The 72,089-nt window shown below is 42.8% G+C and overlaps 1 protein-coding gene across 1 annotated transcript; it reads right to left on the minus strand.

Annotated features, from left to right (window-relative positions):
• Positions 1-2,878: 2,878 nt before the first annotated feature.
• On the minus strand, positions 2,879-53,873 carry Cd38 (CD38 molecule). The gene is made up of 8 exons (XM_026403446.2): positions 53,540-53,873; positions 23,871-24,000; positions 22,138-22,273; positions 12,880-12,965; positions 9,644-9,717; positions 8,079-8,171; positions 7,684-7,770; positions 2,879-4,307 (listed from the first exon to the last, which is right to left on the minus strand). The coding sequence occupies exons 1-8, from the start codon at positions 53,791-53,793 to the stop codon at positions 4,244-4,246; spliced, it is 924 nt and encodes a 307-aa protein (XP_026259231.2). The 5' UTR covers positions 53,794-53,873; the 3' UTR covers positions 2,879-4,243.
• Positions 53,874-72,089: the final 18,216 nt, after the last annotated feature.

Raw genomic sequence — 72,089 nt, forward strand, 5'->3', positions numbered from 1 at the left:
TTGCAGTGAGATCGCTAGGTGGTGTGACTTATTGAGGTACCTGATACAATGAATTTGAGTTTCCTTTTGTTGACAGGACTGCATTTGGTATCAAGCTTTTAAATGTTTTGACCTGCTAGTACACTAAATTACCATGTCATTTGCTAATAACCACACATTTTGCAACATCATTACATCACATCCTCTAAGGCTACAGGTGAATTTTCTTAACAGGAAACAAAGAGGGGTCAGTGTGTGATTCTCAGCCTGAGACTCTTACTAGAAGAGCAAAGCAATAATCTTCCTTCTTTGGTGTCTCAAAGGAAAAAGGAGTGAAGATTTCCAGGTGTCCAGCAGGGTGCAACTCTGGACTCCTCTCAACATCCACTCCTACCTCCCTCTGATCCTGTAGGCAGGCAAGAAGACCATTTTGACTCACTCAATCTTGGGGCAGAGGTGGGTGGGAGATCATCTGGTCTTTGGCACTGTATTAATGGTTTAATATGTTCTTCCTCCAAGCCCAGAAGCAACTGTTTTTAGAAGAAGAATTGCATGAAGTTGTATTATTTTTCTATTATTTGTATAATTCTTTTTGTATGTTTTCAATATATTCAAGACTAGAGAGTCACAGGTGTTAATGAACTAGCCCAGTGGGTCATCCGCCCCTTGATTATGTGGTTCTCCCCACCTTGTGCTACTTGCATTCTGAGCAGGGAATGAGAAGGGCAGTGTATCTACTGAATCAAGTTCAAGGGTGCTCTGTCGGGAAGCAGTTCAAAGCCTTCTGTGTTTTGTGCGTGGGCCAGCCAACACTGCTTCTCAGGCCAGCCCCCTACTACTGCATTCTTGATGGACTGTTAAAAATTATATATTAAAATGATGACCAGTAGTAAATTCATTGCTTTGGTATACTTTTAAAAACTGTAGAAAACATTTAGTTTTAAACTGCTTTTATAGAATACCTTTAAAGTTACATAGTCCTTTAGGTGTACTTCACCATTTTATTTTAAATATTTTTTATTTGTCCTACATAAAAATTATCCAGTGTGTGTAACTACTTGCCATTTAAAAACCAACCAAAACAGTGTCCTGTGCAGTCCAAAGTCTCCTGAGACACTCAAGCTGCAGATTTAGGGATTGTTGTAAAGAGGAACGGGTGCCCAGGAAATCAGTCAACACTGCGGTACTGGGGACTATCCTTTGCAACAGAAAATGCGTAGCCCAGGGTTGAGCTGGTTTCAAACAATACTAAGAGGCACAAGGAGCTGCCAATGAAGTAACATGTTTTGCCAAATTATTTGATAGCTTTGTTAGTCAGTTATGTAAGAATGCTGAATGATGTAATTACTGGGCACTGACAGACACTGTTCTTGTAACAGGGCATACACAGAAGTGCACACGCGTGCGCGCACACACACACACACACGTTCTCATGTGCTTACCTGTTCTTGTAATTATTCAGCCTCAAGTATTCAGAATGGTATTTGAAAGTGTGCCTTAAACGTTATAAGGTTGGGAACCATCCAAGCCTTAGGAAGTCAGAAAATCGACATTCTGGCATAGGTCATTCTGACAGCCTTGGGGTAACTATGAAGGTGGGTACAAGGAGGGATGGTAAGAAAATTTCCTAGCTCAAACAATAATGGAGTATGAAGACAGGTGGTAACACGTTCATGAGTATAACAGGGAGTTTACAAGCAATCAGTGATCACTTATAAGAAGAGGAATGAAGGCATCTATTTGCAGGAGCAGGTCCTCAGGTCTGGAGATGGCTGCTTCGTCAACAGCAGAGAAACTCAAAGTCAGAATTGCAGGGAGTGAGAAAAGCAGCAGGGATGGGGCACCTGGGTAATGAAAATACAGATACGAAAGGTGGTGAGAGGAACGATACCCAGCCCTTGAGCCACCTCTGAAGCTCCCCAGTGCAACTCTGTGTGAAGACCTTGTGGCCAGCTTCCTCTGAGGTCTCCATTGGCTCTGAACTTGACCACTAGTGTGGCTCTTCTTAGGAGACGTCTCATAAATTGGTTTCTACAGTACTCATGTCATCTTTGGAAGGAGATGTGAAGGAGAATATCTTTCTGACACAGGCAGCCGCTTCAAGGTTGTGCTGGTGAACAAGGACTCTAGTAAGTCCACAAATCAGACACCAAACTTGATGCTGTTTTCAAAAAATCAGGCGAATTACTTAACGGTTTCTCAATTTTTTTTCAGGTTGTCTCAATTGAGTTTATTAATTCTGATTCATGACATATATTTTTTAAAAAATTCAAAAATCTCCAGATGTTGACGTTAATGTCTGGTTGGTTGGAAAGGACCTGTTTCTGAAGCCCTTCTGCAGGTGGGGCTCATTGAAACTTGGAGCAAGTCTGACTCTCAGTCAGAACTGGTTCCAAACACCACATTCCTGTCCAGTCAAGACCAAGTTCCCATTGAGGACATGCCTATGTGGAGAATGGGCTCTTGAAGACTGAGCTGGCCACAATGGCTGTAGCTGCAAGGACCCATGAAGTAAACAGGATTGTCCACTAGGGGGAGGCAGAGAGCAGCCCACCATGCGTCGTGATTGGATATATACAAAGTTCTAGGCTTTTCAATTTTTGTTCTAGGCTTGTCAATTTTTGTGCTAGGCTGCCAATTTTTGTCATAGTCTTTAGTATTCACCAAAATTTAATGGGATAAATTAATAATCTTTAGCAAGAAAGTTGAAGTTAAGAGAGGACGTTAGGTCTGTTGCTTAAGATCACAACCCAGAAATGCCTGACCCCCAAATTGATGCTGTTTTCAACAAATCAGGCAAATTACTTAACAGATTCTCAATTTTTTCCATGTTGTCTCAATTTAGTTTATTTATTCTGATTCATTACATATATTTTTTTAAAAATTCAAAAATCTCCAGATGTTGAAAATTCAGCAGCATATTTCTAAATAACTGTGAAATTAGAAAATATTCTTAGTGGAATAATAGTGAAAGGAGACATATCAAAACTTAAGAACTATAGCTAAAGCAGGGCTCAGAGGAAAATTTGTAGTACTGAAACATGTATAAGAAAGCAAGCTGAAAATCAGTGATCTAAGGTTTTAAGAAAATGAATAGAGAAATTAGAAGGAATTTGTATATTTCTAAAAATTAAGAAAAGAGCAAAAACAATTAAATAGAAAAAACAAATCAACAAAGCTAAAGATTAGTACTTTGAGAAAGTAATAAAATTGGTAAATCCTAAGCAAGACAGATCTAAGAAAACATAAATTGCCAGTATCAGGAAATAATATATTTTATCTACTACATGTATGAGACACCGAGCATGAGGGGGAGGAGAAGATTTTTTGGGAAAAAAGTTAATCTGTTTTGAAGCCACACAGAGAAATTGCATTCCAAATTCTATTATATTCAACTTAATCCAACACACATTTGTTGGAAAAGAACATAAACCATTGCCAATTTGATCTTAACAGCTAGACAGAAAGAGAATATATACTTTGGAGTTAGAGAGATCTGAGTGCAAATCCAGCCTCTACCTTGATACAAAATGTTTGACTTTAAATAATCATGCAACTTCTCTGCGCTCCCATTTTCTCATCTCAATAAAGGAAGATAATAATACCAATTTATGGGTGTTGGGGCTGTGGGAGGGGTTAGAGATGAAGCACCATGTACACCTGAGACTTAAATCCTACTGAGCACTTTCCTCACTATGACCCAGCACCATGGGGTCTAGAGTTGACCTATCAGAGGGAAGGGAACAAAAATAGATCATGAGACAATAGCATCCATTTGTAAATGTAGTGTCTCTGAGAGGCTGGCCCATTTATTTTCTTTATTTTCCCGATCTAATAGGAGAGGTTTGCGGCAGTCACTATTCAATAGCAAGGAGGGGCTGAGGTGTAGCTCAGTGGTAGAGCACTAGCCCAGCATGTGCTAAGGCCCTGGATTCAACCCTCACAATCACCACCCCAAGATAGGGAAAAAAGGATATTACCAATATAAAAGGATCACATAAAAGTAAAAGGAAATAACTTAATATAAAATTTTCATTCTGATTTTATAACATAGTTTTTTTTTTCTTGATTATTAGTAGCACACAATAAGAACTATGCCTACAACAGAAGTTATTTTAAGACTTTGGGGGGAAAGGTGCCCATCTCCCACGTTGCCATAGTGATAGAGGATGCTCCTCAAGGCTTTGGCTCTTCTCCAGTGTGACTTCTGAGTCCTGCACAGGGTGACTACTGCAAGGAGTCACAGATCTAAAGCAGCCGTGGCTCAGATCTTAGATCTGCAAGATGGGTGTTCAGGGTTTTTCACGCACTGGACAAACCTGGCGGGCCTAGGAGAGGAGAGCAAGACGAGAGATTAAGAGGCAGTGGGACTGGTCTGCAGTTGGACACAACAATGATAGAAGCCCTGTTCCCAGCAACAAAAGTACACACCTACCACTGAGCTTCCACACACGCCCCTCTCCGCAGGGACACAGAGAAAGGCCCAGTCCCAGAGTGAATGACTGGAGAGTGTGGCCCAGTTGAGTTTCCTTTCACTTGTAAAGCCATAGAATAAATACCAAGAGGAGGTGTTGGATGGTACATGTGGAGGCAAAAACAAACACCTGTTCATGTACTTTCAATGTAGCTGATGCTCAAGAAACCACAGAAGCAGCCGCTGGGATCAGGGAAGTTCAAAGTTTCTAAGGATGTTGGGGGGGGGGGAGATTGGGAAAAATGGAGGAAATGTGATTGTGCAAGGGGGAGGCATGGGGGCAGGAAAGATGGTGGAATGAGATGGACACGTCATTACCCTGGGTACATGTATGACTGCACATATGGTGGGATGCTTCATTGTGTACAACCAGAGAAATGAAAAGTTGCACTGCAATTGTGTACCGTGAATCAAAATATATTCTGCTGTCAAATGTACCTAATTAGAGTAAATTAATTAAAATTAAAAACAACCTTGATTCTATTATGCTTTCTCTACGCACATACCTCAAACCATTTAGTTTTATTTAAATAAAATTTATTTGATTAAATAGGAAAAAAAAAGTTTCTAAGGATGATTTGCTTTCTTCTCCTCAGAAGCTTCCAGAGCTACTGTTAGGTCAAAGGACCAGAGGCACCACAGGAGTCATGGACCCCCTGGGAGAGGGTTGGAGGCCACTGGCAGAGGACGACATTTCCTTTGCATAAAGCAAACTTTCGATAAGTGCCTAACAGGTAAATGACAGCCACAGGATGCAGGGAGAGTGGCTGGCACCTGGCTGGGTTGGGATGGACAGAAGTACAAAGTGGTTCATTCAATTATAGCTAAATTTGGTTCTGCTAAATGGGAATCAAGGAAGTCAGAGATCCTCGAGATCAGCTGCCAGAGTCCCCGGCAGAGACTTGCCCTTGTGATGGGACCTCCTAGGTTCATCTAGAGCCAATTGTCATGACCAGCTGGGCACAGTGGCTCTAACTGTGGTCACTCCATCCTCACCAATATGGTAGCTGGTACTCCCCCACATAGACACATCCTAGGGAACGAGATTATCTGCTTCCTTAAAGAAACCCTGCTGTGGAAAGGGAAACTTTTTAGGACGTTTAGGATTTTGGAAGCCATCTCTGTTTTTTTTTTTTAATTAATGATAATATGAATGATATGATACTATGAATATGGTTCTTAATTATAGTTTCTGATTTGGGGGAAATTCAACAGTGGAAAAGAAGCAGCAATTATTCTGTTAAGAGGATCTCTCTACATAAGTACATATATATTCAGATCTGATGTTCCAATAAAATGCACACATCTCTCATTAGTTGGGCAGCATTTGGGTGGACACAGAATCTGTTCTGAAGTTTCAGAGGAGTGTGCCCTGAAGGTTGTTTGTTTACTGCAAGCCACTAGGGGGCACCAACCAGAGGAAGCAGGCTGAGCACTTACTGTCTTTATAAAATTCCAAAAAAGTTGTCATCTCTGTTCACTCACTGGTTGAAACATAGGTTAGGAAATTCAGTCTGTAGGACTGTGAATGTGTGTATGGAAAGAAAGGGAAATTCACGAAGGATATACAGCCAAATGTCAGTAGTGTTTTCTCTGTGGGACTTAATAAGGGGGTAATATTAGAACCATGAAGAAATCTAACCTATGTAAATGTAACTATACTCCTGTTTGTTTATTAAATAACTATACAGAAAAATCTAGACAAAAGTTTACTAAAATCAGAAGGTACATTTGGGATGGAGAGATTTCAACTACAGTCTGTGAATCTCTGGAATCACAGAGATTCACATATTGGGTTCCCCTGGAAATAAGCAGCTGTCTTCCAAGTCACACAGCTCTTAGCCACAGTGAGGAGTCCTGCAGGTCTGTCTTTCCAAGAGCTATGCCAAATATATTAGATCTCTGGGAATTAAAACTCTTGGAAGGAGAAAACAGTGGTTTTGAATATGATCCCCCAGTTGAAGGTCCCACGATCGGATGCTCCTGTCTGTACGAGTCCCAGTGGAAGTCAGGCCTATACCTTCTCCCCAGAGGCAGGAGTGAGCTCACCTGGAGCACACGTGAGGGGAGATGATGAGTCTTCACAAAAAGGACTTCTGGCCACTAGGGTCAGAAAGGGGAAAGAAGACAGAAGAGTACAGGGGATAAGACTTGTCTTCTTTCCCCTATTTTCTCCTAGACCCTCAGACTCCATTTTCTTCTTGCAAAATGCCTTGAGTAACTGAGCCTGGCCGGGGGCCTGTGGGTTTCCTTCACGGTTGCTCCTTTGTTCTTTCCGTTTAACAGCTGCCACGTGCTCATGGATTTCCTTCTTTCCAGATAGGAACCAGCTGACTGATGGGGAATTCGCACCATTTGGGAAACCAGAGCCATCGGCATGAATCCCTTAAATCTGCCCTCCTGCTTTTATGATGTGGTTGGTGACATGAAGACACAGTAAAAATATTCTAACACTTCAGCTTCTACATTCTTTGAAAACCTTTTTCTCCCTGCTTTAGTCTTGTTCTAAGCTATGACACCAGGAAAATCTCCAAGGAGGCCTCTATCAGTGTATCCCTACCTATGTGATTGGCCACAACTACTTAAAAATGCATGAGGGGGTCCCGGTTCTGAAAAGAGTTATAGGTCACTTTAAAAATACATACCTATGTGCCATTTAAAACTTTTCTCCAATAAACATGGATCACATAAACTTTCTTTTAAGATTTTGACATTTCTTACTTTTAAAAGGACAGATCTTGGTAGATTGCCATGTGGAAGCTTACCAAGGATCAGACATGTACACCCAGACCCAACTAAGGAAATTTCACAGGTAAATTTGTGCCAAATCACAGGGATTTTACAACTTAGGAGAAAGGTCTTGGCAAAAACATGCTTCTGCTCCCTGACATCTAGCAGGTTTCCAGCCCTGGACCAGCCAGGCGGCTTGCTCTGCAAACCAGAAAATATGCCTCCAAGGCTGGATCAGCTTCAAGAGCAAGTCACTGCTTCAGGGTGACAATGAGGAAAGAGGTGGATGGGGGTAGTGACCAGGTGAAGGCAACTGGCTAGAAAATCTTCCAAGTGAGGCTAAGAAGAGAAGGAGAGATGGCCACAGGTCACCACCTGAGATCCCCTTAAAGCCCCAGGAGAGACTCCCCAGCCTCCTAGCCCGAAAGGGAACAGGACAAGATGAAATGTCTGCAGGAGGTAAGCAGCCCTTTCCTTTCTTCAGGAAGAAAGTCAATTACCTGTAGTTATTCTGACAGACAAATGTCATATTCCTCTTGTTCACAATCAATTTCAGCTCATTCAAGGAGGACCCTGAGCATGAATCACTGAGGAAGAAAGAAGAAAATGTTGAAATAACGAGACTTCTTGTAATCTCCCTGAGTCTCTCAGCTTCTTTTCTAAAGCCCTGGATAAAGAGGAGAAGCAGAAGTCCACCTCTAAGTGGCCCTAGTTGAGCAGGTGGGAAACTGTTAGTTACCATTGTTGGAGATAAAATTAGCTATTGGGATGAGCTAAATGTAGAGTACGGCCCCGTTCCTTGAGCCAGTCTGTTCCCAATGTATTCGTGAGACTGTGAATTCTTCTGTTGGCCGACATGTAAAATATCCCTTGGGTACAAAGTAATAAGATGTACCTGGGACCTTGTCCAATATCTTGCATCACCCAGACCTGCACCGTATGAACTTTCTCTGGGCGCAAATTAAAGATTTCCACACTTCCAAAAACGCTAAAAGAGAAGAGACAAAGAACATTGTCAATCCTAAACTCAAATTCAAGGACATCCATACCTCCTGTCAAAAACCAGAAAGCTGGACACATTGGGTGGACTCCACCCTTGCAATTGCCTTAGAGACAGTCACCATTTCTTATTAACATGACCCCCAGTTAACAAAGATTTTCAAGATAAGGTTTTTAGCCTGTATTTTCATGCTGATTTTTGAAATTAGTTGCTACTCAAGAGTGACTCTTGATCTACTTTGTGAACATCACCAGAAAGCTGGTGAGAGCTGCAGTTCAGCCCCCTCTTGCCTGGTTAATCTTATTCCTGCTTTCACCTGGAGGGTGATTCACATGTTCAGCAAAATCTGAGAAGCCCTGCTTTGAAAGAGGCTGATAATCTGCTTAATCACATTTCTAAATTCTTCCTTATTAATTTCTGACAGATGCCACTCCTGTTCTGAGTAGCTGGATCCCTAAGATCAGATTATAAAATCTTGGAATGTTACCAGTTTCACCCAAAACCCCACAGAAGAGGAAGTCAGAAGAAGACGAAAGCGTAAACATTCCTTTGTAGAATTAAATACAAAAACAAAGAGACAGAGAGAGAGAGAGAGAGAGAGAGGGAAAGTAATTTAGGTCACTTATGGTGCCAGGGCAAATTAACTCAGCCTCCTGTCTCTCCAACAACCATACTAGGGCAAGATTAGAGAACAACCCGTCAGAGAAGGAAGGACGGAGTGTGGCCGGATTGAGTGGAGATTAAATGAGAGAACAATGGCTAATGCTCATTGAGCGGCTTCTCTGTGAGGCCCAGGACTCGGCATTTTTCATGTTATTGTTAACCGTCACATCACCATCATCTTTTCAAATACGCATGTGAGGGTCTCCCAGAGGTTAGGTGCCCTGCCTAAGGCCACACAGGTCATACGGAATGACCCCTGGAGTCCTGGCTTTTAACCACCAGTGTCATGCTGGCAATGTCACAAAGAGACCATGAAGGTCAAGAGCCCAAGCCAGTTGTCCATGTGCCCAGTGGTGGTGAATTAGGATTCAAACTCTTCATGGAGTAGAGAGGAGTCAGGCCATGGATGGTGAGGATTTGGACAGGGAGAAGCAGGGAGGGGAGGCAGGTGTCCATGCATCCGGGAGCAGCACGGACACAGGTGGAAATCGGGAGGTGGAGGATAATGATAGAGGAGGCTGAGAAAATGGCACCAGGCCTTGAAACATCGCGGGCAGGGGCTCTTGTCAATGCAGTGGCTGTCAGGAACGTTAGAAAACGTCAGACAGAAGAGAAATTAGTCAAAAGCAGTGAGCCAGAAAGACAAAATATGTTCAGAGAATACAAAATATTTGCCTTTTTTTAGCCCAAATCTTCAGAACTGGTCTGAAACTTAAAAAGCACAATCGTTCTAGCGGTGGAATATCCCACAAGAGGCCATGGCAACGACTGCAAATAAGATACAAAGAAGTGATTACCTGTTCTTGTCAAAGGGTTCAGTGAGGGATCCGTTGAGCATCACTTGGACCACACCACAGGCAGCTTCTGCAAACTTAAAACAATAATAATCATGCTCCCCCCACTCCTCAGCATGTAAACTTAGTCCTCAGTCCCCAGCGACTCCCTCTAAAACCATGCATGGCATTTATTAGCTGGCTAGGGAGGGAACAGTCTCCCTGGTCCTGCACAGGATGCCCAGTCCAGAGGATTTCCACTCCACACCACTGGGGGTATGAGGCTTCCTTCACAGCGGGGTCTTCAGCCATTTGAACAAACTGTTGAACAATGAAGTGTCATGCTCACAGGGTTGCTAAATTTAGCAGTGCCGAACTTGGAAGTCCAGGGGAGAAAGGAGAATGTCCCTGGAGGAGAAAGATGAGGGTGTCTTCGTAGTGTCCAGCACTGTGACTGTGTCATTTTACTTAGGAGGAGCAATGTGGGTGATGCAGGAGGAAAGGAAAGGGGAACATCAGGGAAAAGAGAACCAAGAGAGAGAAGATGACTCTGAGGCCTGACAAGGCACAAAGAGAAAGGGGGTTTGGACAGACGGATGTGACTGAGCAAGGTGGTGTGTCTCTCCAGGCAGCAAAGGCTCAGCTGAAAACAACATGAGCACAGCAACCTCTAGGCTTTCCCAGGAGACATGGTGGACCTTGGCACCGGCTCAGATGCCCCTCTCTGAACCCTGACCCCATCGATGTCCCTTCACATTGTGTTACTATAACGCATTGTAATCATGAGCTCAGTGGCATTTAGCTGCCAGTACTGAGTGCTCCATGAGAACGGAGAGCCAGCTGTCCTCTACAGCCCTGGGTGCTGTGTACCTGTTGCATGACACAGAGTGGACACTCAGTAAAAATCTGAAGAAGGAAAAGAGGGAGGAAAAGAAGCAGCCAGCACCTGGTTGCTCTGTGGAGGAGACGAGGAAATAACAGGGTTGTGCAGGTCAGCGAGGTGGTGAGCCAAGGAGGAGGGTTCATCAGCAGGTGAAGGCAGCTGAGAAGGGAAAGGCCTAGGGGTCTAAGAGCAGTTGTGGACACTGACATTGGGTATAAAGTTAGTTTGCGAGGCACCATGAACGCTTTGCCAAAGAATCTGGACTCTGCTCTGCGGGTGACCTTGGCTCCACTGAAGGATCTGAAACTGGACTGTGAAATCCAATGCTGCTCTGTCCTCCCTTCATGAGCAGAGGGACAAATGAGCAGTGGTTGTGACTAATCACAGTACCAACTCAAAAGCATGCTCACGGGTACCAACCCTGGGCCACCCAAGATGGAATTCTCAAGGTAGAATTCTCAAGTTACCCCCCACTCCACCGCCCCACCAGGGAAATGTTGGATCAATGTGCCTCAAAATCACATTACTTGGAAATAAGGAGATGAGACAAAAACTTGAAGTACCAAGAAGTGCTGCTGCTATTGTCAAAAAGAAAAAAAAAAAGAAAGAAAGAAAGAAAAGAAAGGTACAAAGGGCCATCTACACACACCCATGAAAATTTGGCAAAGATAAAGGCACAGGTGTCTATGTGGTTCGCCAGGTGCCTCTGATCCTCTTCACCTCTGTACTCCTGGCACCAAGGACTGAGTGGGAACATAAGCAAGCACTCAAAACATAACATGGCTTTGGGAGTTTTTAATATTAGCACTGTCCTGAAACACATTATATAGCAATGAATAAAAAGAAACTATTCTCAGAAAAATTAAGCAAACAAAAACTCTGCAGTGCCCTTTATTTTGTTATGGTATGTAGTAGGTCCTTAACAAATATTTATTAAGTGGATGAATTCCAAGTTACTTAAAAGTTCAGTGGCATTTTATTTAAATATGGCAGCAACCCAATGGAGCAGGCTTATTTTGACCTCCATTTGACAAATGAGAAATCTGAAGGTCAGAATAATTAAGGATGCACCCAAGTTGAAATGTTTTCCTTCTCATACTTCCTTCTGGGAGAACTAGATGGGAATGACATCAAAAAGACACATCAGGGATTTTCACAAATATAGTGTTATGCTTTGCGTGTTTGTCCCTACCTAAATCCCCCCACCCCACAAATCCATATATTGGAAACTAAGACTCAGTGTATAATATTAAGAGGCAGGCCTTTAAGAGGTGATTAGACCGTAGAGCTGTGCCCTCATGCATGAGAAGACAGTTCTCTTAAAAGGGCTCAAGGAAACTAGCTAGTGCTTTCTTGCCCTTCTGCTTTCTGCCATGTGAGGACACAGCAAAAAGGCACCATCTTGGAAGCCAAGAACAGCTCTCAGCAGATATCCATTCCACTAGACCTTGACCCTAAACCTCCCATCCTCTCGAACTTTGGCAAGATAAATGTGTGTTCCTTATATATCACATACTCTTTGATATTTTGTTACAGCAGCATAAATGGACCACAACATGTGCACTTAACACATACAAGTTTCCATTTTCCCTAGCTCCTCAAATGTCTACATTTAATTCTGAAATATTATACTTAGTTTTGATTCCTCTCTTTTTTTTATTTCTTATTTTTCCTTTCCTTTTTTTCCCCTTCTTCTACTTGCAAAGAAGTTTTTCCTTGTCCAACTTGCAAAGAAGCAACTTATAGAAAAAAAAAAAAAAGCCCAGTCAGCTTCAAGTGAAGTCAGAAAGAGGGAGTGACAGTGGTGGTGAGTGTTTCTTAAGCCAGGTTCTGGATCTAAAGTCAGAAAACTTAGGATAAATGCTCAATCTATCATTTGCTAACTGTACATTTAGTAGATTACTTATGAACTTGCATTTCTGTTTCATCATCTGTAAAATGGGCTCGATACTCATGGTACTTACTCCACAGGGTTCTTTTTTTTCCTCCATAGAGAAGGAACATTTTAATTCATGTCAAGAGTCAAGCACAATGCACGTGGTCTATAAGTGTACATTATGAAAACTGACCTAGGAATCTAATCATTATGTCAGAGGATTAAACCAAGCCCTTGCTTCCTGGCACCCACAGCTAAAAACTGGATGAGATCAGGAATTATTCAGCTGGAGCCCCCAGAGACCCTCCACGAATGTTCTAAAACTGTGTGTGAAAATCTGCTGGCATGTGCTTCTGAACCTTTTCCTCCGGAAAGAATCCTACACTTTCAGTCCTAAAAAGGATCTATGACCCAAAAAGGTGTTGAAACCATTCACTGACTGGATGACATCTTCAAGTTCTCTGGTCTCAGAATTCTAGAATTTCATGACTGGGTACTCACCTTCTGGGAAATCGCTTTCCAGAACACTGAACCAGGGTTGTTACTGCAGTCGTTCCTCCAGTGAGGGCAAGATTGATAGTTCAAGTCTAAAATCATAGTTTATAGAGAATCATTAAAGTGGGGAAGGAAGCATGTCAATCAGTTCCTTCCTTCTCTGGTCAGTCACTGCGGAGCAGTTTTCCAGCAGCATCCCTGCCAAATAGAGCCTTGGAGAATGGACACAACTCGACCTCATTAACTAAGTGTCCCCTGAATCCCTTCCAAGTTCTTACCTTACTCTCCAAATTCCAGGCAGGAACACAGTGACGGGTTTTGAGTCATCATTCTGGGAAATGGCCGTGAACGTTCACCCAGCAGAGAAAAGCCCCCACTGCTATCCCCAAGTCCAGGAAGAATGAGAGGGGACACCAGGCCTTCGGGGGTCGCTCCCAGCAATCACTTCTCTGCTTCCTGACAACTCTCTTTTGTTAGAGCTTCCTTCCCTGCCTCCATAAGTCCTTGCACTTTTGGAGGCTCAGATGGCCTCAGAGGCTTTCTGTATGAACCCCATCAAGAGAGGCCGAGGCCTCAGTGAGGCAGGAGACACAGGGCATGGGATGCTTCTCCCAAGGATGTCTGCCTTAATGCCTCTAATGGGGATGAGGTTCTGGGGACAGAGAGGTGAATTAGTTAGGAGTCCTGCCTTCAGAGAGCACAGGATGGAGTGACATCCAACAACCATGCCTTGTTCAGGGACTGCGCATCACCCCCAGGAAGGTTGACGTTGAACTTGGTTTTGAAGGAAGAATAGGCATCTTCAGACAGGCTCCACGCAGAGAGAACGTGTGCAGAGGAACGGAGCTCTACGGCAGGACAGCCCAGTGGGTTCACAGCAGTAAAGGGACCTGTTATGGCTTAGATCTGGAATGTTCCCCCAAAGCCTCTGTGCTGAAGACCTGGTCCCCAGTGCAGCAATGTTCAGAGGTGGAGCCTTTGGGGTGTGATTGGTCACAAGGGCTCTGACCTCATCAGTGGATTAATCCACTGATGTCTGAACAAACTCCCGGGAGGGGGTGGAAGCGGTAGGTGGTGGGCATGGTTGGAGGAGGCAGGTCACTAGGGAGGGCCATGGAAGGCTATTTTCCGACCTGATGCCCTTCTTCTCTCTATCCTCCTCCCCACTCCTGGCTGCCATGGGCAGAGCCACTTTCCTCCTCTGTTCCCTTCTGCCATCGCTGTTCTGCTACACCTCAGTCCCAAAGCAATGGAGCCAGCTGAACTCAGACGGAAACCTCTGAAATTGTGAACCAACATAAGTCTTCCCCTTCTAAGTTATTTACATCAGGCATTTTGGTCATAGCAATAAAATAACAAAGATGAGAAAGGGAATGAGGGAGGACAAGACATTAAAAAACAGAGGTCAGTCAGGTCATGTCAAGGAATTCAGACATTACCTGAGAGGAAAAAGAGAACATTTTAGGCTTCCAGTAGGAGACAGATACAATCACATTTTTATTTTAGGAAGAACCCTGTGGTTACCAGATGGAGGCTGACCTAAAGTTCTTTTTTTCTTTATAAAGCACCCATCCTCAGGTACTTTGCTCTAACAATACAAATTGAACTAAGTCAATTAGGTAGGGAAGCTGTATGAAGACAGGATCTAGATTCCTTTCTTGTGTCCCAGAAGTCAGGAATTGTGGTTTTTGCCTGTTCCAATCTGAACTTGAAGAAACACAATTCTTCTTCCACCTTCTGATGGGTAGACTTTTGTTTCCCTATAGATGTGTTACTTCTACCTTTTTATGGTTGAATTATGTCCTCCCCAAAGATATGTTGAGTCCTAACCCCTGGTACCTGTGAATGTGATCTTATTTGGAAACAGGATCTTTACAGTGCAATTAAGATGATGTCATTTGTGCTACTGGGAAATAATCCAGTTATAACTGATATCATTATAAGAAGGGGAAATTTGGACAGAGAGAAGAGAGAGATACACAGAGAGAAGATGGCCATGTGGTGACAGTAGCAGAGCTTGGAGAAGTATATCTTTAAGTAAAAGAAAAAAAGATTAGAAGCTAATAAAGTAAGAACACTATTGTAAATCAAAAAAATGAAGTAAAACTATATTAGGTTAAAAATTTAGAGAAAAAACTTAAGTCAGAATATGGAAAAATTTTTAAATTTCCCTTCTTCTTTCTACCATGTGGAAATGCACCAACAAGGCGCCATCTTGGATAGAGGGAGAGCTCTCGCTGGGTGCTGAGTCTGCCGGTACCTGGATCTTGAACTACTCTGACTCCAGAACTACTGATGGCCAAGAGACAGCAGCAAGGAAGCAGGATAAGAAGTCTCGGGCTCCACTCCCCCATCCAGAAAGTTCAATCAATCTAAAGACCCCAACATCTTCTCAAAGGCTCCAGTACTTGGAAACAAGCCTGAAATGCCCACATCATCCTCAGAGCTGAAGGAAAACTGCATTGGAAGGGTTCTGAGAAGAGTGGTCTCACTTCAACTATGCCACCCCTCCCACCTCCCAGGTCAGCATAGCAGATGGAGAGCTTTGTCCTGGGCTAATGGTTTCTGCAGGGTAACAAAAGAACTAGAAGCCGTCATCGGCTTCCCTCATGGGTAACACTGAGGGTAAAGGCAGGGGTGGATCATTTGGGGTCAAGTGGAAACAAAGAAAGGAGACAGAGTCATAGGCTGACACATGAGTCTCGGTGGCACCTCGGTGTTTCTACCAACTGTTTCCCAGCCAACTTCACAGCCCACCTGCAAAGCTGAGCTGCTCACCTTCTGAACCACACTGGGAAGTCTAACCTAGCCTGAAGCATTGTCCTGCCTGGCTGGTGTTGTTGGTGTGTGCTCTGAGGCTGGGTAGGGGATACTGGCCGTCTAGGGACTAAAGCTAGCATCCCCATACCCAGCTTCACAGCACACACCAACAATGCCAGGCAGGCAGGGAAATGCTTTCCCGTTTTAGAGAAGCAGAGTGGAGCTGCTTGGCCTAGAAGTCAAGCCGTGGTTCCACTCAGTCAAGAAGCCTCTCAATAACCTCACCCAGATGGGGAGGCTGCCACCTCTGTGCATTTTGGAGAAGCACTGACACTAGACTTGTATGACCTGGAGGACAGTCTTTCTGAACATAGTGATATGAACTAGATATCAATAGCAGGAGAAAATACATATGTATTCACAAATATGTAGAAATCAAACAACATGGTCCTGAACAACCCATCAGACAATGGAAAAATTAAAAGGGAAACTAAAAATATCTCAAGATGAATGCAAACAGTAATATAACATGCCCAAACCTAAGAGACACATCAATCTGAGTTTTAAGAGGAAAATTTACACCGATAAATGCCTAGATCAAAAAGGAGAAAGGGCTGGGGATATAGCTCAGTGGGTAGAGTGCTTGCCTCCCATGCACAAAGCCTTGGGTTCAATCCCCAGCACCACAAAAACAAAACAACAGCAAAAAAAAAAAAAAAGGGAGAAACATTTCAAATAAATAATTTAGTGTTATGTCTCAAGGAACTAGAAAAAGAATTAACAAATTAAGCTCAAAGTTAGTAGAAGAAAGGAAATAAAATAAAGAGCCGAAGAGAAATAAACAAAATAGAGAAAATCAATAAGACTGAGAGTTGGATGGGCTGGGGATGTGGCTCAAGCGGTAGCTCGCTCGCCTGGCGTGCGTGCGGCCTGGGTTCGCTTCTCAGCACCACATACAAACAAAGATGTTGTGTCCGCCGAGAACTAAAAAATAAATATTAAAAATTCCCTCCTCTCTCACTCTCTCCTCTCTCACTCTCTCCTCTCTCACTCTCTCTTTACAAAAAAAAAAAAAGACTGAGAGTTGGTTTTTAAAAAAGTTAAATGAAATCAACAAACATTTATCTAGACTAAGAAAAAAGGAAAAGACTCAAATAAACAACATCAGAAGTGAAAGAGGAGACATTACAACTGATAACCACAAATATAAATGCTCATAACTGACTTCTAGTGACAATTACACACTAACAAAGTGCATGACCTAGAAGAAATCAATTCCTAGACAAATACAAACTACAACAACTGAATCATGAATTAATAAAAATTCTGAACAATTGTGGCACCTTTGTCTAGTATGAGATAACTGTGTGTATGTGGGTTTGTCTCTGTGACTTTTATTCTGTACCATTAGTCTATGTGTCTGTTTTGGTGCCAATACCATGCCATTTTTATTATTATGGCTCTGTAGTATAGTAAGGTCTGGTATTGTGATGCCTCTGGCTTCACTCTTCTTGCTAAGGATGGCTCTGGCTATTCTGGGTCTCCTATAGTTCCAAATGCTTTTTCTAGTTCTATGAAAATGTCATTGGGATTTTAATAGGAATTGCATTAAATTTGTATATTGCTTTTGGTAATATGGCCATTTTGACAATATTAATTCTGCCTATCCAGGAGCTTGGGAGGTCTTTACATCGTCTAAGATCTTCTTCAATTTCTTTCTTTAGTGTTCTGTAGTTTTCATTGTAGAGGTCTTTCACTTCTTTTTTTTAGATTGATTCCCAAGCATTTTATTTTATGTATTTTATTTTATTTTATTTAGGTCATTTTGAAGGGGGTAGTTTTCCTAATTTCTGTTTCAGTGGATTCATCACTGATGTATAGGAATGCATTTGATTTATGGGTGTTGATTTTATATCCTGCTACTTTGCTGAATTCATTTATTAGTTATAAAAGTTCTCTGGTGGAATTTTTTGGATCTTCTAGATACAGAATCATGTCATCAGCAAATAGTGATAGTTTGAGTTATTCTCTTCCTATTTGTATTCCTTTAATTTCTTTCTCCTGACTAATTGCTCTGGCTAGAGTTTCAAGGACAGTGTTGAATAGAAGTGGTGAAAGAGGGCATCCTTGTCTTGTTCCAGTTTTTAGAGGGAATGTCTTCAATTTTTCTCCATTTAGAATGATGTTGGCCTTGGGTTTAGAATAAATAGCTTTTACAATGTTAAGTTATGTTCCTACTATCCCTAGTTTTTCTAGTGTTTAGAACATGAAGGGATGCTATGTTTTGTCAAATGCTTTTCCTGCATCTATTGAGATGATCATAATGGTTCTTGTTTTTAAATCTGTTAATATGATGAATTACGTTTATTGATTTCTGTATGTTGAGCCAAACTTGCATCCTTGGGATGAACCCCACTTGATCATAGTACACTATCTTTTTAATAAGTTTTTGTATGCAATTTGCCAGAATTTTATTGAGAAATTTTGCATCTATGTTCATCAGGAATATTGGTCTGCAGTTTTCTTTTCTTGATGTGTCTTTGTCTGATTTTGGTATCAGGGTAATATTAGCCTTCTAGAATGAGTTTGGAAGGGTTCCCTCCTTTTCTATTTCATGGAATAATTTGAAGAGTATTGGTGTTAATTCTGCTTTGAAAGTCTTGTAGAACTTGGCTGAGAATCCATCTAGTCCAGGGCTTTTTTATCTCATACTAGATAAAGGCACCAAAAACATTCTTTGGAGAAAAGACAGCCTATTCAACAAATTGTGCTGGCAAAACTGGGATCCATATGTAACAAAATGAAATTAAACCCCTATCTCTCACCATGTACAAAACTCAATTCAAAGTGGATCAAAGACTTAGGAACTGGAACAGAGACCCTGCGACTAATAGAAGAAACAGTAGGCCCAAATCTTCCCCATGTCAGCCTAAGATCTGACTTCCTTAATAAGATCCCTAAAGCGCAAAAAGTAAGATCAAGGACCAATAAATAGGATGGATTCAAACTAAAAGGCTGCTTTTCAGCAAAGGAAACAATTAGGAACGTGAAGAAAGAGCCTACAGAATGGGTGAAAATCTTTACCACATGCACTTCAGATAGGGCACAAATCTCCAGGATATATAAAGAACTCAAAAAACTTAACACCAAGAAAACAAGTAACCCGATCAATAAATGGGCTAAGAAACTGAACAGATACTTCACAGAAGAAATACAATCAATCAACAAATATATGAAAAAATGTTCATCATCTCTAGCAATTAGAGAAATGAAAATCAAAACTACTCCAGTCAGAAATGCAATTATCAAGAAAACAAGCAACAATAAATGTTGATGAGGATGTGGGGAAAAGGCACACTTATACATTGCTGGTGGGACTGCAAATTGGTGCAATCACTAAGGAAAGCAGTATGGAGATTCCTCAGAAAACCTGGAATGGAACCACCATTTGACCCAGCTATCCCACCCCTCGGTTTATACCCAAAGAATTTAAAGTCAGCATACTATGGTGACACACCCACATCATGTTTATAGCAGTTCAACTCACAATAGCTAAACTATGGAATCAACCTAGGTGCCCTTCAACAGATGAATGGATAAAGAAAATGTGGTATATATGCACAATGGAATACTACTCAGCCATAAAGAAGAATGAAATGATGGCATTTGCAGGTAAATGGATGAAACTGGAGAACATCATGCTAAGTGAAATAAGCCAATCCCAAAGAACCAAAGCAGAAAGTTCTCTCTGATATGTGGATGCTAATTCACAATGTATCATTGAGTTCAGTGTGCCAGCATTTTGTTGAGGGCTTTTGCTCGTTTGTTCATCAAGGATATTGGCTTGTAAATATCAAGAGAAGGATAGAGTTACTTTGGATCAGGCAGGAGGTAATGAAGGGAGGGTAGGGGGTATAGGGAAAGGTAGGGGGTATAGTAGAATGACTCGGACATTATTACACTATATGCATATATGACTGCACGACCGGTGTAACTCTACATCAAGTACAACCAGAAGAATGAGAAGTTATACTCCATTTATGTATGATGTGTCAAAGTGCATTCTACTGTCATGTATAACTAATTAGAACAAATTTTAAAAAAGAACCAAAGTAAAATAATTCTGAACAGACCAATATTAAGTAATGAGATTGAATCCTTAGTTTAAAGACTTCTATTAAAGAAAGCCAGGATCTGATGCTTCACTGCTGAATTCTACCAAATACTCAGAGAACTAATATCCATCCTTCTAAACTCAAAAAAACCAAAATGAAAGTGGAAGAATACTTCTAAAGTCTTTCATCAAGGCCAGTGTACCCTTATTCCAAAGCCAGGCAGGGTCTTACAAGAAAAGAAATTTACAAGCCAATATCCTTGATGAACATAGGAACCAAAGTCCTCAACAAAATACTGGCACCCTGAACTCAAGGGTACATTACGAGAGTCAGCCCTCAGGATCAAGTGGGATGGATCCCTGGGGAGCAAGGATGGTTCAACACCCATGAATTCATAAGGGTGCAGCAGCACGTTAACAGAATGGAGGGGAAATCTATATGATCATCTCATTGGTGCAGAAAAGGCTATTTGACAAAATTTAACATCCTTCCTGATGAATATCTCACCAAATCAGTCTGTGGACAAGGACAGACTAAAATCAATATTAAAAGGAAAGGAAAACTAAGAAATCAGTTTTCCACCTTGGGCCAGAAAAAGAGGCAGAACCACATGGCAGTGAAGAGCACGGAGTTTTCAAGCCAGTCTTCCTGGGTTTGCTCCAGCCCTGCCACCTGCCTGCTGCAAGTCACTCAACTCTGGCTTTGGACTTCCCATCTGTAAAATGTGATCACCACAGGCCCTCGTGGCCAGAGAGGGGTTAATACTCACACAGCATGAAGACCATGAGCACTTTGCAAGTGCTCAGTCTTAGCTCTTATTATCAACTTACAAAGGACTTTCACTGATAAGAAAACAATGAGCACCCCAATAGAAGGTTAGAATGTATGAACCGGCCTTTTACAGAGAAAATGAAAACATTTACCGTGTGTGTGTGTGTGTGTGTGTGTGTGTGTGTGTGTGTGCGCACGCGCACACTCAATATCACAAAAAAAAAAAATTCAAAATAAATTGAAGTGCTATTTCTCTATCAAATGAGTCAAAAAAATTTAAAGTATTAATAATTGGTGTTAATGATGGTATAGGTAAATAAACAATCTCATATAGACTCTTTATAATAGTGTAGATTATTGTCACCTTTTAAATGACATTTTATCAGTTTCTATCACAATTTACCCTTTAACACTAAAATTCCACTTGTACAAATTAACCTTTCAGTAATACTTTCAGCTTGCAGGTGTGTGTGTGTGTGTGTGTGTGTGTGTGTGTACACGCACGTGTGTATACAAAGGTTTCTTGTGATAGTGAATTGTAATAGCAACAAGCACTAAAATAATGCTAAATGTCCATCAATAAAATTGGTTAATGACATAGCCTTTTACATCTGGATGTGTGCAGGGTCTGGCAGTGCAGCTCAGGGGCAGAGAGCCTGCGTACCATGTGTGAGGCCCCATGTTCTATCCCTAACACAGCAAAATCTCAAAAGGAGAAAGAGAGAGAATGTAGATATCCTTATACCTAAAATCAATAAAGTAAATTGCAGAACATATGTGCAAACATCTGTGTTTATAGGAGCATAGGGAAAATTCTGGAAGGATATGTACCAAATTGTTGACAATAGTTATCCCTTGAGAAGTGATGTGGAGGTCGGAGGTGGGGGGAGGATTCAGGGTGACCTTTGCCTTTGACTTTTACCCGGTTCTGTAACATGAAAGTGTTCTTTTCAGTAAGCAGGTTTCATTTTTATAAATGACAATAATGCAAACCTGGGATGAAGAAGCTGCAGAAAGATAAGCTTTATAAAATAGTCAAAAGCAACAACAACAACAAAATAAGAAGTATAAGGTAAACAATAGCCCCCACATAAATAAAAAAAGAAAGAAATGAAAGCAGATTCAACAGGCTTGAGTGAGTAGAGAACACCTCTCCACGGCAAGGCACTCTGGGTCTTTCTGGGCAGGAAAAAGCCACAGCTGAGAGATGACAGCAAAGCCAGACCAGCCTGAGAAGGAAGGGGCCACTGCAGCCACCACGGGGTTCTGCGGCACAGGTACATGGGTCCCTCTGAGGCCCCACCCTGCTCTAGAATTCTTTGGTGCTGAAGGATGCCCTTATGGAAAGCAGAACACCGAGAATTCAGAAGCCGGCTGCTTAAGCACTCAGAGGAGATCAAAGAAGCAGCCCCAGAATCTGACGCTGACTCCTCAGGGGATCAGAGATTCTTCCTGGGATGCATTCCCATGGGCTGGAGCTGTCGTTAAAGGCAGAGACAGTGTCCCGTGGCTGCCTGTGGTTCTTCCCTCCACACTGGCCCCTCAGGGCCCCTCGCAGAGCACAAGGCTCCTCTACCCAGTATGTCCCTGGGCCATGCCTCACGGCTCCAGTCCTCACCAGAAGTGCTGGGGTCTCCACACCATGTGAGGCGGTCAGCCATGTAGCCCAGCAGCGTGTCCTCCAGGGTGACAAGCTCCTGCTGCACCCCTGTGTACTGATGGACCAGGTCTTTTAATTTGCTCCAAAACAGAGTCTAAGAAAGAATGAACACAACCCATATCGAGGTCAATTTAGAAGGTTAAAAAAAAAAAAAAAAAAAAGTCCACATTTTTCAAATGAAAGAAAACAGAAGCTATCAACAAATCACATATAGCAAGGGCAGGGATTGTTGTGCATTGTTGCTTTCCGTGTGAAAGGGAGTGTGGCTGTGTGTGTATTTGTGTGAGTGTGTGTGTGTGTGTGTTCTAGGTCACAATGTAAAATGAATTTTTTTTGAGTTGTAGTTAAAAAAGTCTGGAAGCTACTGATCAACATGGGATGGGATCACGTCTGGAACAGACATTCGGGAATTTCAATATTTCTAAAGTTATTGGCCAAAAGAAAATTGTTTAGTTTATGTGCTGTTTTCTGGAAGAAGAGCTCTTTAATTCTTAAAAAGCTCAAGTCCTCCCACTTTCCCTCAAATCTCTCCTAACTCCCAAGCAGTGGGAGGGGGGTGCTTTTTTTAAGGCTCTACCTCAAAAGTGAAAGCAGTCAAATTTCAGAACAGTATTCTGTCCCATAACCCTATTCATTCCTAGCAGGAAGCAGTGGAGGGCAGTGGGCTACCACAGAGGCCCTGGTGTCTGGCTCCTTGTTAAAGATGGTCATCACCTCTGATCAGCCATTGGACCTGGGGCAAGCAAAGCGTCGCTGCTAAGCCTTCCTTTCTATTCCTGCAAAACAGTATCGATGGTGACTGTAACAAGCTCATGTGAGGCTGGGGAGATTAAAGGAAGTAATGCAGATAGAATTTCTGAGCATGTGGGTTATTTGTCAAGCACCTCCTCTGTGCAGAACATTGTGCTTGGTGCACCAAGGAGAAGAGCCTAGTGACTCCGGGTCACTCACCTGGGATGCCAGGCTGTAATTTGTGGATGGATTTAATGGCTTCACAAAGACATCTTCTGGCACAGGGTATTTTTGCCTTAAACACTGACTTTAGAAAAGATGTGCCTATGGCTGACCTTTTCTGGTAATAGTGAGTGTATTGCAACACAGGCCTCTCTGGGTCCAAGTCTTGTGTATTTACACTCCAACCAGCTTGACCAACATGGGCAATCACTGGTCACTTAAACTCACCAAGCCTTGGGTTTCTCACAGGTGAAATGGGGATGCAGACACCTGCTCAGGCCTAAGAAGGTAAGGGTTAGCTGTGCCCTTTGTAAGCAAAAAGAATAAAGTGAAAAGCACTCTTCAAATGAAAATTGGCATGTCTACTATTTATTTATCTGTTATTTATCAAAGGCCAAGGGAAATTTTGTAATTATATAATTTTGGGTTATTCACGTTTGCCTTTATGTGTTTGGTTTGGTGTGAGGTTTGTTTTGCACGATTTGAGGCCAATTCTCCTTTCCTCCCTTTGTGGCCCATTTCTCTCTTACCTTCCTTCCCCAGATGTCCTAAACCCTGAGGATGTCTCAGATCCCTACTCGCCCCACAAACTCCAATCCCACCAACCACACCCAGATTCTAATGCCTGAATATTTCCTCTTCCCTCCCTCATTCTTATCCACCTTTGGTCCTGTGACCTCTTCTTGCTGGCTCCAGTCCCCAGTTTTAAAAATTAATCCCTTGTTCAGGTTACCTACCTTGTTGCAGGCTATAGTTTGAGTGTCCAGCTTAAGTAGTGGTTGGTAGTCTTCTTTTGTGATGTTGCAAGGATTCTTGGAAAGAAATGCACTTTTAAATGCATCCAGTATCTTTCGGCAGTCTTGATCTCTGGGAGGTAAGTCATGAGAAATAAAATAAAATAAAACATAGATATCATTGTAAAATATTTTTTTGAAATATAATTACAAAAAATTATAACTAGGAAGCAACTACTCGGTGCCAAGTACTTTGTTCACATCATCTCACCTGACCTGTGCAACATCTTTGTGAGGTAGAACTAGCCTCCCTACTGAGTCTCAGTGAGGTCCAAATGACCTTTCCTCATTCACACAGTCTGCAAGGTGGTAGAGCCAAGATTCAGATCTGTGTGCCAGAGCTGGAGTCGGTCATTAGTGCTCCGTGGACTAATTGTTAGAGGAAGTTGAAAAGATCATGCAAAGACACCTAGTTTTCTCTTTCCCCACTTCACACTGTATAAAAATGTTCCAGGATGCCTATTGCCTTCAGAAAAGTCCCAGTTCCTCATTGAACTCTCCCTGAGCTTCCCCATTTCTTCGCAGGCACAATGCCCACTGTCTGCAATCCTATCCTTTGCCATATCTGCCTGCTGAAGCTTAGCCACACTTCATGCCTATGCCCTGCTGTGAGCAAGCCCTGAGGATGTGACTCTGCTGTTCCCATAATTTGGGCAGCCTCCTGACCCACGTGTGCTTCTCCTGCAATGAGGAATAACTGAGTATGAAGCCGTCATTCACCCTTGGTTTAAGGACTTCGTAAATCATAGCTCATCTTAAAGGCCCCTTTCCTTAGGGAACCCTCTGCTCCCCTGTGGACAAGTAAATCTGCTCCCCCAGGGTTTACTTCTAACTCATCCTGCTTCAAAGGAAAGCTGGCTACAAACAGGCCAATCTGCCCAGAACGTGAGCGCCTCTAACACTAGGTTCAACATAATGCTTGCGGATTGAGTGGAAGATTAAATATGATTCCTGTGATTCAAAATATATGTATGATTTAAAGAAGATCTCACTTTCTGAAGTGGAGAAGTAAGGAACTTCAAAATTCTGCTCCTCTATAAAAGCAATAGGAACACTAGCAAGAATTATCACCAACCAATTTTTCAGAACTCTGGAAATTAAAGTTCGCAATAATCCAAGAAGTGTGTTTTTTATTTTTCTTTTTCTTTCTTTCTTTCTTTCTTTCTTTCTTTCTTTCTTTCTTTCTTTCTTTCTTTCTTTCTTTCTTTCTTTTCTTTAGGTGAAATCTTGGTTGGAATAGTGAGCCTTGCAGCTTGTTAACTTGGCTTACTGACATCTCACTCTCCCCAGTTCCGTGTAGCCTTGAAATCCAACAGCTCTTCTACCTATGAAAAAACAGCTTCCAGCCACTGGGGTGTGGAGCAACACTGATCTCCCCAAATGTCCCCACCCCCAGAGAACTGTCACTATTGGATCTGTCTAAATCTTGCTGAAAAGCCCATGTCAGGACTTGGCTTTCTTTGACATGACTGAGTTCAGTCTGGGTGAATAAAAGTACCTACCGAGAGTTCACGAAAACAATCCCTGCAATTATATAAAAGCAAGTGCATAAGGTAGCGTCACTCACTGGGGCTATTAAGATAAAAAACTTAGAAAGAAAAACTGGAGAATCAAATATCCATAGGAATGACAAGAAAGTCTCCCCAAATAAGGAATAACTAAAACTCTATAGGAATTATTGTGATTTTTTTTTAATAAAGAAAAAGTCTGGGGTTGAAAGCAACTAGCGCTGAACTGCACATTTCATTGGAGGGGCCAACATCATATTTGAGCCGGGAGAAGACATCAGTGAACTTGAGATCAGAGACACAAGCATAATGGGAACTGCAGAAGAAGAGGAGACAAAGAGGCAGGAGAAACTGTTCTTGAAGAAGTAATGCCCACGAACTTCACAAGTATATAACTAAAATTATTTTTAAAAGACACAGAATAAAAATCTTTACAACCTTAGATTAAGCAATGTTTGCTTAGCTATGACACCCAGAGCACAGTGACAAGAGAAAACTATTGTTGTCATACTTCATGAAAACTGAAAACTGATGTATATCCAAGGACACCACCCTAGTGAACACAGAGCTCACAGAATGGAGAAAATGTTTTCACATTTATCATTCTTGATTTCGGACTAGCATCCAAAATAATAGAAAACTCTTACACATCAATGATAAAAAGCTAACCCAATTAACAAACTGGCAATGAATTTTAATACACATCTTCCCACAAGAGATATGAAATTCACCAAGAAACACATGTAAAGTGCTTGACCTCATTAGTCACTAGGCAACTGGAAATGAAACCCACAAGATGACACCTCATACCTCATACTCATAAGGATGGTGTGAGGGATCCACCGTGCCCAGCCCCCACTCGCAAGTTGGGGTCTTAACCCCCAGTACCCTGGAATGTGACCTTATTTAGAAATAGGGTGGTTGCAGGGTGCATGTAATCAGATCTGAGGAAACTTCTCCTGTTCTACAACACAGTAGTACTCCACAGTTAATAACAGTTAATTTGTGTATTTTAAATCATTACAGAGAGGACTTTGAAGATTCCCAACACAAAGAAATAATAAGTTTCTGAGGTGACAGACATGCTAGTTACTTTGATCTGGTCATTACACTTTGTATACTTGCATTGCAATGTCACACTGCACCCCATAAATATGTATAATTACCATGTGTAAATCAAAAATAAAAGAAATAGGGTCATTTCAGTCAATGTAGGGGTAGGACTCTAAAAAAATCCCCAGGCAATTCGGATGCCTTGTTAGCTTGAGAACCACTGTATTTTGTATGAAATACAAAATTCAACAGAACTTTCTTTTCAATGTCTGGGCAGGTCATCTCAGCTTCATGAAAGTGATATCAGGAAACTATTGTCGACCTGTCTTTCTCCATATGTTTTATATATCTAAGGTGAAAAAAAGTAATAACACTTTGCACTTCAATGTCATTCAAAATTTATGGGGCACCATCCTGGGCAGTTTAGAGAAATGGTGTTTTGGCGGCTACTTTGCTTAAGGGATTACGCTTTCATTCCATTAATTAATGCAGTGGCCATCTCAAGAACTTCCTGTTTTGGATTCCAGCTCTCTCATAAAACTCTCCTATGTCTTTCCTCAGCACCATGTGCAAGACTTAGGGAAGACAAAGATTAAGGCATAAGAATTTTCCACTGCAAAACATCTGGCAGGAAAGAGAAATGACCACACAGAGTACCTGCCACGTACCAGAGGTTTCCAGGTGTGTAAGGTTATTTAATCACCCCAAACACACACAGCTCCAAAATTGCTTTTGTGCTTTTTAGGTGTAAAGAGATCAGTTCAGGAAACTACATCACAAGGATTCAAAAAAATCCCAGGTTAAAAATTTAACAGTTCCTTGTTTAGAAGGTGCCAAGCTATGGAGCATTGGAGTTGAAGGTGACCCTGGAAAAGCATTAACTGACTCTCTTTCCTCTCTCCTTCCAATGGACCAGCGCCTCCTGTGTGTCCCACAAATAAGAGCAAACGTGGAAGGTGATGAGGAGCTTGGAGACAGGTCTTATGAGACTATTTTTCACCTCAGATGTACAAGTCAGACTTAAATATGCACTGAAATTGAAAGGAACCAGGACTGCAGGGGACGGAGATGGCAGCTGATCTTTCTGACCAAAGAAGCAGGGTGGAAGGGTCAGGAGTCATTTCTTTATGTTCCATATGTACATATATATTTTTTTCTTTCTGTTCCTAACTTGGAAGACTTGGTCAAGAGAGTTCCAAGGATGCCTTCGGCCTGGGAGAAGGAGACTGTGAGCTGGCAACTGTGAGCCCAGTCACTGTTCCCAAGGGCTCAGTCTGTGCCTGAAGTCCTCAGCTCTGGCCACACTTGAGGATCAGCTGGAGAGTTTGGAAAAAACAAAGTTCCTGGGTCAGACCAACCAACCAAGTCAGAATGAGACAGTGGACGAGAAAGGACCCTGAGATTTTATAAGTTCTCCTAAATGATTCTAAGAGTCAGTGAGGACTGAAGACAAGGGATCTCATGGACTCTTTCATTTCACAAGTGACAAACAGGAAGTTCAGAGAGAGAAAGTGATGGGCCCAACTGTGCCCAGCTCTTCAAGGCCAGGCATTAGTCCTTGGGCGGCTCTGTTGATACCCACCAGTTCCTCAGCACTCTCCGGTGTTCTTTGATTCCCACCACCTCCCCCTCCACCACCCACCACTCCCTCTACTCCAACTTGCCCACAGCTCTCCACTTACTCATCAACACCTCATCTCTGCAGTGACCATGACAGCCACACAATTAACACTGACCAGGGCTTTCTTCAGGTGGGTGTCTGGCCATGCCTTTCTTTGGCAATTCTTTGGATTCTTATTTACACAGACCTATCATTATCATCTTCCTTTAACTTATAAATTCAGAACACCAAATAACTTGCCCAAGACTCCATAAGTATCCCAGCCAGAATTTGATCCTTGGGTCACCCACATCCTGAACCCATACTTTCAACTATAAGTCTCTCTCAAGTGTGGTCCATCCCAGGCATGGCTCCTAATGACTAAGGCAAGCCCCCGAGATGGTTCTAAAGGAAAAAGATAATTTGTACTATGATTTTGAACTATTCAGATATAAGTTCCTAAAACTTTGTCATCCTCAAAAGTTTTCTGTTACAAAAAATTATTTCCTGCTGATGTTCATACTCCATGGTGCAGATGCCTCCCCCACTCACCACCAATAAGAGTGTGTCCACACTCCCTGCCCATGGACTGCTGATCATGTGACACCTTGAAGCAAATCTGAGCTTTTCTCACAGGGGGTCTCCCATTTTAGTATATTTGCAAATGAAAAAGACAGGGACATGCTGCCCATTATTTCTATGCTTAAGACTTTGTAATTTGAGGAGAAAAAAATGAAAACTACCCAAGTCTAAGCAAATAGAAATACTGTTTTACTTCCATAGCTCCCCCGTTTCTTTTATATTTTCAATTGTAGTAAAAAATAAATAACGCACAGCTTATCAGTTGCTGGGACTATAGAAGTCCACTACCAAGCCTGGATGGCTCTTATTTGTTTTTGTGGTGCTGGGATGGAACCCAGGGCTTCCTGCACGCTAGGCAGGTGCTCTACCAATGAGCTCCATCCCCCAGCCCTACCTTGACTGTTCTTAAGTTTCAAGTTCATTGCCATTAAATACATTCACATTGTTTTTCAACCAATCTCCTGATTTCTTCTCAACCTAGAAAACTGAAACCCTAACTCACTAAACACTAACTCCCCACGCCTCCTATCCCAGCCACTGGCACCCACCATTCTAACTCCTGTTCCTATCAACTTCACGACTCAAGCAGATTCATATTGGTGGAATCATGTAGTATTTGCCTGTTTGGGATTGGCTGATTTCATTCAGCATGACATTTAAGGTGCATCCACGTTGCAGCGTGCGTTGAATTTCCTCCCTTTCTAAGGCTGAGCAATCTACCCTGGTGTATAGGCACCACGTTCTGCTGATTCATCCAGCAGTCGATGGGCACTTGGGTTGTTTCCTGCACCCATCCTTTCATTTCACATTTGCTGAGGATCCACTGTCAGCCTCATGCCAGGGGCTATAAGGACGCCTACCTATCACTTCTGTCCTCAAGGGACTCATGGCTAAGACAGAGAGCAGTAGAAAAGGAAAAAAAAAAAAAAAACTCATTAAAATCGGCCCAATGGCATTAAAACTTGAAAACACAATAAAAAGAAATGGGACGTTGTCTACTATAGAGGATAGAAACAGACCCATCTACATATAACCACCGTGGGTTTGATTTCAGCTACTCTCTAGCATGTGGTGGGTTCCACTGTGATTCGAAATGCAGCCAGCAAAGAGGATGGTTTGGTCAGGTGACTCTGCTCAGCAGGATATACACTGATAACTCTATAACAATGTACTTACACAGAGCTTGGGAAAGCTGAGAAATGGTAGTTTACATTTAAGTAAAAAAAAAGTAAACTTACAGAAAATAGAAAAAAAAATGTGCCCCCAACTGTGAGTTAGAGTGAAGGAGAATGAGGGGAACACCTACATTTACTCCGTATCTTTATATGTTGTTTGCTTGTGGCAAAAATAGATTCATCTATTATGCAAATGATCTAAAAAATGGAGTTTAATTTTTTTAAAGATTAACGATCCAGTCTGATCACAACCAATTTTAAAAACTGGAAAAAGAAATCCCACAGTAACCAAAGTGTGTTTGAAGGATAGTTATCTCTGGATACTGAGAGTATAAGGACTGTTTTGTGACCTTCTCTTTTCATCCTTATGTTTTCAATTTTTCTATAGTAAGCATATATAACAATGTGGTCATAACAAAATTTTCATTTTGTTATTAAGTTGCTTGTGCAATTAGATCAAATGTTTGAGATTCCTGGAAGGTCTTGGAAAATGGGAACATTTTAGAAGATGCTAACCCAGACAAGGTTACTCACGCCTTGACTTAAGAGGCTGAGGCAGAAGGATTGCAAATTGGAGGCCAGTCTGAGCAATTTAGTAAAATCTTGTCTCAAAAATAAATAAATAAATAAGTACTTAGGGCTGAGGTTGTAGCTCAGTGGTAGAACACCCCTGGGTTCAATCCTCTGTAAGAAGAAAAGAAAGAGAGGTTGTGGAATATGATGGATGGAAGGAGAAGGGGAAGGGGAGACCCCCCTGGTATTTCTGTGCCTTTCCCCCTCTGTCTTTTGGCTGTGCTGTGCCTTTTCTCATCCCTTATCCAGTTAACAATGCCACATAACCAGGAAAGGCGTAGTGTGGGTGTCTACACACCATATGCTGGGTTCTAACGATGTGATGGGCATGGCAGGGGGCTAAGGCTGCAGACCACTTCCTTGCATCCCTAAGCAAGACTAGATTGCCAAGTCACACCGTACCCAGCATCAAAATTTGCACACGAGGTCAAGGTGACAGGTAATGAAGAGGCTCAGGTGAAACAAGGAAAGGATGGTCCACCTTGAGAAGCCCCCTGGGCCTGCCTTCCTTCCTGCAAGGGCCACGTGCTAGAATCCAGCCCAGAACACTGGGTCAGGTCACCAAGGGGCTTTGCAGGTGTCAAGAGCGGAAGGACCTAGGTGAGAAGCATCCTCATTTCACTCCACAGGGAGCTCTACAACTTATAGGATTCTCCAGGGAGCCGTGCCTCACAGATCCTGAATTTATTTCCTGAAAGTAAGCCTTGGGTCAAGGAGATCCTTGAATACTAAGGGCACTCAAGAACTGAGTCTCTGTTTAGCCCCTGTGGCCAGCCGTCCACCCCAAGGTCCAGGCGACAAGGAGAGTGGGCGAGTCCATGACCCTCCTCCTTTCCTATGAGGCAGCCCTCCCTGATGGCCCAGCTGCTCTACCTCCTTCCTGCCCAGGCTAAAGCACATGGGTAGAGATCTGGAGATGAAAGAGCAGAGAAGCAGCGCAGTCCCTGACCCTCGGAGCTGGTCTGGCCTCCCGGCTTGGCCTCCGTGTCTCCAACTCGACAGGACACGGTGGGCTGTGACATGGGCACATATAAGAACAGCGTCCAGCCCACAATACAGGGCCCACAGGCCCTCTTGTCATCCCTGATGGAGCCACTGCTACTTCCTTGGCTATTGCTGCTTGGGCCGTCCTTCTTCCTGGATGGTGGCAAGATTTATTAAGACAGTATATCCAGAGTGACCCCGCGCCCCTGCTTCCTGGGAGCAAGCAAACTAAGCCAGCCTCCTTGAACCTTCCCCAAGTCTCCCCAGATGAGCCAGACTAGCCCAAATCTTGTAAGTCTTCCCAGACCCGCTCCTGTCCTGGGAGTCCCTGTGGTGTGTTCTCCCTCCTTACAGAGAGCAGCGAGCCCCTCTGGCCCCATCCCAGTGTGTCTCCAGTGGTCTTGAGTTGGGGGCACGGACAGCAACGAATGATGGTGAATGGAAACAAAAACATCTGTAAAACAGGAATGGCTTAATGTGTTTATGATTGGCAGAAGCTCTACAAACAACTTCTGCAAGGCAGGAGAAATCTTAATCTGATAGCAGTTTTCTGCTTTGTCCCCCAGATGGGGACCTGAGACTTAACACTGTGGGTGTCTAGAAACCACATGCTGAGTTCTGACACAAACATCAGGACAGAAGGTCGGTGGCACGTCCTCCCCTTTCCTCCCACTCTACTCCTGTCAGTAGATCCCAGACCTCTCACTCACCCTGTCTGCCACCAGACATTCCCTGCAGCTCACCTCTCACCCTCTCCTGGTCCTCTGACATCATCCAAGGTAGGTTGACTCCAGGTTCCCAGAGCTGGAGGAAGAAAGGGGGCCAACACTGCCACACAGTGCTCCCCTCATGCCAGACCCTCCACTAGGCACCAACTTACACTGACAGTTCCCACTCACCCCACTCACCCCTAGGGACAAAGCCCTATCCTTGTCCCTCAGCTGCAGAAGACTGAAGCTCAGTGTACCTTCCACCTGCCTGAGGTGGCGAAACTGCCTTACCGGCCAAGCTTTGTTCTTCTCCCTGGACAATGCTGCCTCCCACAGGAAATTTAAAATCATGGCCCTCTCTCCAAGGAGAGTTGCTTCTAACATAAATGAAAACCAAGGACTGGGGAGTCATCATATGCAAGGTTCAAGATCAGAACAGGGCACCCCTATTCCCCGGCACCAGGATAAAGTGAGTCGGGCAGAAAGAGTTAAAGTCTTGTGCCAGGGTGAAGAAACATTTGGTGGTTAAACCCGGTTTGTACTCGGACAGCCTACTCTAGATGTTCAACTGTGCCGTCCCTAAACCTGCATCATTCCCTGAACAGCAGCCGTATTTCAAAGTCCCCATCAATCAAGCCACATCACCTTCCTGTGTCACTCACGTGCGAAGCTCTCACTCTAATCCGCTTCCCTAAAAGCACTTAGATCTCAGCTAGTGACATGCAATATAGGAATTTTCCAGTTGTCCAGTCCTGCAGGGAGGGCTCTCTCTGCACAAGGCAAGCGAGCAAGTTCATTCAGCTACTGATTCTCCAATGAGGCCACTGGAGCCTGTTCCTTGGGTCAAGCCTGCCACCTTGTGGGAGAAGTGAATGAGTGGTGAGGGTCATGAAAAAGGTAGAACTTGGGAAATATGGTGTCTTATAAGATCAGCAAGCTAATTCTTCAGGTTGAAGGGAAGTTCAATCCCCAGATGGAAGGAAGGATGGTGAGGAGGAAGGAAGGAAGGAAGGAAGGAGGGTGAGGAGGAAGAGAGGGAGGGAGGAAGAAAGAAAGAAGGAAGGAAGAGAAAGAAGGGAGGGAAGGAGGGAAGGAGAGAAGGAGATATAATTAAATAGTTATTGAACATACATTATGTTCTAGGTACATTTATGAGCACATAGGATATACCAAAGAACAAAAGAGACAAAGGTTCCTGTCCTTGGGAGAGTTTACATTCTACTAGAGCAGGACTAACAATAAACAATAAATATAATGAATAGTAAATTATACAATATTTGGTTTTGACAGACTTTTTTTTTTTTTTTTTTGGTCACTGTGACCAAAAGACCTGACAAGAACAACTTAGAGGAAGAAAGTTTATTTGGGCTCTCTGATTCAGAGGTTTGATCCATGGTCGATGGAGTCCATTGCCCTGGGCCCAAGGTGAGGCAGAACATCATGGTGGAAGGACATTGCTCCACTCATGGCAGCCAGGAAGCAGAGAGAGGGAGAGAAGGTACCACAGGGCAGACGCACCCCTGGAGGGCATGCCCCCAAGTGACCCGCCTCCTAAGGCCATACCCCACCTGCCCTCACTAGGTTACAGCTCTCATAATCGAATCACGTCACCTCTGAAGAGTCTTGCCTAGCACAGGAGCTGGTGGGGGACACCTCATATCCAAACCATAGCAACACTCAAGAAAGTTATAAGTTTTACGTGAAAAGCGGGGAAACGAGTCAGGTAAGAGTCGGGAGTGGTGGGGGAGGAGATGGCGGTGTGCAGCCTTAAGTAAGGTGGGGACAAAACTGAGAAGAACTGAAGGAAGTGAGGGGCTTAACCACACAAACGCCCAAGGGAAGACAACAATCTGCAGGACAAGCATCCCCAAGGCTGTAATGCCTAATCTGTTCAAGAAACATCCAGAAGGTGGTGTGGCTGGAGCAGAGTGAGCCAGGAGCAGGGCTTTGTCAGTCATTGTAAAGAGTTGGACTTCTACTTGTGGTGAAGTGAGGAGCCGCAGAGGATTTTGAGCACAGAAGGACATGATGTTGCTTAAATTACAAAGAATTTCTCGGCCTGGTTTGTTGAGCGTAGTCTGAAAAGGGGAGAAGGTAAGTGTAGCTAGCCCAGTAGTCTGGCAATGACAAGTGACACATTCTGGGTTCACGGTGGATTTCTTAATGAATTGGGTACAGGGTATTAGACAAAATGATATGGGATCAATGATAATTTCAAGGTTTGGGGCCTGAAACACCGGAAGGATGGAGTTGCCATCAGTTACAATGGAGAAGGATTTGGGTGGAGGGAGCACTGACCAGGTGTTCAGTTTTGGACATGCTGAGCTTCAAATGTCTACTAGACACCCAAGTGAAGCTTGGAATACATAGACAAGCACATGAGTGTGAAGCCCAGAAGGAAGAAAAAGCCGTGAGACCATATGAGATCGGTGTTCAAAAGACAGAGAATATGATCAAGAATGGAGATTTGAGGATCACCAACATTAAGATGTTCGGACTAAAAGCAAGCAACCAGGAATTTGGGCCAAAAGCAGAAGAATGGGTTTTTCTGAAAGCTAAGAGAAGAAAGTATGTTAAGTAGGAGGAAGTGATGACGGTGCTGGATACTCCTCACGGATCAGGAAGATGAGGCTGAAGAATGGACCATTTGAATGATTAGTAAGGACCTTGACACCAAGAGCTGTTTCAATTTCCAAATGTAATGGCTGGTGACCGCAGGCAGGGGTGTGTGTGTGTGGGGGGGGTCGCCTTTCCATTATTGGTTCCTCGTGTTCTTCCATTTATGTCAAATCATGCATTTTGTGAATTTATTTGGGGGAAGATCTTGGGAAACACTGCCTGTATTTGAGCATATTACAAATGCATCACCAAGACAGTGATAGCTTTGCATTATCTTTCCATGTTCTCACTTACCATCCCCATTTCAAGACCTAGAATGCCATTTCTTAGGATATTAAGCAGGACAGTTCCTTGCTGATCATCTCCTTGAATGAAAAATTTCCCAAAACTCTACAGCCAAACAAATTCTTAAGAGAAATTCCTTTTTTTTTTTTTTTGGATCATTCTATAACTCCTGACTTCAAACTCTGATATTCACTTAAAACTCATTTATCATTTTTTGTCATTAAAATTTCCAAATGTTACAAATATGAATTTACAAGATGCAATAAAATATAACTTGATTTGTTTTATGTTTGCATTATTTTAGTCAATAAGTGCTTATTGTGTTTTAGGAAAAGGATTATGGACTTTAAAGGCACAGAGATTAGCAAGACACACATAGAACCCACCTTCTAAGGCCTTTATTAGTGCACAGGGGGTATAGACATTAAATAAGAGATTTCAATAAGGTGAACTGAGTGTTGCCATAGGGATGCATAACATTGACATCCGCCCTTGGGTAAGATTGTATCATTTATGAAATGTGTTTTATAAAAAGAAATTTAAATACCTCTACCTTGATGAGCACTGGTCCTTGGCTACCCGGACCTCAAATTGTACTGCTATGCCCTTGATCCACTATGTGTCCAACCATCTCAAATACATTAAGTTTATTTCCATTTAGAACTTTTGGATACATGATCAGCATTCAAAACTTATAGCATTCCTATACTCCAGCAACAAACAATTAGAAAACCTAGTTAAATTAAATTGTACACACAAACATATACATATGGGTGTGCATGTACTACCCTTATCTCTACTTAAAATTATAAAAATGTACAAGCAGAAAATACCGAGCCATAAATTTAACAAGTGTATGAAAGACTTTGAAATCAAAACATTTCTGAGAGAAATGTAAAAACATCTCAAAGACACAGAGAGGCATACCATAATCACGATTTGGAAGACTCAAAATTAAGATGGTAACTAGAATATAAAGCTATCTATAGATTTAACAGATTCAAAGTCAAAATTTCTACATATTCTGCTAAAACTATGGACACACTCATTCTACATTTAGTGAAAATACAAATAACCTAGCCAAAGCAATGAAAGAAAGACAGACAGACACACAGACAGAGAGCTATTTGGCTATTTGACGTCAAGGCTTAACAGACAGATTGAGTGATCTAGACAATGTATTGATGGTGAAGGAATAGATGTTAACCTAGGGAATAGAAAAAAGTTCAGAAAGCAATCTATACTTGCATGTGATACTCAGCAAAGGTGTCAAAGCAATTCAACGGGGGGAAAAAAGAATCTTTTCAGTAGTGATAAATTTTCTTATGTGGCCAAGGGAAGAGGAAATGAACCCTTACTTTATCCAATAAACAAGAAATTACCTAGAAATAGATTAAAAACTTAAAGCATCAGCAATATATTTTTAAAAACAGATTGAATCTTATCTAGGTTAATAAAGGAAATCTTTGTTCTAAAAATCTCCATTAAAGAAAGTAAAAGGCGAGTCACAAAACGTAAGAACACATTTTCAGTACACGTCGGAAGGACTTATGTTCATAAACCTTTCATAAGTCAATAGTAAAAACAGAAAACTAAATTTGAAGATGGGGCAAAATATTTGAATACTTTCTTCAGTCAACTTACAAGACAATGTTCCATATCGTTAGTCATAAGGGGAAGGCAAAATAAATAAACATCAGATCATAAAAGAGACCTCCCAGAAAGAGGTCACAGAGACGCCTGTTGTGCAACAGAGATGGCAACTTGAAGCCCTTGTGAAGGATGCTCTGTTTCACAAGCAGCATCACACAACTTCCTATCCATCTGGGGTGGGAATGAAATTAGTTTAGTTTCCTAATTTCATCACACTCAAAGATAAAATCCAAACCGATTAAAGGCTTAATTGTAAAAAGCCAAAATTAAAATATATATATATATATATATATATATATATATATATATATATATATATATATATAAAACCTTCCTGTGACCTTAGGTAAAAAAAAATCAGTTGTTGAATAAGATAAAAATGCACAATCATAAAAGAAAATATAACTAAGATAACACTTGAGTTTTCAGTAAGACAAGAGACACCAGAAACAAAGGGAAGAGTCCAGCTAGAGATCAAGAGACTTCATTTGCAGCCTATTTAACTGGCAAAAGATTTGAATGTATAAAGGAAGGAGACAATTCTATATAAAAATGAACAAGAAATAAATATGCCTTTCACAGAAGAAACTGAAATTAACTAAAAAATGCAAGGAAAGATGATTAACTATGCTAGTGATCTGAAAAATTAAAATTAAAACCACAAAGAGATAGGCAAAATTTTTTGCTTGACAATTCCAAATGATAGTAGAGATGTCTGGCAATGAGGACTTTGCACTGCTTTTTTTTTAAAGGGAATAGATTCAACAAATTTGGAGACCATCTGAGACCTATGGAATGTGGCAGCAAATACAGTTGGTTCCCTACTCAAACAGATCCCTTCACCCTTCTTCCCTCCTGGCAAAGCCTGTCTTCTATCATGATTCAAAATGTCAAACACCCACTCCCCAGCGTCCCTCGGAGCGTGGGGTAGCCACATAGCCCCACGCTGGTCAGTGAAATCTGAGGGGAATCCCGGAACAGTCATGGGAGGGATTCTGGGAACCGTGACGTGACGTTCCCTGATGATAAGAGGCTGGAAAGGAGGACACTGTCACCCATCCCCTGCTCTCTGTTCCTAGGTTTAATCCTGGTCCTGAAACTGCAGCGGCCACCTGGTGACAAAAAGCCACCCCAGGAAGACAGAAGAGTGGGAAGAACATGCCTGGCCCCCACTGAGCGCTGAACAGACTGGGCCCCCCGCTCCTGGGTGGCTTGTTCTGTGTGTTAAGAATCTCTCCTGTGAAGCCTCTCTCCGTTGAGCATTCTGTTGCTCACAGCCCAAAGCATCCTAACTGGCAGACCAGGTGTCATGGGTTGAACTTCGTTCCTCAAAGGGCACTAGAGTTGTCACCCCCAGTACCTCAGGATGTGGCCTCATTCAGAAATAAGATCTTTGTGTACGACTAAGTTAAACTGAGTTCATTAAGGTGGGTTCTAATTCAATATGACTAGGGTGCTTTCAAAAAGGAAAATGCTGGCCTTTGGAGATGGCCCGTGTTCTCCCTTGAGTGTGTATTCCTTGTTTTCCTAAATAAATCTCTGTGCCCTTTAAAAAAGAAAGGTAAATTTGCACTTGCAGCCAGACAGGTACAGAGGGAAGACAGCTGAAGGCAGAGTGAGCACCATCCACGAGCAAGGAGCAGGGCAGGGCACATCTAGAGCCTCCCCAACTGTCCCCAGGAGGCATCAGCCCTGCTGGTACCTTGATTTTGGATATTCAGCCTCCAGACTCTGAGACAGGGCATTTCTGCTATTGAAGCCACCTGACTGGTGGGACTCTGTTATGAAGTCCTGGCAAACTTAACACACTCAGGAAAGGTAAAGACGGCCTGTTCTGTAACTTAGGAACTCTACCTCTAGTTAAAAATCCAAGAGAACAAATGATATGGCCAAGTAGCATGTTTTAGCATTATTTATGCCATCAAAAACTCGAGAATAAGAGGCTAGATGGATGGACATATGGTATGGAGTCTCAGGATGCTATGAAGCAATTAAAATCCATGAACTAGGACTCATATGCCAGCATGTATTAATTTTTATTGTTTTTAAATTACCAAAATATACTGTTAAATGGAAAAAAATAGTTCTGCAAGGCAAATACACATAATAAAAGCAAACTAAAATGAAACTGAGTTAACATCTTCTCTCATCATAATCAGATTGAGGGCAGATTGTGAGGTGTGGGGAAATAGGAACTCTCATCACCTCAAGAAAAGAACTGACACATGAGGAGAAGCTACAGGGACACTGCTACATCGATGTTCATAGCAGCACAATTCACAATAGCAAGACTGTGGAATCAACCTAGATGCCCTTCAATAGACGAATGGATAAAAAAAATGTGGCATTTATACACAATGGAGTATTACTCTGCAGTAAAAAATGACAAAATCATAGAATTTGGTGGGAAATGGATGGCATTAGAGCAGATTATGCTAAGCGAAGCTAGCCAAGCCCTAAAAAACAAATTCCAAATGTCTCCTTTGATATAAGGAGAGTAACTAAGAACAGACTAGGGAAGAAGAGCAGGAGAAGAAGACCAACATTAAACAAGGATGAGAGGTGGGAGGGAAAGGGAGAGAGAAGGGAAATTGCATGGAAATGGAAGGAGACCCTCAGGGTTATACAAAATTACATACAAGAGGAAGTGAGGGGAAAGGGAAAAACAGTACAAGGGGGAGGAATGAATTACAGTAGTGGGGGTAGAGAGAGAAGAGGGGAGGGGAGGGGAGGGGAGGGGGGATAGTAGAGGATAGGAAAGGCAGCAGAATACAATAGACATGAGTTTATCAATATGTAAAGCAATGAAGTGTAACTGATGTGATTCTGCAAGCTGTATACGGGGTAAAATGGGAGCTCATAACCCGCTTGAATCAAAATGTGAAATATGAAAAAAAAAAAGAATTAGAAGCATTGCACATTTTAACTCAGCCATAGGATTCTGGTTTCCACACATGCACATACACACATACACACAGGAGAATTCTAACACAGGATTTTTTACAACACATTGCCAAAAATTTAAAACAATCGGAATGTCCACAGATAGAAAGCTAGAGTGCTGTAAATTTGTAAAATGGAATACTAAGCGCCTGAGAGGATGAGACAGAGCTATGCTGACAGCCAAGCCGGGAAAGTGAGACCCAGAGGAGAGAATAAGTGTGAGAAAAGAACAGATGCATATACCATCATGAGGGCAGAGACTCTTTCTAGAAAGATGTCCAAGAAACAAGTAGCAGTATTTGTCTCCAAGGAAAGAGAAAAAGAAACTGGAGGAAGGAATATTTTATTTTATTTTTTTCCATTTTTTTAATTTGTTTTAATTAGTTACACATGACAGTACAATGATCTTGACATATCATACATTTGAATCAGATGGGATATGATTTCTCATTTTTCTGAGTGTACAGGTTGCAGAATTACATTGGTCATATGGTCACGTGTATACCCACAGCAATAATAATGTCTATTTTATTCTTCTGTCCTTCCATTCCCCCCTTCCCCTCCCCTTTCCTCCCATCACTTCTCTCTACCCAATCTAATGTGAAGGAAGGGATATTTTAACTGTGATGTTATTTCTTTAAAAACTAGGGGGAAAAAAGTAAAGCAAATACAGCAAAATTTCACTGTCTATGAACTTTGCACGGTGGGTAAATAGGTATTTGTAATACTTCTCCATGGACATTTCAGTGTTTTTAAGTTGCTCCTAACTTAACATTTCTCACACTAAAAATTTGAGAAGAGACCCATTGACTGAGCAATATGAAAGAAAGATATGAAAATACAGAAGGTGGAAAAGGAGGTCTCTTATGGGTGAAGAATGAAGAAAACTAGACTTGATAAATGGAAAATGTACAGTTCTCTGTAATTGATATGTTCACATTCTGGGATTCCAGAGTACTTTTAAAAAGTAATGTATACAAAATCATTAAAGCAGGTCTCCAAAATGTCATCAGTTGTCCTTGATCTAAATCTCAATCATTCCTTTGTGGATCTCAATCTCTCCCAGTTTCAATGCTGATTTCAATCTTTCTTTGCCCTTGAAGAATTACCAAGGAGATTTAATGACTGCTACAAATAAATCCACAAGTAAACTCTTATGCCTAGGAAACAAGATAATTGGGAAGAAGCTTTACTATGAATTCCATAAGATTTAACTGATGCCAAAGGTAGTTATAATAAAAGGAATATCAAGGAAAACTTGGACTATGGTCCAGCAAAAACATACCTTGGAGGAGTTTCTAATGTCCTTTTAAAACATCCAAAGATCAACTATGTAGAATAACCTTCTGTGGCATGGATGCACCTGTTTGGCACATCCTAACAGGAAGTAGAATATGGAGCTCAGGCGTTTTTTAAAACTACCACAGCATAAAAGAAATTCAAATTGTCTAGAAAACTAGGCATGCTGAGTAGTATTTAAGCAGTAAGTATTTTGTGGATCTCCTTAAGCTTTACATATGTATTTTTAAAGTGTGGTATTCTTCACTATTTATAATTCTACTTTGGGAGTTAAGTGACTTTATATTCTTCTCTATTTTTTCATTTTCCCCAAATGTCTTACAGTGGGTACATTTCACTTTTATCATCAGGAAAACATCAGTCACTGAAGGGAACAGCAATGTTAATCTCCTCTTCTGGTTATGCCTCCAATTTTTTGTTTGTCTTAAGAATAAGATTTTCACCATCCTCTCCACCAGAGTGTATATCTATTTGTGATATTTTGCTAAAAAAATAAAAATGATCTTCTAATCCCTATGCAGATCAAATACAAACATCCGTGAACATAACCATCTCTCCCCTTTTCACCCCTTGGTCTTTGAAACACACAAACACACACAGGAAGCTGATTCTTGGTTTCTCTGTCACTCCGTTTCCTGTTTTTCTCCTTCAGCACCTCATATCTATTCTTACCACCATTCCTCATTTAAGAAAACTCATGCCTTTGTGGTTTTTCTGATCTGATCCATGGCTAAGAGGTTCTTTTAAGGGCAATAAAACCTGGCTAATTGGGGCTGGGGATGTGGCTCAAGTGGTAGCGCGCTCGCCTGGCATGCGTGCGGCCCGGGTTCGATCCTCAGCACCACATACCAACAAAGATGTTGTGTCCGCCGAAAACTAAAAAATAAATATTGAAAATTCTCTCTCTCTCTCTCCTCTCTCACTCTCTCTTTAAAAAAAAAAAAAAAAACCTGGCTAATTATAAATTCATTTATTGAAAAAAAAATCTTCGCTGACCCTTATTTAACAGACTCACAGTACTACTCAGCACTGTGGGCTCTCTGTAAAGCAGCCTGCAACACCGTCCAAGCCACTGTCTATTATACCTAGCAGCTGTCAGCCACTTGGTTGTCAGAATTTTCATAAATATGTTTATGCTTGGCATTTTTGTTCAAATACAGAACTTCATTAAATTGCACATGAATTTCTAAGTTATCAAAGAAAAAAAAATTCTTCCTATGAGAATTAGGGGCTTGGTTAAAATGACCGTAAGTGAGCCACTTCAAAATGCTACTGAATTTGATATTGGCAAGCCAATTGCAAAAGACTGTAGGAAATTCTAGAAATCTGGAAGCCTTCTTGGCTTAGATGACTTCTCAGTCTATTAAAAGCAGATACCTCTCAAACCAGCCACAATTTCTTTCATCTTGAACCCCTGCTTATCCAACCAACCACTACCTTATTTCCATTCTTTCCAACAAAATCCTTTGCAAGCATCTCTGTGCACAGTCTCCAATTTCTCTCTCTTCCCATCTTTTTTTGGAATTCACTCCAGACAGGCTTTCATGTCGACCACTGCTTCTAACTGATCTTGTCAATAATCAATCCATTGGTCGACTTCTAGTCTTCATCGTGTTGGACCCCTGAGAATCACCTGAATGAGTGGATCGCTCTTCCTCCTTCCATGGTGTTTTCTTCTCTACACAGCATTGACTTTCAAATGTAGATCTTCAGCCCCGACCTCTCCCAGATCCCAGATGCACACAGTCCAACTCCGGTTCAACATCTTCACCTGGATGGCGATGGATAACGCAACACCAACACTCACAAAACCAAACCTCTGATTCCTGTCTCAACTTGCTTCACCCTAGTATTTCCCTTTTTTGAGATGGTAATTGATTTTTCTAGCTCAGCTCAAAACACCTGGAGTCATTGTTTTTTCTTCTTTTTTCTCTCACATCCCACATGCAAATCATATGGGATATACTATCAAAATATATGTAGACTTCATCCACTTCTCTCCATCAGCCATCCCTGCCCAAGTCACAATTACCTCTCATCCAAATTATGATAAGACTTCTAAGTGGTTTGTGGGCTCCATCCAGAATGAGCCTTTAGTTAAAGTGCCACACACCAGTACATAGTCGCTTAACTACTTATCACTAGTGTCACGTATCTTGTACTTTAAGGGGCAGAAGAACTGAAAAGAAAGCTTACATCACTTTTTGTGGGTAATAGTAGTTACACATACATACAAATATATAAAAATTATATACAACACATACAAGGAAAGCAAACATATAACTATTTTACTGTCATCAGGAACCAAGATTTCCAGCGTAAGAGAAAAGAAATACAAACAGTATGTTAAATAAAATCCTCTCTTTGCTTTGAATTGAAGTGGTATATATGAACTCATAACTTAATTGTCACTTCTAAAAAAGAATGTTTTCTATGGATATCCTCTTAATAGACCAGAAAGTTATGTCAACCCAGTAGCAAGGAATACTCTAACGTAGTCCATAAATTTTGTTTCTGATAAAAATGATCAGGATTCTTTAAGGAAATGGGGAATTCCAGTTTTAGGGAAGAATATTTACCAGATGAGCCTGGGGCAATTTATTTTGACAAAACATTAAAAAAAACATAAGAAAACAAAAATAAAAGGAAAGAAACTCAAAAACAAGTAGAGTCATTAAAATGTCCTAGAATAACATGAAGGAACCCTACTGGCCAAAGATGTAAAAGTTTAAAGAATAAAAAAAGAGTGAAAGCAATGAATTGATACACTTCAAATATATAAAAGTCTATGTGTTTATAATGATACTCAAAAGAGAAATTTGTGGATCATCTCTAGAAGTTGATGGAGCCTCAGCTCTTGAGTCTGTTGTGATAGTGAACCTTAGGTGTCAACTAATGACTGAATAGATTAAGGGATTCCAGAGGAGGCCAGCCTGTGAGACCCAGTGGACAAGTGGAGAGACCCACTCTCTAGGTGGCAGGCACCATCTACTCAGCCAGAGGCTGGAAGAACAGGTGCGGATGAGCTGGTCTCTCACCCTGAGAGCTGGGGCACACTCCTACCTTGGACCTCAGACCTCTGGGCTCCCTCTTGTCTGTCTATATACGTAGTCTGTTGCTTCTGTTGCTCTGGAGAACGCTGGCAATAATACTGTAATATTCTGTAATTCTGTAACACCCTGTAATCGATACATATCAATAGTCGGTAAATAATCAATAAAGTATAATACTCTGTAATCATAAAGGAAAAGAATCCAGCATCCATCCTGTCTTTCTTATGGACTGTCCCTCAGGGGAACCAAACACTGAATGAGAGAAAACTCTTTGTTTAGAAGAATTGGAGTAAATAAGTGCAGAAGGAAGATTCCAGTTAGAAAATATCCCCGTGGTCATCCCTACAAAAATAATGCATCGTGGCACGGTCCTCCACTGCTGCTAAGCTAATTAATGGGAAGCTGTGTGGAACTTTATAATGGATGGATCAGGCACAAAGCACCCAACCCCGTCCATCTCCCAAAATGAACCTCATCACGGCCTCCTGGTAAGATCTGAAGGGAGGGCAGCTCTCTCTAGGAAGTATCCAGTTCACACCCAATCTGATCCTACTTGAACCCAGCTCTCACTGTACAGGTAAAAATCGACCAGAGGAATCTGCTGAGCAGCATCACCAAGATGCAACTGGCCAAATTCAGAAGGCAGGAAATTCTATGAGATGCATTTCCCGGTCTTTTCAATAAATAAGCCTCTTAAATTGAGTGAAAATGGTTGCAAAGTAAAGGAAAGTTAGATGCATGTCAGCATCAGGTTACATGTGACTTGGTTCAAATAAATCAATTATCAAACTACATTATAAAGAAGATCATGGAAAATTGAACACAGGGTAGATATTGAGTGACATTAAGGAATTATTCTTAATTTTGTTGGTAAGATAATTGTATGATGGTTATATCTTTAGCATTTGTTTGATTTTTCATAGAGATATAAATTGAAGGATTGACGGATAAGGTGTTCTAAAATCTGAAATTTGCTTTAAGTACTTTAGGGGACAAAAAGCCGGAGACAGGTGAGATAAAAACAGCAGAATATTTATTGATAATTGTTGGAGTCAAGTGACAGGTGAAGGGTGTGGGTTGTCTTTAGTCTACATCTGTTTGAAGATTTCCATAACAGAAAGCCCCACACACTGGCTTCTTGCCGGTTTCCTGGGCCTTTGCACATGCTACTATCTTTACCTGGGATATACTCCATAGACGTTTTAGGTTCTTCTCTGCCTCTTTCTTTAGGTCTTTGCTAAAATATCACCTTCCAGTGAAGCCTTCCTTATTTTACTACCATACTTAAAATTTCAAACACCCCTAGCTACTCTCTCCCACCTGCCCTACCACATATTTTCCTGTTTCGTTCAATGTCTCTCCTTTTGAGAAGGTAAGTTTCCACAAATTCCAAGAATTCACTATGTTTTGTTCACTACTACGTTTCCAAGATCTAGAAGGGTTTGTGGGACAATAGGAGCTCAAAAATCACAGTTGGCTCTCCGTATCTGTGGGCTGCTTACCTTCGGACTCAACCAACGGCTTAGTGAAAATATCTTAAATTGTGTCTGTGCTGGACACATACACTTTTTTTGTTATCATTCTCTTAACTATACAGTATAGCAACTATTATGTAGCATTGATATTGTATTAGGTAATATAAGCAATCTAGAGATGACCTAAAGTATAAAAGGCAATGTGAATGGGTTATATGCAAATACCACAGCACTTTATTCTTCAGCGTCTGTTAATTTGGGTATCCTTGAGGGACCCTGGAACCAATCCTCCATGGAAATGAGGGACGATTGTATTTATTGAATAAACAGTTAAATACTTAAAAGTTAGAAGGAAGGCAAAAAAAAGATGGGCAGTGTGTCCTTTCAGAGTGATCCTGGTATGCTACTCTGGTTTGAATGTGCATCCCAGAGGGCCATGTGCTGGAAATCTGGTCCTCCATGTGGTAGTGTTGAAGGGGCAGGACCCTCAAGAGGTAAGGGAGGCCCAGCAGAAGGGCACCACCCCCAGGAAGGACTAATGCTGGTCCCTTGGGATGAGTCTGTTTCTATGACCACAGGTTATTACAAAAAGACCAAGCCTGGATGCTCTCTAGTCTCTGGCTTCCTGTTTCACTATGAGATCTCTTCCACTCATGATCCCACCCTTATGATGCCACCTGCCATGCTGTGATGTAGTCAGAAGGTCTTCACAGAACCCAGCAGCAGCAGGCACCAGGCTCTTAAACCTCCAAACTATGAGCCAAATAAACCTCTTTTCTTTATACACTACCCTATATCAGATATTTCATTATAGTAACAGAAAATGGACTAAGATATTGTTTGACAGATTTACTTAGTAATTAATTATATGATAGAATATGTATTTGTTTTCAATTACTGTTTACTATTAATTAATAGTGCAAACCTTATGAAGTTAGATGCTAACCTATAGATATTATCTTTTAGAGATGCAAATAATTTTTGTAAGATTAAAAAAAAAGAGATATTTCCAAAGTTTCTGTAGAAAATTAACCAGTGCTAAACCTAGCTAATATGCCAATATTAAGTCTAATGTACTTTTTTAAATACTTATGAAAATTTAGTGCTTAAAAATGTTCTTTGAATTGAATTTATTATTTTACTAATCCCCTCATAAATTAATAAATCTTTAGTGTGTATTGATTCTATATGTTGTGAAAGCAATGATCTTAATTATTTTGAAATTCATACTTTATAAAATGATTTCAAATTGTGATGAACCCGACAAATTTGGCTGACATTCTTAACTTCTTATAGTTAGGCTGCAATAATCAACCTTCTGTCATCATAATAACATAACTGTGACAATTAACTTATAAAGATCACAGATTTGTTTGGGCTCTGAAATTTTGGTTCTAGAATTTCCAATTGTTTGTATGAATTTTTCATCTTGTGCTCATAAATTTTACTGAGTAGACCTTAATAAAATGCCAAAGTCATTAACATGGGAGGCATGGGGAAGTAAAATTGGAGATTACCTCTGAGAAAGGCTGGAAATTTTGAAGAGGAAGGAGAAGCAAAATTGAAAGAGAATCTTTAAAAATTTTCACATGAAAATAAAGGAATTGGACAAGAGAGCCAACATGGGCCCAGAAGGGATCATTACAAGATAGGGAACAAGCAAGAAGAGTTTTCTCTAAACCTTTCACTGTTCACGTTCATGTTCAAGCGACCTGATCAGGACATTCCAGGGCTCAGTCTAGCAGCTTCTGCTAAGAGACTAACAGGGGTCGGGGCAGTGGCTCAGGTGGAGGGCTTGCCTAGCATCCTGGGTTTGATCCTCTGCACCTCAAAACAAAGAAACAAAAGCTGAGAGGGAGGGGACTGTAATATGATGAGCCACCTGCTAGGCCACTGGGGCATCTGGCCTCCCTCCTTCCAGGTCCCCCCGCCCGCCCGTCTTGGGCTGGTGATGGGGAGCGCTGTCAGGGAAACGCCTGCTCCCATCTCTGCACTCCTGCCCAGGCAGCCTGCAGTCCACAGCCTTCCTCAGGGCCGCAAGTCCCTCTTCCACAGGGACTTGGACTTGTCCTCCACCAAGACAGGAAGATCCGTGGAACTGAAGTGACACTGTCCGGGTACCTCGCTAGAGGGCCCTCTGCCTCTGGGTGCTGGCTCTCTAGTCCCTCCTGCAGAATCCCACCACCACTATGGTCCTCCCACCCCCAGGCTCCTCCCACATCCCCTGAGTCCGACTCTCACCCAGACCTGATCCCTCTGGAGGAAGCTCAGCTTCATAACCAAGGACCAGCCTCAGTGCCCATCTACCACACTAAAGACCAGCAGGGGCTGGCAGCCTGGCTCAGGGCACAGTGTGCTCCCCATGCACAAGGCCTTGGGTTCAATCCCCAGCAGGAAATAAAAATGAATAAGCCAGACTGGTGGAATATGAGATTTGTAGATGATAGGAAGTTCTTTAAAAGAAAAAAAAAAAAAGAATAGCCAAAGAAAATGAACAGGCAATAAAGTTAAATGCCTACAACCTGTAAAGAATCCCAAGAAGCTACTCCATGAAAGCCAAATTAACAGTCTTTATCCTAAAACACAAGTTGATGGATTCGAGGATAATGATATTGAAAAGTTCATTGGGGAGGCATATTTATTATGGATTGGTTTGTATTATGTATAATATACTGGCTTGTCTGTCATTCACTTGATTCAACTAAATAGTGCTTATTACATTCTAGGCTCTATTCTGGGTCCTCCAAAATATCACTGACCAAAAATTCCTTAACTCAACAAGGTTGTATTGCAGGAGGCGTGTGTTGGATTTTTATTATTGTAAATCTAGTTAATAGAAGATTGCAAAATAGAGTAATAGACACATCAGAGGAACAACAACAACAAAAAAAAAGACCAGAAGAAAATGAAAACAAAAGGCTCACATAAAAATGTGGAGGGTTAAAGCCAGGCACAGGGTTTGAGTTACCCCCCCCCCCCAAGCCATTGAGGGATAGAATTTGTTCCTTTTCCCCTTGAATCTGTGCTGACCTGGTGACTATTGGGACCAATACAGAAAATACCACCTGGAAATAAAATAGAAAAATTAAAACATGTGTATGATGATTAAGTTTGAGTGTTGACTAGGCCACAGTACCCAGCATTTGGTCAAACACTTCTGGTTGCTGCTGTGAGGTATTTTAAAGATGAGATAACATTTAAATTAATAAACCTGTTTTAAAACACAGAATCCTCCATGATGTGAGTGGGCCTCATCTAATCAGTGGAAGATCTTAAGAAAAAGACTGAGGTTCCCAAGAGAAAAAGGGAAATACTGCAAGAGACTCCCTTCAAACTCAAGCTGCAACATCAGTTCTTCCTGGATCTCCAGCCTGCTGGCCCAACACAGAGATTTTTGGATTGTCAGCTTTGACAATCACAACAAGCCAGTTTCTTAAAATCTCTCTCTTATTTTATCATATACTATTTCTGCTTCTCTGGACACCCTGACTAGCACACTATAGCATTAGCACAGATGCTGGGTGGCAGGCAAAAGAAGAAAGGTCTCCAAGGAACCGTGAGTGCCCACCAGGTGGATGTGGAGGAACCATGCAGAGAAGAGCAGCAGGATCTCGCCACTAGGGTGACACGCAAATTTGTGACATGCTCCATATTTTCTAGACATCATTTGGCCAACATTGTCTGGACATCTCAATGGCACTTTACGGTGTAGTTTTTAAAAAATAAAATAAAACATTTTAAACGGAAACAAAGAGAGGAAAGCCTTCTTGACTTCAAGCAGAATCAAGAGCAAATGTCTGCAAGTTAGGATTTGCTGGGTGTGGAAATAAAACTGTCAATCCCAATCTTTCCTGGTACACAAATTCAAAATCAGAAATGGCCTCAAGGTCGTAATGAAGCCCAGGGTGCTGCCAATAAAACGTGCTCCTAGGTGGCTCTAAGACAATGAGTGGTGTGTGCACATGTGTGTAGGTAATATAAATATTACCTACTACATATAAGGAATTCCCATAGGGCCAGATAAAGAAGCAACTCAATAGAAACGACCACAGGTTGAGCAGGAATGTACAAGAAAAGTATAAAAGGACAAATGCCTACAAGATGCCTAGACTCACACTAATCAAAGAACAATCAGATGCTATTTTTCTCATAATTAAAAAGTTGAAAATACTCAGCAATGAAGAGATTTGGGGAAAACACGCCATCTGACAGGTGGATGTGGGATTGTAAAATGTACTCCTGTTTTGGAGGGAATTTGGAAATACCTGAAATTTGAAAAAAATTACAAATATAAAATCTGCATGAATTTCCCTTTAAACCAAACAAATCTATCACTAGGAATGTATCTTACAGACACTCCAAACTGCACACAAAGGTAGACTCACGAAGATGCTCACTGGAACATGTTTCTCCCAAGCAGAACAAAACCTTTGTGATGGCATTCACTCCTGTATCAGCAGTGGCTGGATCACTGCCTACAACACCGTAGATGCTCAACCAATACTTGTTGAGTGAATGAATGAATCAATGGATTTAAAAATTGGAAACTGACTAATTTTCTGTTGACTGGAAATGATTATATCACCTTACAGATAGGATGCGATGTTAAAAAGAATGAGGTTGACCTATATATATTGACATTAAAAAATCTCTGAGACCAAGGGTTGGGCTGGAATTGTGGCTCAGTGGCAAAGTGCTTGCCTGGCACATGTGAGGCACTGGGTTCGATTCTCAGCATCACATAAAAATATATAAACAAAATAAAGATATCATGACCATGTATAACTAAAATAAATTTTAAAAAGAAGAATGTAACAAAATAGAAACAAAATACATTCTATCATTGAAGGATTGATTTACTGGATTGTAACACAAATACATAACACAAGGCGTCCATTTTAAACAGCCTTGGTCTATATTTATTGCTGTGGAAAGTGCTTGAGATGTTGCATTTCCAAAACAATAACATCCTAAGCACTTATTATAGGACAAGATTATGCCTCTTATAATCTGACACATTTTTTCCATGTGGTGAGTCCCCTCATTCAGATTTTCATTTTGTAGTTGAGAACACCATGGCACCAATCGGGTAACTTTTCCAAGATCACAATCTGACAGAGCCAAGGTTTCAATCCAAGCAGTGTGATTCCAGAGCTTATGCTCTTAAATAGCCAAGGAGAAGGTGATTCTCCGTTCTGGCAAAAGCTCATGCACTCAGCATGCTTATTAGTTGACATCCCCTTTCCACTTCAAAAGTCTCTAGACAGTAAGTCATATAGGCACTCTACCTATGGAACCTGTGTGGACAGTACAGGTCAGTGGCCAAGAGTTGAGTCCCTAGAGTCTAATTTGAGGCAACTTACTCTGTAAAATGGAGATCAAATAGGAACTACTCCACCTAGTTGTAAAGGATTGAACAATTAAATTTTTTAAGTGCCTGGCACACAGTAAGCACCTTATTATTATTAATCCATTTATACAAAATTGTGTTTGTGTGTATGTGAGTTTGTACAGAGGAGATGTTTGGAAGGATGCTTACCAAAATAGTAGCAGGTGAGAATTAAAATTAGAATTCCGAATTAAAAGTGTATTCTGATGGCAGCTATCAAGAATACAAACAACAAGAAATGTTGGCGAGGATGTGGGGAAAAGGAACCCTCATACATTGCTGGTGGGACTGAAAATTGGTGCAGCCAAATCTGGAAAGCATTATGGAGATTCCTTGAAAAACTTGGAATAGAACCACCATTTGACCCAGCTATCCAACTCCTTGGTTTATACCCAAAGAACTTAAAAACAGCATACTTCGGGGACAATGTTTATAGCAGCACAACTCACAATAGCTAAATTGTGGAATCAACCCAGATACCCTTCAGTAGATGAATGGATAGGGAAACTTTGGGATATATATATATATATATACACACACAGAGAATAAAATATTACTCAGCATTAAAAGAGAATAAAACCAGGAGCTGGGTTTATGGCTCAGCAGTAGAGCGCTCGCCTAGCTTGTGTGAGGCCCTGGGTTTGATCCTCAGCACCACAAAAAATAAATAAACAAAATAAAGGTATTGTGTTCAATTACAATTGAAAAATAAATATTAAAAGAGAGAGAGAGAATAAAATCATGGCATTTGCAGGCAAATGGATGGAGTTGGAGAATATAATGCTAAGTGAAGTAAGCCCAAATGTCTTCTTTGATATGAGGATGCTGACTCATAATGATGATGGGGGAGAGTATGGAAGGAATGGTGGAACTTTAGATAGAGCAAAGAGGAGGGAGGGGAAAGAAGAGGACATGGGGGTAAGAAAGCTAGTGGAATGAGTTAGACATCAATACCCTAAGTAGATGTATGAAGACAGAATGGTGTGAAAATACTTTATGTACAATCAGTGACTTGAAAAATCATACTCTATATGTGTAATATGAAATGAATTGCATTCTGCCATCATATATAACAAATTAGAATAAATAAATAATTTTTTAAAATGTGTATTCTGATACTTTCAAACTGGATTATGATTTAAATAAATACTAATTTATTAGTATTTAGCTGAAAAATATATATATATATATATATACATATATGGCTATTCTCACATATTCTGACAAACATTACAAGCCATGCAATTTTCATGTGAATCTATCTTGCTACACGGATGTGCTCATCTAAGCAATAGTGTGGATTTGCTGAAGATAATTGAACAACCAAAATTTTTTTAACTCTTAAATCAATACGCAATTTGGGGCTGGGGATGTGGCTCAAGCCATAACACGCTCGCCTGGCATGCATGGGGCGCTGGGTTCCATCCTCAGCACCACATAAAAAAAATAAAGATGTTGTGTCCACTGAAAACTAAAAAATAAATATTAAAAAAATTCTCTCTCTCTCTCTCTCTCTCTCAAAAAATGCAATTAAAAATTAGATTACTTTTGGTCAGTACAATTTCAGGTTGGATTTACTTGATTTAATTAATGCTGTTAAAGTGCAACCTGAAGGAAAGCCTCAACTTCTAATTTCTCTTTCAACAAAGCATTTAATTATCTGTAAATAAAGCACCTAAGGGGATCTTTGTCTGTACACATGAACAATTTGCGCTTCAAACTTCTGATACCTGGAGCAGATCTGCTGTGTGCGCTCTCACCCTCCTGCACTGAATTGAGGTCCCAGGAAGGAGGAATTCTGCCCTCTCCAGCACCCAGAGCAACGCCCCCTGCTTGCCATTCCGTCTCCTTCCACTTTCTGTACAACTTTTAAAAGCTTTAGAAACAGAAATTTGAAAAGTGCTTCTCTTTAAGAGAGGTTAGCAGCTAGGCACAATGAACCGTCTGAGTGGCATTTCTAAGGGTCTGTACAGATTCCCGAGCTGATGATGCACCTTACTTTATAAGTAATGTCTCCGTTTTTAAAGTTGACAGTTTTTGCTGTGTTTAATGGCCACGTGCATCTCGGGGCGCGAAAGAGCTGAGTGTTGTTTCATATAAAGGAATAAAAGTGCTTTCAGCGGTCTGATCCTTCTGACGCCCTCCTCCTTCGCGGCAGGCTCCATCAACCACTTAACCAGGTGTTGCCTGAACCCAGCCAGGGCACTTACCGGGCAAAGGGGCCTGACGGAAACTCGGAGCCAAGATGAAAGTGTCAGCAACTCCCTGCGCCTGCGAGTTAACTTTCGGTCCCTGCAGCAGCGCTGGGACCCAGGGAGGGCTGCAGCCAGGCAAGGGCCGGGGCTCGGGGCCCCTAGCCCGGGATGCGGGCATCTCTGCCAGTTCTCCAGCTGAGCGGGTCAGGCCAAGGAGCCGCGCGCCCTCGCCGGGCACACTGAGCCCAAGGCCAGCGCTCCCGCAGGGGCCCCTGGAGCCGTCCGCCCGGAATCCTCCTGGGCACTGCCCCACGGCTCTCAGCTGATCCGCTACAGAGGATGCTTTGTTTTGAGGAATCTGGACAGCTCCCCCGCGCGCGGTGACCAGCTGTGCCCCGCGGGGAGCCCCACCAAGTCGCGCTGCGCGCTGCGCGCTGTGTCCAGCGGTGCCCCACCGTGTCCCGCCGCGCCCTGCAGCGCGCGGTGTCCCGAGGTGCTCCTCAGATGCCAACTCACCTCAGCTCTGGCCGGATGAGTTGAGTGTAAGTGAAGCATCGTCCCAGGACGATCTCCGAAAAGTGGCTGGTGGTGCCACGCCCGTGCCACTCCAAGAGCTCAGGTGGGGAGCGCACCTTCAGGACCACGACCGCGACCACCACCACGAGGCTCACCACCAGCAGCCCGACGCCGAAACCAATCAGGGCTTTCTTAGAGATCCGGCAGCAGGGTTCCTCCCCTGACCTCACCGGGCTGAATTCGTAGCTGGACATTGGGCTGAATGCAGGCGGCTGAGCTAAGCTGGAGGAGAGGCCAGCTGGGCAGGAAGAGAGGAGAATGTGGCCTGCCGGACTGAGACTGCACCTCCCCCTGTGCTTTCACTTGTCTCTTTTTGGCTTCAAAGTTCCGCGGTGGCTGGACCAATAAGATGTCAACTGCTTTAGCCTCTGGCTTCCAGACTCCTGAGCTGTTGAACCCAGACTCTCAATCTCCGGAGAGGAACTTTGCTGACACTGTTCCCTTCTGCAGATGCCTGAATAACAGAGTGTGGCCTTACACTCCTTCACCAGCACCTTCTGTCAACCTTTCCCTTCACACTTGAGCTGTGTGTACTTCCTGAAGTGTGCAGGCACCACATAAAATAAACAAATCAATAAATAAAGGCATTGTCTTTACACACGAAGGGTTTTTATGGACTGTTCTGTGTTCACACAATGCCTTCTCCCTGGGAGTGATTACCCTACCTCTACTTCTTGTTGGGTGCAGAGCAGGCTGAACTGTGTTGTCTGCAGGGCAGGCTGAACAGATGTTGGCTGCAAGATAGCCCATGCACTCAAACCCCCCTCTATCTGGTCCTTTCTCACCTGTTTGTGTCAAGTCCCGCTCAAGGCTGAGCACTCAACCCCCCTGGGGCCAACAAGGCAGCTTGCAGACCCAGAGGCCCCATTAGATTTGGGCTATAAAAACTCCCTCCTGCCAGGCCCCCCTCTCTCTTGCTCTCTTTCTCTTGCTCTTTCTCTCTTGCTCTCTCTCTCTCTTGCTCTTTATCTTTCTTGCGTGCACTCTCTGTCTCTCTCTTGCTCTTGCTCTCTCCCTGTTCATCTCTTCTCTTCTCTTCTCTCTCTCTCTCTCTCTCTCTCTCTCTCTCTCTCTCTTTCCTTCCTTCTTTTCTCTTTGTTGCACTGCTGCAATAAAGATCTTTTGGTCACTCTGAGTGTTGTGGTCACTTTCCTTTCATTGGTGCCGAAACCCGGGAGAGGGTTAAAACCCACTTTTGGGTCCCTCTTCCTTCGGAAGTGCCACTCACCGGATGGCCTGAACCCAGGCCTGAACCCATTTTCTCGACTGCCAGAACTCCATCCACCACCGACCTTCGATTGGTGAGTTTCCCCTTCCTGGAGTCCTAAACTCAAAGGTGGTGTCAGGAGGATTTGACCGTTGATTGTCCGGCAAACCTCTTTGCCCACCTGCGGGGAGGAAAGCACCCCACCACAGCCTTCAAGGCCACGGTGGCCCTCAGGGACTCCTTCCTAGGGCAGAATAGACTCCTGGGTTCAAAATTATTCCCTTCCCCTCCCAGCTGGTAGTTTACCAGCATAGGCTTTGTAGGTCTCCCTCAAAGGACTGTGTAACCTCCGGGGACACAAAACAGAAAACTGAACATCACACCCCACCCAGACCTTCATGGCCTCGGTGGCTCTCCTAAAATCCTAGTCCTCACACCTTCAAGACTCGGCCGCCAGAGAGATGCTTACCCTCCCCTTCCTCCCTCTTCCCCTGTCTCTTTCTTTCCCCTCTTTCCGGCCCTGCGGCCCTTCGAGTCTCCGGCCTCTCCAGGAGGGGTCCCGCCTTGGCCAAGGTCTCCCACTGCTACGGCTCCGTCCAGGACGAGAGCCTCGACTGTCAGGATTCGGTGACGACCAATCTCTGCAGCTCGAACCTGCCACTAAGGCACTCCTGATTTTTGGCTCTAGCGGGGACGCCCCTTTTGCCAATAAATCAGTTTCCTCCTTCTCTCTTATACTACAGTTGCGTCTCCTTCCTTCTCCTCTATACCAAGTTTGCGTCCCCTTTCCTCCTCCTTATACTACTTTGCGACATGGGTAATGTGTCCTCTCTGCCAGTCGACTCTCCCCTACAATGCCTCTTGGATAACCTCAAAACTCTCTCCTTGACACCAGACATCAAAACCCCAAAATTGATCAAATATAGCACCCAGGCCTGGCCCACTTATCCCTTAGACAACCAAAGCAGATGGCCTCCCTTTTGGGCCCCTGGATCCCTCCATTCTAAGGGATCTCTACAATTACTGTGAGCATTTGAAAAAATGGGTAAAGAGCTGCTGTATCAAAGCTTTCTTCTTGCTTGTGCTCTCTGCACCTCTTGCAGACCTCTGCAAATTTTTCTAGCTTGCAAACCAAAACCCACAACCACTGATCCCCAATCTTCTCCTCCTCCAGACTCATCCACTACTTTTGACCCTACTGATGAATTTCCACCCTATCGCCTGGCTCAAATAGGTCCTCACCCTCAACCTTCTGCCCCAGCCCCTCCACTGTCTCCCCCACCTGAACAACCTGACTTCTCCTCTCCACTCACTAGATCAAAAACTAAACAACCGCCTTTCCTCAAACCATTGCCTCTTTCCTGAGGTAGCAGGTACTGAAGGAATCCCTTCACCCACTCACTCCTCTCTTCTTCTGTCAGCGCCCACACCAGGTCCCACCAGGTCCTCTTACCAGCTCAAAGCTCAAACAAGCTGAAGAGAGCCCTTGGACCCCTATCAGAGATCTGGTAAAAATGGCCTTTAAAGTTGCTTTGTCATCACTGAAAACAGGTTACTAAGAATTGTCCCTTACAGGCTTTTTGGGATATTCACTCCCATCCTTCCCTCTGCTCTACCTGTTCTACTGCTCAAGTTTTCCTTGCTAGGGAAAATTCTATTCTTTTACATCATTCCTTCCTCATTCTCAGATCCACCAAGCTGCTCTCAGCCCCGCCTTCCCATCTTCCCCCTCCCTACCCAGGCCCACAGAAAAGGCTTAACTGATCTTCTCCAGAAATCTTCACCATGGCTGATTTTAGGACTTTCAGCAAAAGAATCTCTACAAAAAAGTTTAATGTAGATAAACTTCCTATTTTCATGTTGCCCTGTTTTACTTGGTCACTGAAAAAATCAGCACTCAAAAAACTAGACACCCCGTACTAGTTTTTCACAAAATATGTAAAACAAGGCCTCTGGCTTTGAGCTGGTGCTTCACAGAGAAGGCTACATGTCTAAGATAAGGAGGTTACCAACTGGGCTCCATGATAACAGCCGGCAGGGGTGGGGAGGGTGGAAGGAAGAGGAGAGAAAGTGAAGAAAAAGCTCTCCCCCTTCCAAGTGTCCTTGAAGGGTTAAATTGACCAGAACAGAGGAAAAAAAAAAAAAAACTGCTTTTTGTGAACTTCTGCAGACTGTGAACTTCTGAGCCCCTTCCCTTACATGTTGGGTACAAAATTCTGAAACAACCTAAACTTGGGGTTCAGGAGATTAATTGATTACAACAGAAGCAATGTCCTCTGAATCCGGTTGCAACCAAATAGGACTATTTCCCTATCTTCGGTGCTATCTTAGGTGCCTTGCCTTGTCTGTCCCTACAATTCTATATACCTAAACATTTTCATGTTTTCATGAGATGGTCAACAGATGTGATTAATTGTGTGTTGCAAATAACAAAATATCTCTTGTTAAAATGGAATAATTTGCCTAAATTCAGAAATTTACAAGGATTGTTTCAAAGTGTGAATAAAAAAGAGTTAACAGATAGGAAAGAGAAATTAGAAGGTTCTAAGTATGGATTTAATACAAGGAAAATGTGTTTCTGGATAAGAGAGTCTATTAAGTAAATAAGAGGGTTTAAGCAAGTGATAAAGCAGGTCTGTGTATGCTGGCTATATAGGTTTAAGTAAGTGCTAAAGAAGGTCTGTGTATACAACTATGGTTAAACAACAACTGTTATTTTGCAATATTGTAATATGTTATTTCTTTAAAAGCTAGACTTGATTAATATAAAAACATCAATAGTAATTGTGGTACTATTACTCTTCTTTGTATATTAAATGCATTCATATTTTCCAGGTATATGTCATTAAGATAGAAGCTTTAAAAACTATATCAAGCTGGTGTTCTCCAAAAGGTTGCATGGTTATTTTAGGCTTATAAAAATAACTTATTGGAGATTTATTTATATCATTTAATGTTTTATAACTGGACCTGTTATCAATAAGATTAATATGAAGTTCTATACACTGGGTACAATTTAAATGTAATATACTGTGTTACCTAGTATTCATGTGACATCAAGCAACAACATATATGTAAACTTTATAAAATAATATTAAAAAAAAAAAGATCAGCTTCAATACTAGAACACTTTACCTAAGATTTAAAGAGCCCTGGCTTACTTGAGGGCTGTGCCTCCCATCTTACTACATGTCAGAATGACTCCAAAGTAGGCCAGACTTCAGTTAAAGCCTAATACTCTTAATTTAGGGTGAAACTGACTTTGCTGGATGTTTATGATCAAGATTTAAAGTTAAATTAAAATGGCCAAGAAAACCAATATTTGGCCCTGGCCCTCTGAGTCAGTCTGAATCCAGGGAACAGGGAACTTCTCTAAGGAGCTTTGCAACTCTGGGCCACATAACCTCCTGATCAGGGAGATTAATGAGACCACTGGAGAATGGAAAGCCAATCAGTGCATTTGTTGTGAATAGGAGGGTCATTGGAGACAGGAGACATCCCTGATGCTTCCAAGGGAAGCCACATGGTCAAGCAAGACCTGGACCCATCCTAGCGCAAAAGCACTAGCAGAACTGAGAAGCTGTTCTCAAGTTCCCCCACGAGTGACACCTATGGGGACTCGGCTGACTCTTAACAATAGATAGAAACAAAGTCAATTTTGACAACTTGATCTTAAACACCTACCAAAACCAGTTAAGCAAAAACACAGTCATTCCTGGGAGTAATGAAGGACAAGAACAGCTAGAAAAGAGGAGACAGCAACTAGCCAACAGGCTCCATGGGGAATGTTCAGTCAAGTATGGCCTTGGCTCCTCCCCCTCACAGGACCCCTATTAGTCCTCTCTATGTTTCTCCTAATAGGACCATGTCTATTAAATTGCCTACAGAAGTTCCTGCAAGATCAGATACACAAATTCACCCACAAGTCAGTCAATCAACTACTTCTTTAAGACTACCAGCCCTGGTGCCCAAGATGGAGACCAACTCCTCTGGCTCCAGAGACTCTGTGCCCATCTAAAACCCTCTTCTTCTTTTACTAATCATTATTCTCTCTCAAGTTTTTATCTCAAACTACAGATACCGCTTCTACATCAATGTGACTTGACACCAGGATGACACCACCCACTCTCAGTTTATGGGTCAAGGCGATTGCCCTTCCACTGGCTACAATCAGGCTGTCACCCGAACATTACTGGATTCAACCAAGCCACCTCCAATACTTCCTAGAGTCCCTGCTACAGGACCAGTGGCTGATACCAAGAATCTCCTCCATCCAGGACTGGTTTGATGCCATCAAGGACTTGTGGTTTCAAGGAACTTTTATGGTCTTTACCCCTACCATGGTAGTTGTCTGTAGCCACTGAGTGTTATTTCTGGCTGCCCTGGTGTTCTCAGACCTGTCCCCCGAACATTCCTCCACTTCCCCTTCTAGGTCTAACGCCGTCCACCATTAAGCAGGAAGAAGTCAGAGGACTTTACGCCGTCCCCCATGTCACTTAGAAAAACAAAAAGGGAGGAATGTTGGGTGCAGAGCAGGCTGAACTGTGTTGTCTGCAGGGCAGGCTGAACAGATGTTGGCTGCAAGATAGCCCATGCACTCAAACCCCCCTCTATCTGGTCCTTTATCACCTGTTTGTGTCAAGTCCCGCTCAAGGCTGAGCACTCAACCCCCCTGGGGCCAACAAGGCAGCTTGCAGACCCAGAGGCCCCATTAGATTTGGGCTATAAAAACTCCCTCCTGCCAGGCCCCCCTCTCTCTTGCTCTCTTTCTCTTGCTCTCTTTCTCTTGCTCTCTCTCTCTCTTGCTCTTTATCTTTCTTGCGTGCACTCTCTGTCTCTCTCTTGCTCTTGCTCTCTCCCTGTTCATCTCTTCTCTTCTCTCTCTCTCTCTCTCTCTCTCTCTCTCTCTCTCTCTCTCTCTCTCCTTTCCTTCCTTCTTTTCTCTTTGTTGCACTGCTGCAATAAAGATCTTTTGGTCACTCCGAGTGTTGTGGTCACTTTCCTTTCACTTCTTATCTCCAACAAATACCTGCTCCGGTCACCTTTAAAGGCCCAACAGAGTCTGTGCCTTTTCTCAAGCAATCTCAGTGACTAAGCTTTAGTTTCCCAACCAGCCTTAGTTGAGTAACTGGGGCAAGTTACTTACCCTCTAAGTTAACTTTTTGGATGTAAAACAGTGATAATAGGAGTATTTACTTCACAGAGTTGTTATGAGTATTAAGCAAGTTAGTATTTCCTGTGGGTTTAGCACCATGCCTGGCACATGGGAAGTAGTCAGTAATTGCAGGCTATGATCCCCCTGCTCCAAGAGGCTGCCAAGGAGATACAATTTCATAGTCCATGGCTTGTGCTTGGGTTGGTATCTGTCTCCATTCCAAGTCCAAAAATAATCTACTGGCCTTACCTGCTGCTTCTTCCTCAGTTGTATATCTGTGCCCTTAAGCACAGACTCATGTGAAGGACTGTGCCCCAGAATTTCCATGGGGCAAATGCTTTCTAGGCAGAGAGAATGGCCGCTGCAAAGGCTCTGAGGCAGAAAGACCCTTGATGTGTTCCAGGAGCAGCAAGGACGGTCATTGTAGCTAGACTAGAGGGTGAGGGAAAGAAAATAGGAGAGAAGTTCAGAGGGTAGCGGGGAGCCGGGTCATCTGTGGTTCTGTAGGACAGGGTAAAGGATTCTATGAACTGGGCATTTTACTTTTAATCCATTAGTGGTCACTGAGTGACTTTATCTGGTAGGATCTTTTAAAGGTGCAATCTAGCTTTGGTACTGAGAATACATTGAAAAGGAGGGAAGGGATGAGAAATATGGAGACCAGTTATGATAACTTTGACCGTGAGAGAAGTAACAGAGGGGCAAAGGAAAAAAAATCAGAGTGTGACTAATGTGACTAGAGGTTGAAGGCAAGAGGATTTGCTGATGGACTGACTATGGCATCTGCCAGAAAGAGAGGAGTCAAGGATGCCTCTGGGATTTTTAGTCCGAGTAACTGACCAAAGGAGGGACAGTGTTGTTCTGTCTAGTGATAGGGAAACTGGGGTGAAGTAGATTCGGCTTTGGGAAGAAGGCACGGATGGAGAATCTCGTTTAGATGTATTAAGCTGGAGATGCCTCCAAGAGGAGACGTCAAGTAGCCAATTGGGTCTGATCACCTGGAGTTCCTGGGAGGGATCTGTGCTGCAGTCATCAATACAGGAGGCTTACAGACTGTCCTTAAACCTGGGAGGACAAACAAGCTCATGCAGAGCACGTGTAGACACAGCAGAGTTTCAGGGTCTCAACCACGGGGCGGTCCCGTAGTAAATGTAAGGGAGGCGAAGGAGTCCCAGCCAAGAGAGCTGGGAAGGTGACCCCTGAGACCACGCAAAGGTGACTTGGAAGTTCTCGGTGTATGGACAAAAAGAAAGCTCACAGGTAGCAAGAGGAATCCCAGCCCCAGGCGAGGTGGGAGAGCCAACCCCACAGGGGAAAGTGGAGAACATGGTGTGGGGGTCAGTAGATCAGTGGATTTGGTGAAGGTGCCATGAAGACCTTCTCTTCCGGTTGCTTCTCAGTGAAATGGAAAGAGCCCCAGGAGGAGGGGCTGGTGGAGTTAGAAGGAGACAGAGAAGGGGTGGACTGGAGAAATGGGGTGCCCTGAGTGGTCAGGAACTTAAGGAAAGGTCAGTAAGCAAGCTTGGGTTCTTTTGCCTAACCATTGTCCACTCTTCAGGGTCAATGTAGCCAGAGGGTTGGATTTGACGGTGTGGGGTTTATTGGGTATGGGAGACTTTTAGGCCTATCACACTGGGTGGCTTAGCAGAAATTCATTGCCTCACAGGTCTGCAGGCTGCGTGTCCAAGATCAGGTATCAGCAGGTTGTTCTTTCTGAGGCCTCCCTCCTTGGCTGGCAGGTGGCCCACTTCTCCGGTGCCTTCAGGTGGTCTAACCTCTACAACAGTCTGTGTTGTCCAAATTTCCTCTTCTTAGAAGGACCCCGATCCTTGGATTTGGGCCCGCCTTGATGATCTCATTTTAACTTAGTTTTCTCTTTAAAGATAACTGCTCTGTCTCCAAAAAACAGTCATTTTCTGAGGCCATGGCAGTTAAGACTTCAATATCAGAATTTGGGGAGGACCTCATTCAACCCCTAACACCGGCTAAGCACAGTGAAGTCAAGGAAAGACAAGAGTTTGAGAGTTTGAGCGAGGATAGGATTTTAATAATGGCCTGTGGCATCCCAGTGAGGCCAACAGGACTGTGGAAACTGTGAGTGACAGGAGGAGAGACCTCGTGGCCAGGAGGTCCCGGCAGGGCCAAACGGTTCACAGAGAAGAAGGTCATTTGTACTCAAGTGGTTTCATAGGTACTGCAGGCTCACTCCGTCCCAAACTGCATGATGATCCTCCTCCAGACCAACTCCTTTTCTGACCTGTGGCATTCCAGTAAGACCCAACATCTCCCCCATTGCTCAAGCTAGAAACTTCCTTTTCCACACATGCTGAGGAGGCTGGTTCCTTCTGCCTCCAAAGTATCCATTAGATGTCCATTTTCCCCATCTCCACTAACTTAATCCACCCTCTTTCTCACCTAGGAGGGCCTTCCTGGCCACTCACCCAGTCCACTCTCCACATTACTCTTTGTTCTCTGCCCCACAGCCAGGGTGGTGGTTTTCCTGCTAGCTGCCCCCGTTTTAAGATGTGACTTTTCCAGCCTGACTCTGATTCCCTCACTGCTCTCCCTGCTCTGGACACAGCCTGTGGACCCCTGTGGGCTTCTCTCACCTCCACAGGCACCTCTGGCCCTGCTTTCCATGAGGTCCAGTCCTGCTGGTCTTCTCTCTGTCCTCAGCCAGAGGGTCTTCTAAATATAGAACCTGTCTTTGGCCGACACCGAGGCCATGTCCTCACCCTGCTATTGCTACTGATCCTTTAGGCTCAGCTGCAGCGTGACTTGCTCTGGAGGCCTTTCCAAACGGGGTGAGCTCTCCAAGTTGTGCATGCTCCTAGATGACAAACACAGATGCCTGTAGATCTCCAGGGAGACTTGCATCTCAGAGGCTCTGGTCTGGAGACCAGAAATGGGAGGGCCTCCGCCCCTCAGGAAGGTGAGGACAGGGACATCGCCTGCCCTGGCTGACCAGCAATACCAAGCTCATTGTGTCCCCAGCACCAAGACAATGCCCCCACGCGGCTGGCACTTGGGCAATGCAACTCCCTTCCCACTCAACTCAGAGAGACTCCCTCTCTGGATTTCTTCCAGAAGTCCCCTCTACACAAGACCAGGAGTTTGCTCAGGGCTGGCTTGGCAACCACTGAAGACTTTTCTCTTAGGATCCTGGATCTCAAGTTGAAGTCCATAAATACTGGTTGAATAACTTAGTGAATGACTGACCACAGTTTTGCGGCTGGCATCCACTCCTCCGCCCTTTTTGAAAAGTGGAGAACTGTACTTAGATCTGCTCCCAAGGAGCAGATCTGAACTACAAATGTGGAGGGAATGAGAAACATTAGTTCATCCCAGCTTCGTCTCCTTGGCCCCTGCCGCAGCTGTGCTGCCTTCTTCCTTTCACCCCTTGTCTCTGTGCTTTCTTTCATGGTGCCTGTAGTGAAAGGTTCAGAACCAGCTACCACGCAAGCCTTGCCAGAGGCCCGTCACCCACAACAGCCCTTTAAAAAGGGTATTTGTTTTGACAATAAATATGATAAATCAACACAGAGAAGAAGTCAAATAGACCAAAGTGGTAGATGTAGAAAATGTTTCTCACTCCTTGCCTGGAGCACTGTTTCATAAGGTCATGGCCTAGGGCATCTCCTATTGGGCACTGGACTTTGTTCACATTATGACATATGTTACAAGCATTCCAAACCAGCAAATATTGCTGTACCCAATTTTTAAAAAAAATGATTTCTAGTATTCCAAAGTGCAGTAGAGTTGACACTGGTGAGTTTACTTAGCCACATTGGTGGACACTTAGGTATTACTACATTAAATGCTACAATAACATATGAATACACGTCCAGTTAAACTCCACACCATGCACAAGAATTGGATCCTAATAAGTTATACTCCATGTATGTGTAATATGGTCAAAATACACTCAAGTGTCACGCATGCCTAAAAAGAAGAAATAAAAGTGAAAAAAAATGCTACAATAAATATTCTTGTGTCAGCATATTTTTTTCACATGTCCAATATATATAATCCCCTAAAAGTAAACTTCCTAGGTCAAAGGGATGGACACTTGCAGTTCTGAAAGACCTTGCCAGCCAAAGAGGTGTACACCCATTGACACGTGGATTAGGAGTGCCTGGGAACACGGGCTTCCCAACACTCACACAAGTAGGATTTGTTTTATCTTCACTTCTGGCTATTAATCAGCAGTGACTTGAGGGAACTTCAGTTTTTAGTTCCTCTTTCTCTTAAATGAAAACGAATTCTAAAAGGACCCTGTGACCCTTTCCTTCTGCTAGGGCCCTTGGTTTGAAATATACGTCTTTTTCTTCCCGCACATAAGCTGCTCAGTTACAAGTGTCCAACTTGTATTCTGATACAAGCTTGTACAATTCTGAAATTGCACAAAAATTACACCCCTATTCTTACCACACCAGACAGCTGTGGTATGATTGGGGGCAAGTTAGCCACATTTTTAAATTTCCATTGGCTCATCTGTAAAAGGGGTACAACACAATGCCTACTCATCCAGTGGAGTGGGAACCTCTGCAGTACTCGACACACCTAGAATAGGCTGACGCTCGCGCAGGGTGCCACTGTTATTATGGACTCATTTGTACAGCGTTATAATGTGCTGAGGCTCAAAAAGTGGCAGAGTCTACTCTTTATCCACTCAAAAACTAGGAAGGAGCCCACACCTGCCGGGTACTGTGTTAGGTACCCAGGACACAATAATCACTTGGCCTTGAGGAATCGCTGTGTCTCTTGGTGGGCAAGAGCACTGGTTTTGTGTCCATAGAGCTGATTGGACTCTGCCTTTTGGGCAAATAATAAAAGCACAAGTTCCTCTTCCATAGAATAAGCTTAAGAATATTTGTGGTCATCACCAAGTTCCTTAGCTGAGGGGCCCCCAAAGAACACTCAGCCAATCAGCACCAATCTTGGAGAGGCCCCATGGCACGCAGGGGAGATGCAGGGAATCAGCAGTTTTGAGGAAGATTTTGAAAAGACGGTGCTGTTCCTCCAGCTGTGGAAGGGCAGGCAAGGTAGACAAAACAGGGAGATGGCATCTAATGAGGACCACAGGGAGAATAGCAGGGTGGATTTGGGGATGTCTGGAGACCAGAAGAGTGACTGTCTCCGGGTCACACAAGACTTGGTGGAAATGCTGTTCCTGAGATAAGGGTTTCAGGCTCTCTTTGTCTCTTTGGCCAACTTCATGTGTCATTTAAAAAAAATCATTCCAGTAATTTGCGGTGAAATTTTAAAATTTGAAAACAGAGAAAAGAAGAAACATCCCTCCATTCCAAAACCCTAGCCCACCTACCATTAATATTTGGGTATCTAGCCCCCACCCAATCTTTGATGCCTTTAATTGTCTGTGTAGGGACTGCTCCTTCCACTTTGCTGTGTGTACCTTGTTCCTGCCAGGCCACATCCTCCCTCCCAGAATGCAAGAGCCCAGGCTCAAATGCCAGCTCCTCACCTCTGTGAGCCTGAGCATTATATATAACCTGCCCGTGTCTTTGGCTTGCTCTAGGACGTGCTTGTATAAAGCAGCAACGGCCTCTAGGTGAAGTGTCCAGAAATGGGGGGTCTCCTCCCCTCAGGAAGGTGAAGACAGAGCCTTCGCCTCCCTGGGGTTACCAGCAACAGCAAGCTCATTGTGTTCCCAGCACCAGGACAATGGCCACCACGTGGCTGGCACTTGGGCAATGCAACTCCCTCTCCCATCCAACTCAGCAACACCTGGGTGGGCATCGACCCATAACGCTCTCCAAGGTCTTCATCAGATTCTTCAAGCAAAATCTGTCTATCCACAAGCATCTCCTCTTGCTCATCTGCTGAGAATAATATGCAAAGGGGACAGATGTTACAATTAATTGCACAATTCTTCTTTTCCCCCTTCAACTATAATTGCTAACATCTTTGAGGGTCTAGTACTTTGCAAACCATACCCCACCACACGGCCGGCCCATAAACATTTCATGAGTCCCATATTATAGATGAGGAATCAGAAGTCCATAGAATTGACAGGCTCAATGGGTTTGAAGAAGATCTGTGGTCCAGTCTGGGGACTTCTGAAGCACATTCTTAATGTGGGCCCCAGCCAGCCCTGGGGAGACTTCACGTGAAGTCTCCTTAGGAGGCTCATGTTGACCTTGTTTTCTGGGGAGGTGTGACTTCTCCATGTGCTCTGTACATCCTCAGATGAGAAGAAAGAGCAGATGTTGAGTATGAAAACAGTGGAAAAGCTCACTCTCTGATGTCATCGGATCACAGCCTGTGACCTGTTTTGTTTGGTTTTGTTTTTTTCCTAGCAGATTCATGAAAAGAAGAACGATGTGGTTTCTCCTCCCACATCCTGACACAAAACAGGCCCAGTCTTGCAGCCACTATTTTTTCTACATTTTCAATGAAACAAGAGCAGACTTGGCAGAATGCCTCTAAATATTTTTATTTCACTCGGGCCGCCAGATCTTTCTCATAGGCCCGTTGACTTATCTGGGTGGAGATCTGAGTGCAGGAGAGGTCAGCTTCTCATCTGCTTCCTCGGGCTCACCACAGCCTACCAGCCTGGGTGACTTCTCAGCTTCCCCATTTCTCTACCTCCTTTACCTCGTTCCTTACTCTTCCTGAACCTTCAGAGACAGCTGGGACACCCTGCCTTGAGACACCTCTTACAATCCTTTAACTCTAGATTGCAATTTCCTATCATGGGGACACTTTTTCCACCTCCACCTCTGTCCTCAACTAGACTGAAGGGTACCCAAACAGTCTTTGCCTTAGGCATGCCCCAGTGACTAGCAAGTCCCTGGCACCTACAGACACTGCAAAACTGTTGATGACTATCACACGCCAATACAGACCTTTTTCCCCTTTATTTATTTATTCATCCAATCATGCATTAATTTACTGAGCACCTACTCTGTTCCATGAACTGTTTTAGGTGCTGGGTGTACAGCACTTAAAAATGTGCGGCCTCATGGAGGTTATATTTAGTAGGGGCAGACATGTAATAGATAAAGTATGTACAGTAACTGGAGGTGGTGGGGGCTAGGGGACAAAGTAGTGGGGGATGGGATGATGATGTGGAGAGGTGCATCTGAGGATGGAGGACCCAAGAAGGTCCCACCCAGAAAATGGCATATGGGTAAGGGTCTGAAGAAGGCAGAGTAGCCATAAACATAAGAAGGTAAGGGATAGGATTCCGGGACAGAGGGGAAAACGAGCAAGTAGAAAGGCCCCAGGCAGAAGCAAGCCTGGGATGTTCAAAGTACCTCAAAGGTCAACTAAGAGGTGCCTGGTGCAGGAAGAGCAAGGGGGAGAGAACTGGAGGCGAAGGGGAGAGGTGAACCTGCCTGTGTGTTGGGGCAGCTGATGGGGGACCCTTGTGCAGAAGAGGGCCACCGTGTGACTTGGGTTTATTGGGATCACTCTGGCTCTTCCTGGTGCAAAGGCAGGAGTAGCGAGGCCCCTTAGGAGGCTGGGGTCGTGATCCAGACGGGAGATGACGGTGCTTGAGCAGAGAGTTCTTGATGTGACTCAAAGGCAGGACGGACAGGCTGTGCTAGTGAAGTAGAGCGGCAAACGGTGTCAAGCCACTCTGAGGATCTGGGCGTAAGCAGCTTGGAAGATGGATGCAGTGGTCATTCTTGGAGTTGAGAAAGATTATAAAAAGAAAATTCATTGAAAACACAAATTTTTATTAATTTTTATTTGTTTTAATTAGTTATGCATGACAGTAGAATGCATTTTATGCACTTGGATATATCATACATAGATGGGCTATAAATTCTCATTTTTCTGAGTATACATGTTGCAGAATAACATTGGTCATGCAGTCACATATATACATATAGTAATAATGTCTGTTTCATTCTACTATCTTTCCTATCCCCACATACCCTCCCTTTCCCTCCCTTCACTTCCCTCTATGTAATCTAAGATAACGCTATTCTTCCCTAGTGCCCCCTGCCTTATTATGAATTAGCATCTGCATATTAGGGAAAATATTCAGCCTTTGGGCTTGTGGGATTGGCTTATATTGCTTAGTGTGGTATTCTCCAACTCCATCCATTTATTGGCAAATGCATTATTTTCACTCTCCTTTAAAGCTGACTAATATTCCATTGAGTTTATATGCCACATTTTCTTTATCCATTCATCTATTGAAGGACACCTAGGTCAGTTCCATAGTTTAGCTATTGTGAATTGAGCTGCTATAAACATTGATGTGTCTGCATTACTGTAGTATGCTGATTTTAAGTCCTTTGGGTATAAACCAAGGAGTGGGATAGCTGGGTCAAATGGTGATTCCATTCCTAATTTTCCAAGGAATCTCCATACTGCTTTCCAGAGTGGTTGCTAGTTAGTGTGTTTTCCCACCTAGAAGTATGGATCTAAGGCAGGATAAATTCTGCCCTGTAGACCTACAGTGTCCCTGAGGTTTCCAGCGCTTTATATTTAATGGTGAGACCAATATCAACAGCACGCAGTGTAAACAATATATAGCCTTAAACCTAATAGCTCCCACTAAGGCGTCTACTGCTTTCTCACATTCAACCAAAATGATGAGTTCAGTAAGTATCTATAATTCAAACAGAATATTTGTTAAAATGTTTCACAATTTCAAATGGTGGATGAGAGAACAGAGGTAGTGTAGCATGCGATATTCACAAGGGAGGAAGAGAGAAGCTAGAAGTAAAAATTCATAGGAAGAGTGGAAGAGGAGCCAACAGAGATTGGCTGTTAGGTGGAGAAAAGTTAGAAGGAAAACCCAAGAAAATGGACAAGAGAGAGGAAGAATGTGAGCAAAGATAAAAAATTAAAGACACAAGAATACAACAAAAATGCAAAACACCATTCAAATCATCATCCTCCACACAGTGATGCATTAAAAACATCCTGTTCCAAATATGGTAGATATTAGAGAATTGAAAAATAAAATAAATAATAAATAAATAAAATATGAATAAATAACTAAATAGAAAATAAATAAATAAATAAATAAATAAATAAAATCAATCTTGCTGGAAAGTCGAACAGTCTCTGTCAGTGTTCAACAGTTTCTGAACCCTGACTCTGATGTCCCTCGGGATCACCAAACCCAGATCAGCCTTCACAAACCCAGTCTCTATCCCACTGACCTGGGCTTCAGATACCTCAGGCTCGGCCACACTGCAGTCCCAAGACCTTAGTGCTGCTCCTACTTGCAGAGAGACCACCAGGGATCCACTCATGTAAAGGAGCAACCCCGAGATGCAGCAGCAAGACAAGGGCCACCAGCGCTCTCAGCAGGAAGACCCCAGGCTCCTCCAAATCCACAGGCACCCCACACTGGATCTGCAGGTCCCAGCTGGAGTCCCCAGACAGAGGCTCTTGTGGGGGTAAACCTACTGGCACCCCGGACCCAGGCCCTGGCTGGGGTCCCAAAATGGGTGCAGCCATGTGCAACTTAACCTGGAGTCCCCCCTGAAGCAGACCTCTAGGCCATGGTAGCAGGGTCATGGGGGTGGTTGCTGACAGCAGACAGCGGGTAGCAGCAGTGGTGACTGCAACAGCAGCTGTGGGGGCAGCATCACCAGGGAATCTCCAGGGGGTCAGCAGTAGTGTTGGCATCAATTGCATCCAGAGCAGAAAGAAGACCTCCAGGCAACCTCAGGCTGGCAGCAGCAGACTCAGAGGGAGCAGCAAAGGGGATAGCGGCAGTTGATTGACAGGAGACCTCATGTTCAGTCAGCGACCACGGAGGTAGCATTGGAAGTAGCATCAGAGGAAGCCACCCCCACCCCTGCTGCCCAGGGAAGAGACCTCCAGGCACAGCAGTGTCGTCTGTGTCTTCGGCAACTGCGAACACGAATTTGGGATGCCCATTACATATGAAAGTGAAAATGTTGAGCAGGCAAACACTGTGCCAGGCTTCACAAATGTTAACCCATTCAATCTCATAACAACTCAACAGGTAGGTACCTTTCATGGTCCTGTCTTACAGGGAAGAGACTGAAACCCTGAGAGAGTGATTTGTCCATGATCATGATCTAGCTGATGGCAGAACTAAGGAAATGAGACCCAGACTCATGCAACGGGCAGTGGAATGCACCCTCTTCTCCATTATGCTACATCTTAAGTGATCAAAGACACACACACAGACACACACACACACACACACACACACACACACACCACTACCACCACCACCACCTCCCTCTAGTCTCTGAATCCTTGCATTTTCTTGAAGTGCATTTCTGAGCTCATCACTTAGCCAGGGGCGGGGATATTCTAAGCAGAGTAGGTCTGAGCCACGTGCAGCAGCCTGATCTTGGGAATGGAGTACTGTGGGCCCAGAGTAGAGCTAGGAGCAGTTCCTTGGGGAAAACCGGGTTGTCAACATCAGGAAAAGGGTGAAGATGTTGAATATTCAAAACAACAGAAAATCACTCAAGATGTCTGGTTTAGCCCATTCATGCCACACGGGCAAAGTTTATACATTAGTCACTCTGTGTATGCATTTCAAACCCACTCAGAGCATGAATTCCTGCCAAAATCTTCTCAACAGATTTTCTTATAAGATGTTTACTTCATTCCCTGGGACATTTATGCTTTCCATTCTTATATTCTAGCACAAAGAGGCTGAAGGTCAAATATCTCAGCTGGGGAAGAAACACATTCTTGAATACTTAGGAGGCAACTGGACAATGAATGATCTCTCAGCCCCGTATCATTCAGAGCAACTTAAAGATGCAGCAAAATAAAGCAAATTCAAAGGAAGTCTTCAAATAGAATTTATTTAAGTTCTGATACTGAATTTCATTCCCTGAGTTTTTAAAAATTTGCTTCATTCTTTTTAGTAAGCTGTTATTTACAATACTTGTAGGTTCACAGAAAGATCAAGCAGAAAATAGAATTCCCATAGGCTCTCTTGCCCTGACACTCACACCCCTCCAGAGTGGTCCATCCATACATTGTCATGTCATTCACCCAAAGTCCATGGTTTACATTGGGTTTGCTCCTGGTGCTGTACATTCTGTGCGTTTGGATAGAAGTATAAAATGGTACAGATGCATGTATCCATTACTGTAGTAGCCTTCAGAATAGTTTTACTCCCCTAAAAATCTCCTGTGCTTCACTATCCATCTTGCCTCTGAGCTCAGGCTACCATCTTTCTTTTTTACTCTCCCCATGGTTTTGTCTTTTGGAATCATGATACCTATCCTTTTTAGATTGGCTTCTTTTACATAGTCATTTGCCCTTGTGTTTCCTTGATGTCTTTTACAGGGCTGAATAATATTCTATTGGATGTACTACTGTTTGATTTTTCATTCACTTACTAAAGGACCTCTTGATTATTTCTTTTTGTCTTCTAAAACTACATCTTAATCATTTAGGTTTGGCTTTTCTTTAGAATTTAAAATGCCAGGCAAAGGGAGTGGAAGTCAAAGGACAACTCACAAAAGGGTAGCCACTGTGACACCAGCAAAAAAGTAGAAGACAAGAATAAAGAACCAACCTTCCTCCCTCCCTCTTTCCTTCCTCCCTCCCTCCCTCCCTCCTTTTCTTCCTTGATTCCTTTTGGTCACTTCAAAGCATACCTGTATTAATCACCTGTATTGTTCTGCACATATATTATCATATGTAATTTAATTTCATTTAAATGTCATGCTCAGCTATTTGTTTCCTGTTAGAGAGAGAGGGTGAATCACCCACACAACACAAAAACGCCTCCTTGTGCAAGCCAAAATGGAATCTCAAAATCTTACTTTTAATAAGCACCAAATACCAGCTTTTTAAAAAACTATATGCCACATATAATGTTCAAAAAAATTTATGTAAGGAAAAATTACACCTTTACCAGCCAACTATTTATTTATTCATTCATCCATTCATTCATTTTGTTTAATACTTTCAGGTTTGCTGTGTGTCAGCACTGTATCAGCAGTGAAAAAACCAAATGAAAATCCCTTCCTTGGCCTGGAATAAGAGTCAATGTGACCCAGAAATTCCATTTCTAGGGTATACCTAAGAGAAATGAAAACATATATGCACACAAAAAAGTGCATCTGAATGTTCACGGCAGCATTAACATAGTAACCAAAAAGTAGAAACAACCCAAATGTTCATCAGTTGAT

This window comes from Urocitellus parryii, chromosome 10 (assembly GCF_045843805.1).
Source record: "Urocitellus parryii isolate mUroPar1 chromosome 10, mUroPar1.hap1, whole genome shotgun sequence".
Taxonomy (NCBI): Eukaryota; Metazoa; Chordata; class Mammalia; order Rodentia; family Sciuridae; genus Urocitellus; species Urocitellus parryii.

Excerpts from the sequence above, each read along its gene's own strand:
- Cd38 (XM_026403446.2), bottom strand. The coding sequence starts at position 53,793 with ATGTCCAGCTACGAATTCAGCCCGGTGAGGTCAGGGGAGGAACCCTGC. Across the intron at positions 7,771-8,078 it reads GATATTGGACAAGGTCCCAG|TGATTCATGCTCAGGGTCCT; the intron begins GTACATCTTATT and ends TTTCTTCCTCAG. Across the intron at positions 4,308-7,683 it reads GTCTGTCAGAATAACTACAG|GCCCGCCAGGTTTGTCCAGT; the intron begins GTAATTGACTTT and ends CTCCTCTCCTAG.